At 37.0% G+C, this 72,089-nt stretch overlaps 1 protein-coding gene across 1 annotated transcript; it reads left to right on the top strand.

Moving 5' to 3' along the window:
- Nucleotides 1-24,475: 24,475 nt before the first annotated feature.
- Nucleotides 24,476-57,635, top strand: XRCC2 (X-ray repair cross complementing 2). The gene is made up of 3 exons (XM_069084312.1): nucleotides 24,476-24,657; nucleotides 47,599-47,680; nucleotides 56,612-57,635. Exons 1-3 carry the CDS (start codon nucleotides 24,619-24,621, stop codon nucleotides 57,334-57,336), a joined length of 846 nt encoding a protein of 281 aa, XP_068940413.1. The 5' UTR covers nucleotides 24,476-24,618; the 3' UTR covers nucleotides 57,337-57,635.
- The last annotated feature ends 14,454 nt before the right edge of the window (nucleotides 57,636-72,089 follow it).

The following is a 72,089-nucleotide window of genomic DNA, read 5'->3' as shown; positions in this document are numbered from 1 at the left end:
ACATAACATCTTTATCAAATTTTTGTATGACAAATCTGGGAGGGATATCTAACTCACAAGATGACAGTTAAGATCCAAAAAGATATCAACAGTCTAGACAACGGGTTTAATAGAAAAATATGAAATTTAACAAAGATGTTATGTCCCCTTGATGGCTGCTTTCCAATTTATATTCTTAGGTTATGTCTCCTGAGAATGACCAGATTCAAGGTATTCTGTGGATACGCATTCCCCAAATTGTAGTTTATGAGCCCTCATCAATGTGTTTACCTTTAGTAGTCAGAAGGTTGACACAATTAATCCAAAGCAAAGGCATTTACATACACAAAGCATTCTCCCCATAAACCTAAAACACAAATGTAGAGTCAGTGGGAGCAGTGAACAACCACATAGAGTTTCTCAACCTAACAGTAGAGAGGTACATATGTAGGCCACACATATGGCCAAGGCAAGTCATACCACTGACATTTCAAGGGCCTTAGGCAGTTAGGTGACACAACGGGTATATCCCTTCTCTTGGAATCAGAAAGACCTAAATTCAAATTTGCCTCAGCTACTTACTAGCCATGAGACCCTGGACAAGTCACTTAAATTCTGTCTGCCTCAGTTTCCTCAAATATAAAATGAGTATAATAATAACACCTGCTAGGATTGTTGTAAGGGTCAAATGAGACAATATTTGTAAAGTACTTAGCACAATGCCTGATATGTAGTAAGCATTTAATAAATGCTTGTTTCCTTCCCCTTTCCTCCTTTCCCTTCCCATGGTAACTAACATTGCCCCTCCTGGGCAAAGCATTTCTGCTGGTTAAGTTGTTCCAATAAGTTCTCTGGACTTGCTCCTCTCCACAACTCAACTCACTTCTGCCTAGGTAAATCTGAGACTGGATTTGGGAATGGCTCTTTTGTATTTATTACTTCCGGATCATAGGCAAATGATTATCTATCCATGACACTATCTATTCTGCAGCTGGAATCTTTGAGGCTTTTCTTTGCTGAGCATAGTATCTCCTACTGTGCAAGCTGAGTCACTAAAAGATGTCAGTTGGGGAGGGAGGAAGAGAGAAAGGGGAAAATCCCCTTCTCTGTTACTGTATTCCAGAAAAGGTGCAAAGGCATCATAGATTTGGAGGTAGAAGGGAACTTAGAAACCTTCTAATCAGATCCCCTCATTTTACAGATCAGGAATTTGAGACTCAGAGAGGTGAATACCTTGCCATACAAGGTAGTCAACATAAGAAACAGGATTTAAACTCAGGTCTCTGTCCACAAGCCCAACACTATCAAATATATGAAAAATGATTCCCTTTTAAGAGGTGATTTCTACCTCCACAACTGGCTTTCTTTTTACGCTGACAGAGAAATTATCCTCTTAACTGACTGTAGGCCTGGCTAGCTTGCCTTTTTTCATACAGGCCCAACCTGTGTGGCTGATCTTCTTGGCCAATTACTTTTCCAAAGGCAATCCAGATTGCTTCCTTTCTCTTATTCAATTGTGAACCCGACCCATTATCCACATGCTTTGCTGATCCAAGGTATATCAACTAATAGACAAGCTCTACAGGTTACTCAACTCATTGACCATTCTAGTCTGAACCAGTGGTATCAAACTTAAATAGATCCTGAGGCCACTAAGTCATTGAGTATCTGCTGACTTAGAAAACCTTATCTATGTTCTATTGTATTTTTTATTTATTTTGTTAAATATTTCCAAATTACATTTTGATGTAGTTTGAGCTACTTCTGAGTGTTGCAGGCCACATGCAGCCCTTATATCTAACACCTCTGACACTTTTTTTCATTGGTTTTTCCTGCATCGATAGACAGGACAAATTCTTTTGATTAATCATGGATCTCATTTAAAAGTCTCCACAGTATTACAGGGCTTGAAGCAATCAGCCCAATAGACCTCCTCATCATTTACCATAGGGATTCTTATCCTTTGACAATCTAAGGAAGTCTATAGACCCCTTTCAGAAAATGTTTTTAAATGGATAAAATAAAATACATAGGATGATAAGAAGACCAATTTTAATGAAGTACAATTATTTAATTATTTTAAAAGTTCATAAACCTCAAGTTAAAAACCTCTAATCAAGGAGGGACCTCTCTTTGACTGGAACTCTATTGTTTGAGAATCTGCCAAGCTTATTACTTGCCTGATATTATCACAGGTTTTATATATATATATACACATATATACACATATACATACATAAATACATATGCATATCTGTATTATACACATATAAAACCTATATATGTAAATATACACTATATATGTATATTATAAAACCCTTATATATGTATATATAATTCCTAAATATATATATATAAAACCTGTATATATGTACTTTATATATTTTATCACTCTTATATCTTCCAAGGAGTTTTATATAATTTTCCTTTTCCCTCCAGGGCCTACATGATTGTTCTTCCTTGTCTATATAATTAGGGTTGCAGAGTATGTGCAGATTCCCTTTCTGCCTTTGACCATGTACATAACTCAGTGCTGTTGGAGCTTGGCACTTGGAGATGATGGGGTTCTTATTGGCCTTTGAGTAGAAAGAAATGATGGCTCAGGCTCACTTCCCTTATGGTTATGAATCATGTCAGAATTATATCAAGTTGCTTCTCATGAATGGTGATAGACGGACAGCTTTCTCTATGCCCTTCCTCCTTGCCTATTGCTGCCTGGCAGCCACAAGCACATGATAGCTAAAGCACATATCCTGTCGAGGTAAACTGAGGCTGGATTTGGGAATGGCTCTTTTGTGTTTATTCTTTCCTGATCTTAGGCAAATGATTATCTATCCACAAATGGACATGTCCAAGTTTGGAGGCAAACTGTGAGTTTGAGAGGTTCAGGTGTCCTGGGTCTTTTTGGTTAGAGCTGAATTGTGGTCCTGGGAGGACACCCTAGCAACTACTTCAGTGCTCTAGGAGAAGATGACCACCAACAAGAGAATTAGTCTAAATCTGGCCCACTTTACCAGATAATATGGACCAGGGTTTGTCTGGATAGTGCAGAGCTGAAGTGAAATGTAAGTTGTTTAATCAGGAATCCTATAAATTGCTTTATATTTTGATGAGGTTTAAGTATCGGCCTCTGGAGAGACTATAACAGAAGTCATAGTAACTTAATCCTGCTTTGTCATTCTGTCAAAGAATGCTTCTTGTCACATTTCTTTCATGTATAAGAAATAAATATCTATCCCATATCTGATTTACATTATACATTGAGTACTTTTCTACTTCCTCCTTTGGGGAGCCTCAAGATACCAGTCACAAAATAAATTTTAAATGTAAATAAATATATTTTATTTTTAATTAAATTAAATTTAAAAATAAATATAAAATAAAAAAATAAATAAATATAAATTAAAAAGTCTCTGGGGGAAGGGGCTTAATGAGACTGAACAAGAAAAATAGAAGTCTAGACCCCTTCTCATTATAATCTGGGTTCTCTCAGGACTGAATTCCACCCAGGCTGTGTAAATGGGTCCAGAGTAAAGGTTTCCACTAGTAAAGAAGGGAGTGGGTACAATGCCCTAGCCCCATGGGCTCAGTTGCACTTTCTCAGTATTAGACATACATCCCTTATTTCTCCAGCCCAGCTGCCCATAACTTCCTACTCAGTTCAGTTGAGTCACTCACCCTCCCCTGCCTAGCTCTAGATCTCCCAAGGCTCTCAAGCCTAGATCTATTCCAGTGCTAGCCTAGCTAAGCTTCAGGGATCTTTACCCATGCTCTGCTGGGCACACACCCCCTGCATGGTTGCCTCTACTGCTCCACTCTGACCCACATGGCCATTCCGCTTTCCTGCAAGACTTAGCTCCACTAAGCTAAACTCTACACCCTTTCCTCTTGTGTCCAGGTATGACATGGTCATGTCATGTGCCCGTGGCAGTACTATGGAACAGAATGCTCCTATCTGCTGTGCTCAGCTCCTGCTTCTCTTCTGGTCTTGTCTCTATTCTCCCATCTCCTACTTTTAATACTATTTCTATGCATACCCAGTTAATATTTTGCCTTTAAAAACAATGATATTAGGTAGGAATTTAAGCTTTATACAACCTCTTTCACACACTTGCCTTGCAAGCTTCACTAACATCACAGTTTTATAAACTAGAACCATAGAAACTTTGCACCTCCTTCCTTGGATTTACTGGACCTGTCTGATATGTGGGGCTGAACTTATCTTGTGGGAGACCAGGCCACCACAATACCACTTCCTGGTTGTCTCTACACCAAGCATTCGGTCCATAGCCATCAGTCTCATTTCCTTACTACTTGAACCTTGGACTCTATCCCTGGGTCTCCCAGCTCTGGTAAACTTTAATCTCATTAGCAACCTCAGCCCTCCCCTGCAGCTCTCTCATTAAAATGTAAGCTCTTTGAGGACAGGGACTTTTTTTGTTGTTATATATTACAATGCCACGCACATTAAGTGTTCAATAAAGGTTCTGTATTTCTGTCTGTCTATCTATCTATCTACCTACCTACCTATTTAGTTATCTCCCTATCTATCTATATGTATGAAAATCCTACAGCTCATTAGGAAAAAGAAACTAAAAAGTGGAAAAAGAAGGAAACCTAGATTCTCCTAATTTAGATTACTTCTTCCCAGTAATGTTATAAGAAGGACAATGACAACTTGCTCTCCACCATTTCCAACAAGGTGAGAAAACAGGGAACAATGGGCTTTAAATGTTGGGTAACAGATAGTAGAGGGAGGTAGAAATGGGCATTTAAGGATAACTATGTCCTATCACATATGGTCAGAGGCTCTGGGTTTCAGGAAGTCCTCTAAGGTACCAGCCAACTGTGAGCTGCCCAAGAAAAACATGGGCCGAAGTAGCTTAAACTTTCACTACCATGCCTTTCAGAAACCTTTTCATCCTGGCAGTTCACTCTAGTCCTGGAACATATACATTGAAAATATGTGCAGTGCAGATGCCCATCAGTTTGGGGAATGGCTGTTGCAGTATATGATTGTGATGGAAAACTACTGTGCTGGGAGAAATGGCAAAATGGATAGTTGTGGGAAATCTGGAAAGACATGAAATGATGCCAAGTGAAGTGAGCAGTACCAGAAGAACACTGTACACAATAATGGCATTACTGTAATGATAATCAGCTGTCAAAGACAACTGCTCTGATCAATACAGTAATCCATGACTATTCCAAATGCCTAATGATGAAAAAAAAGGTTGTTCATATTCAGAGATAGAACTGATAAACTGAGGGCAGGATGAAGACTATTTTTTTTTTCCACTTTCTTCACTTTTCTTACTTTTTTAAACTTTGTAACATGGTTAATATGGAAATATGCTTGCTATGTCTTCACATTTATAATGGCTATCATATTGCTCGCTTTCTCAATGGGTGAGGAAGGGGCTGGATGTTGGGAGAGAATTTGGAACTCAATATTTTTAAATGAAAGTTAAAAAATATAACAGAAAATGGTGATAGCCCCTGTGACCTCTCTGTCAGACTGGATGGATCCTCTCAGAACCTCTATGTAAGAAGGGCGGCCAGGTCAACTATTTTTTTATTTTCCTAAAAGTTGTACTTTTAGAGGTATTTACCTCTCTAGTATGATTTGAAATCTCCTTTATCTTCCATACAATACAGAGACATAACTTGATACCCACAGATTACCTATGATAATCACTTCTGGGGCAAACAGCATTAAGCAAGCCCTCCATTGGGGGAGGGTTACCATCTATGGGGAGATAATGCTACACTGTAGCAGCAAGCACCCCAAGCAACCTCAGGGTTTGCTGCCAACACAGGTTCTTGGATCTGCTTTGATAAAGGAAAGCAACTCAAAATGGGTTAACAAGCTTACTTTAATCAGTCAGACATATATCGTTTACCTTGTTCAGGGGAAAAAGGTCAGCACCCTCAACTTCAAAGTATACAGGCAGAATTATCAAGACAGAAACAGATCAAGTAGACAGCTTTCCAAACTGTCCAACCATTATATCCATACCAAATCAACATCTGGGCATTTAAAAGGGGTTAGATTCTCGGCGTCGGCCTAAGGGCTTCCCAGAATCCAGATCAAATCACAGAACACTTCTCAAAGTGAGAAGTGAGCCCCAAAACAAAGCTACACATCAGGGCTTATATAGCCTTCTCCTGGCTCAGACAATGTAACAACCTTATTGACTCACTGGCCAATCAAAAAGTATCTACTGAAAAACAAGCCTCCCACCCCAGGCTCCAGGTGCACTTTAGCCTAGGGGCAGGGAAGATCTTCAAATTTACATTCCCATTACATACACTGAAACCCAAGTTTGAGGTAGTAAAGTGATGGGAGTGGAGAACAGGGAAGGATGAAGGAGGAACTTACTCTAGCCCACTATCTGGGTTAGAGGTTCCCTAGCTACCTTTTATGTGTTGTTTTACCTCATGAAAATGAGGGCTCTTTGAGGGTTGAGACTGTCTTTCTTTCTGCTTGTATTCGCAGCACATATCATAGTGCCTGGCATATAGTAAACATTCAATAAATATTTGTTGACTTAACAGAACCAGGTAGGTAATAGTTTTTAATATCAGGAACAAAGAGGCTAATCTATAGTGAAAAAGTCAGGATTGGGTTAACCAAAACAGTTTGAAAAGAGCAGACTCTGGCCTTTTATAAGAAAGCATGGAATTTGCTTCTCCTACCTCATTTTCCTATTAAGGGTGGCTCAGACTTGTCTCTTTGCTTTCCAAATGCTAGCAGCTGGGTTAAGTTCAGTTGCAGACAGGTTAGATTAGTAAAAACCTGGCATATAAAATCACATTGACTTTGCCTTTCATTTCCTGGGTAGACTGGTTTTGTGAAGGTAGGGCTGACCTAATATATACATGGATTAGGTATTTACCTCTATAGTATGATTTGAAATCTCCTTTATCTTCCATACAATACAGAGACATAACTTGGTACCCACAGATTACCTATGATAATCACTTCTGGGGCAAACAGCATTAAGCAAGCCCTCAATTGGGGGACAGTTACCATCTATAGGGAGATAATGCTACACTAAAACTCTAGTTTGAGGTAGTAAAGTGATGGGAGTGGAGAATAGGGAAGGATGAAGGAGGAATTTACTATAGCCCGCCATCTGTCATCTTCCTAGATTAATGAATTATTCTTAGTAGCTAGATGCTAGGCTCTGTCGTTTCTTTGCTGCTGAAGAGCTTCAACTTCTGTCAATGCCATCTAAATTTGATACCCTGGGGCAAAGTCCTGGTTGATCCACCCTACTTATAGCCATATGTCTTTCCAAAAATGTCTTCCTCATTCAAATGCTACAACATAGTATAATAAACGAATTGTTGATGGAGCATCAAACTAGATCATTGTGCTGGCTCAGTCACTAACTGGTTCTGGACCCAGGACAAAATAAATAAAATTCACCAAATATATCTGTTAAGCTCCTGCCATCTTCTGGGACTGTCTTTTGTCTCTTTTTGTATCCCCAGCACATAGAAGGTGCCTAATAAATGTTTATTGATTAACTTATGTATGAGGGCCTATGCTAGGTGCTGGGGACACAAAGAAGACATGGAGTCTTTGTTCTCTGGCCTCTTACGATCAAATGGGGAGAGATGGTGCTGGAGGAAGATGTATGTTAAAAACCTAAAATACAAGGCAAAACGTGATCAGTACAAAGGAGAGTTTCAGAAAATATACACTATGAAGGACAAAAGAGAAGATACAATTTTTTTTTTTATGAAGAGCTCTATGATCTTTTTGGAGACACTCCAAAATGAATTAAACATTTAGGGAATATGTGTGTAATCCTTGCAAAGGGGGAATCTCCTACCAGTGCAGGATGACATCTTCTCTGCAACTTAGAGTAATAAAAGCATTGTTTAGAGCACCAAGACGCATAGTGGGTAAAAGTCGTATTGGATTTGAAGTCAGGAAGACCTGAGTTCACATCCTGCCTTAGACACTTCCTAGCAGGGTAACTATGAGCAAGTCACTTAACCTTTTTTAGCCTGTTTTCTCATCTACAAAATGGGGATAGTAATAGCACCTTGCCCCTGGAGTTGTTGTAAGGATCAAATGAGATAAGATATGTATAGCACTTTGCAAACCTTAAAAAAAAAATTATATAAACAAAGCTATTAGGGCGGCTAGGTGGCACAGTGAATAGAGCACCAGCCCTGCAGTCAGGAGAACCTGAGTTCAAATCCGGCCTCAGACACTTAACACAAAAACTAGCTGTGTGACCTTGGACGAGTCACTTAACCCCAATTGCCCTCCCCCCCTCAAAAATAAAGCTATTATCATAATAAGCAATGGCTGAATTTGAACTCTGGTCTTTTTGGATTTGTGGGTAGATCTTTATCCTCTATAATATGCTGCACTTTTCTATGCCAAAGAATTCACAAGTCTAAACCTTACCCTCATTTTTAATACACAAGCATACTTGAAATACAATGTAATAATTTTTCATATAGCAAGGAAAACTGTTTAATTAACAATGAATCTAGTAACTATAGTACTGTCCCCCTAGGTACAGTTTATATTTCTTAATTCTAATCCACAATGGCACTTCCTTTTCCAATTTCCAGTTGACATTCTTTTGATATATATTCTGGGCTGCTGTCTGAAAACAGTTTAGTGCTCTATGTAAGCAGAATATATTCCCAGATTTCCTATGCTAATCAATTATTTATTCCTTACAAATGTTAAGATCAAAAAGAAAAAAAAAGACATATTTCTTTTTGACAGGTGGTCTGAGGAGACTAGCAGAAACAAAAAAAACCATTTAATGTCTAGATTAAATAAAATGGGTAAATTTGGGCTTCCCATTTCAGTTTTATTTCATTTAAAGGAGGCAATGACTGCCTCTTTATCACCAGGGGTTGGAAATGAATTCATAACTTCGTTATTCTTTTTCATTCCTCCAGAAGTCAGTCATCAGGGCCTATTACCAGGCTTATTTTCATACTGGGTGCTTGTGTGGAAGGCAGAAAAGCAACAAATGAGTGGCAATGTATTCTGATACTCTGTGAAATGGGTCAGGAGGCAGTACAATGGAGTTTGAGCCCTAGACCAACCACTGGCTCTGGTACAAAGTTTCACATGAATCACTCTCCTCCCTAGCTTGAAGTTCCTCCATATATAGTCAAAAAGCCATGGTCTAAAATGAACCTTGAGAGGTCATAGAATTCACTCCTCAGCCTTTAGGCAAAATGTCACTAAAACATTAAGGAAACACAGGAGCATATCCTAAAGGGTATGTATGTGTGTGTGTGATCTTAACATTTATATGTATATATACATATATGCATGCATCTATACATATACACATGCCATTTATAAGTATATATGTATACACGTGTGCATATGTATTATACATATTATACACATACATTTTTATGTATGTATACACATATGCATGCATCTATAAATATACATATGTAATTTATAAGTATATACACATATGTGTGTTATACATAATATATACATATTATACACATACATTTATGTGTATATATACATATATTATGTAAAACATGTACAATTTTAAATAAGAAAAAAATACAGTCTTTACAGAGATATTTCTACCTTCATGCCTACCTCTGCCCTGATCTTCTATCAGCTAAAGAATAAGATTTATTGTGAAAGGTCATGGTTGGGAGCAAGGTTTCTGGGGCCAGGCTAAGGACTGTGGATAGCTGGGGAAATGATTCACTGCATAGCCTTCAGAACACTGATTCTAGTTTTTGAAATCATATCACAATATTGAGACCCAGATGGATTCTAAGATAAATAGTGTTTTGCTTTGTTTTAACCAATTTCTCTTTGGAGTCAATGGAGGAAATTGGATGGGATTGTAGTAGGGAGCGGGGAGGCATCTAAATTGAAGTCTGAATCTATAAATTTAACTGGATGAGTTACAAAGCTGCTATGGGTCTTCATGTAGAAGGAGAAGGAAAGTGGAGGGAGTCCAGGAAGGTAAGGGGAAAAGTGTTAATGAAAGGCATGTCAAAGAATAATGAAAGTGAAAACTTTTTTTCCATTCTAACTTGTCCCTGGATATTTTAGCTGAGCAGAACTCTGAAAAGATGGGAAGGCATTTTCTTATAGTTATGGAGTCACTGGGAAGAAATCCACCAAGAGTCCATTTGAAAACTATGGGAATACATTTCCTGAACTAGATGAGTAGTTGTATCTCAAAATCAACACACTATTTCAAACTTCTGTGCATTCACATATGTAATTTGTGGCCCAACACCCCAAGTTCAGGTCTTATAGGGACTTATGAGAACAAACTGGAGGGACCTCAAAAATCATGCTCTTTGGATTGCTTTGCCCCCACTCATGTTTCCCTGAACATCTTCAAATAAAGTTCATGTCTGTGTGTCTACAGATGTGAATGTGCTCTCCTGAAAGAACTTAAGCTAACAATATGCATAGGCTACCTGACAGAAAGAATGATGGAAAGGGGTAGGGGGAAAGGATTCTCAGAAGCCTATAACAATCAAGATATTCTATCTTCTTCTGGTAAGTCCTACTTTGAATTTCCAGAGGCACCCAGTCTTTCCATGTTACCCTAAGAACCTCTCCAGACATTCTCCAGAAAGGAAATGAACTTGAGGTTACTAGAGAGATAATCATCATCTTTTCACTGAACCTGCAGGATCTGAGTCTAAGGTTTGATCTTCAAATTCTGTGCAAATCTAGCTCCTCCTCCAGTTACAGGGCCACATGCATATCTTGACTTTTTACTCCTACAGAAGTTCAAGAATTAAATTCCCAGTTGATCATGCAGTTGCTCAATACGCATTTGCCATCTTGTGGGCCAAAGGTTTTTCTGCTATGTCCATATGACTGCCATCTCTGAGCTGAAGGAGAGAAGGACAGTGAGTAGAGCTATTTGAAAGAGCTTTCTTCAACCCTACTACCCCAGGGATGCTCCCATATCTCTGGTCTCTGTTCAGTTCTCTGTAACTCCTCTCCTGGGGCCCTGACAGATCTACCTGTCCTGTTTTATAAGTGTTATGATGGAGGCAATTACTCCATGAGGATGTTAATAGTCCCTTGGAGGAACAGAGTTCTTCCCACTAACCAAAATCCCAAACAATTGTCTCATCCCTTTAAAGTCACCAAGTTGAGAAGATTCTCTTGATCAACTCTACACACAAAAGCCAGTGCCCAAACCTGGCATGTACTCTCTTCACAGAATCTTTGCCTTCCTTCCAAGTGTTATGCTCAAGGCTCAAAGCTTAATTTAGGTGCCACCTTCTCTGGAAAGCCTGTACACCCCTTCCCCAGTTTCAGAGCTCTCGTCCTTCTCCATTTTACCTGTACCATACATATTCATGTATACATTGTATCTCCCTTATTACTGATTCCTCCTATCTTACTCTTGGGCTCTAATTTTTCCTGGAAATGTATGTAAATAATAAAGTTACAGTCTTCAATTTGTATTAAAAAAAAAAACCCACTACTTGTGTCCCCAAGTCCTTCAGTTCCCTGCTCAGGACTTCAAAATCATTTTGATTTTGATTGACACATTTGATATATTATATTTTTTTGGTCAAATTATTTGTTCTTACATTAATTAGCAGAACTTAGGTTGGTGGATTTGAAACCTCTTGGCTTGATGTCACATTGCAGATATGGTGCTCTAATAAGACGATCTCCTTTCTTATTAGTCATGTCAAGTTCATCTTCCCACCTTAGTACCTTTCAACGTGAAGTCTTGAATATGACTAGGAGTCTAAGATGAGATTTATTCTACTCACCCTACTGAGCAAAACCAGGAGCTGTGGGTGAAAGTTGCAAAGAGATAAATCTAAGGCAAATCTAAGAAAGACAGAAGAAAAAAGTTACTAACAATTTAGATAGGGAAAGGAACTGTGATTTCATCAGACATAGGAAACTCCCAGGTAAGAAACTCCCTCTACCAAAGCTGGTCAGCACCTTATTTCCAACAAGGAATGTCTTAGAGGGATGCCTAGAGCACTGAGAGGTTAAGTGCCTTTTCTAGAGTCACATGGACAGTATACCTCTGAAAGAAGACTTGAACCTGGCCAAGTCTTTCTGACTTCAAAGTCAGTTCTCCATCCACCCTGCCATGAATAACAATTTAGAACAACCCCAAGATTGAATAGTCTGCTTTTAGAAATAGTAGATTCCCTGCCACCACCACTGGACATCTTTAAAGCAAACTCTACATGACTATTTGTTGGGTATGTTCATGAGGGCATTCTTATTTAAGTATGGATTGAACTAGTTGTGATGTGAAGTCCCTTTGAACTTTGAAATCCTGAGATTCTTCCTCCTGGGGTCAATGACAACCAGCAAAAGGGTTCCTTGAATGTGCTAACAGCTGCAGAGTTCTTATTCTGTGGGGCTTGATAATCTATTCCTTCTATAGAAGGGCAATATTTAATCTTTAGAATAGTTCTACAGCATGATATTCTTGGAGTCAAGAGGATTTGTATTCAAATTCTGACTCAGTCTCTTCTATGGTGAGATCTTGGGCAAAAAACAATCTCTCTGAGCCTCTATTTGTTCATTGTAAAAGGAAGTTACTAATAGCACCTATTTCAGAGGGTTGTTGTAAGAAATAAATGATATAATATGTATATGTATATATGTACATATATGCAAAGTATTTTGTAAACCTTAAAACCTTATTTAAATGTCTGTTATTATTATTATTATTATATAGTTCTTGTAGTAGCAAGCTTCTTACAGAATCACTGAAAGAGAACCTAGAGATCACCTAGTTTAAATCTGTCATTTTACAGATGAGGAAACTGAGGCCTAAAAAGGTGAAGTGACTTACACAAGATAATCAACACAGGTAGTAAGAAGCTAAACTAGGAGAAGTTCACAATTGGAAAAAAATTGCAGAAATATTTCTAATAAAGGTCTAAAATTCAAGATATATTTGTGTGTATAGAATTGATACAAATACATTAAAACAAGTCACTCTTCAAAAGACAAGCAAACAAAGGAGATTGAAGAGGCAATTTTCAAAAGAAGAAACATAACCTATCAACAACCATTTGAAAGAATGTTTCAAATCACTAGTAACAAAAGAAATGCAAATTAAAACTACTCAAGTTTCATCTCCCACCCAACAGATTGGCAAAAATAAAAATAATAAATGCTGGAAGGGCTGTGGAAATGCAGGCATTGTTGGTCAAGCTGTGAAGTGCTCCAATGGTTTTGGAAAGTAATTTGGAATTATAGTAGAAAAGTCATCAAACTGCACATACTATTAGACTCAGTGATACCTTTACTGGGCATATATATACTTAGGAGGTAAAAAACAGAGGGTAAAATCTCACATATGAAAAATATACATAGATATATTTATACCAGCAGTTTTTTTGTGAGCAAAGAACTGAGATCCATGTGGGTACCCATCAACTAGAGAATATCTGAACAAATCATGGTATAAGAATATAATGAAATATTATTACGCCATAGAGCAGTGGATAGAACACTGGGCCCGGAGTCAGGAAAACATGAGTTGAAATCCAACCAGTGTCTCTTACTAGCTGTGTGATCCTGGGGAAGTCACACAACCTCTATCTGCCTCAATTTCCTCATATGTAAAATGGAGATCATAATAGCACCTACCTTCCAGGGTTGTTGTTGTAAAGACCAAATGAAATAATAACTGTAAAGTGCCTAGCAACGCCTGCTACAAAGTAGATTCTTAATAAATGTCTGCTATGTTCCCCTTCATGAGGATTGACAAATATGAGGGCAATGGGGGACTTACCAATAAGAGCCCAATTTGGGGAACATTCACAGAAGGTTATGTCTGAGTCCTCACTGGTTAGGCCTTACTTATATGGAAAAATCAGAGAAATTTAGGAAGACTTGATTGAACTGATGCAGAGAAAAATAAAAACTGTAAGAACCATCAAAAAATTACTATGACAATTGAAGAAAATCAATAACAAAAGATATCAGAACCTTGATCAAGGCAATGACTAATCTTGACCTCAGAAAACTGATGGTGAAGCATATCTCCATCTGTTTAACAGGGAGGCGTGGACTATACCTACATAACTGGACATTCATCATCAGATGTGTGGCTTCACTTAATCATGCTTTTTTTTTTTTTGTAATTGGAGATGGGGAGGAGAAATCACTGTAAAGTGAAGTTTCTTCCCAGCTTCCCAATCATCTCTCTCAAGATCAGAATTGGAGGGTAGAATTTTTTTCCTCAGCTACAGAAGACATTGAATCTTCTGGAAAGGGAAGAATGTTGATTACCAGATTTGATTATGAACTTTATCAAACAGGCTTTTCCCAAGACTCTTTAGTGCAAAGCAGTGGGGAATTCAAGATGGAAAATATCACCAAAGAGCTATCTGGGTTTTAGGACTATTTTGTTCTTATTTTTCAGGCATTTCTGACTCTCCATGTCTATGAACCCATTTGGGGTTTTCTTGGCAAAGATACTGAGCTAGATGGGTCAGTGGCTAGAAAATTGTGCTTGGAATCAGGAAGACTCATCTTCCTGAGTTCAAATCTGGTCTCAGACATTTACTAATTGTATGACTGTGGGCAAGTTACTTTGGCCTCAGTTTCCTCACCTGTAAAATGAGCTGGAGAAGGAAATAGCAAACTATTCCAGTATCTTTGCCAAGAAAACCCCAGAATAGGGTCTCAAAGAGTGGGACATAACTGAAATAATCACCTTAGATCACCCATATGATGATGACAAGAGGCCCAATTGATCAATCTCATAGGACTTTAAATAAGCATGGAAAAGTCTTTTGAAATGTAGCAATAATTGGGGAAGCCAGGTAGCACAGTGAGTAAGAGCACCAGCCCCAGAGTTGGGATGACCTGGGATCCAATCCGGTCTCAGATACTTAGCACCCACCCAGAAACACCTGGCCGTGTAACCTTGAGCAAGTTACTTAACCCAATTGCTTAAAAAAAAATGTAGCAATAATTGCAGAAAATTTGCCATGCCTCAGGGCTCATCTATAAATTAAATTACTAAACTAAAATAAAATAAATAAGTTAAATGAATAATTCAAATAAACAAATTGAATAAAGAATTGAAGTATAAAAATAGAACTGCATTTATATAAGAGTTGGTGCAAGTGTGATACTTTATCCCACCCCTGAGGAACAAAGGTAAGATCAAGTGGTTACAGAGAAAGGATGTTCATTGGCCCTACAGGCATCTTGGAGCAGAAAATTCAAACAGAGAGATCCCCTAAGAACACAAGCTCTTTCCCCAACTTTCCCCCCAGTGCCTGTCGGCCCACATATATATATAATCTTGTTTCGTTATCCAAACATTTCTAGTAAACTGAATTTTCCCTCAACCATAAAGAGGTCAGGGATTAGCTAGAGATAAATATAAATTTAAATTAAAGCAGAGAGCTAAAATTCTGCTGGAATTTTCCTAACTGGGGGCTCAAAGTGATTGTGACTAAACTCATAACTTTTCATCTAAAATAAACCCCCCTAAAGCTGAAAAAGAGAGAATCATGTAAACCTTAGAAGCCATTGTACTGCATACTTCCTCTGGATCTTGCCTCATTTTAAAATAATGTGTTACATGAGAAAGAAAACAGTTCAGTAAAATATTTGTTTTTTAAAATAAACAAACAAATCCAAAGTCAAGAATAAGATCCAAACCCTCTGATTCCAAATCCAGGATTTTTGAGATTGCTACCTTGATTGCTTTTCTCCTTCTTCTGCATTACATTCCTCTGCTTGACAAACTATTGACATTGGTTTTGATTTTTTCTTTGGAATCTTTTTCTTTCTTGCCTTCTTTAAAATATGATGAAAATAGAACTATTTGTACTGTGTTTATTTTAAAAAGATTGACTTTTAAAACAAAATCAAGCAGAATGCATTAAACAAGAATTCTTTCTATTTGTTTTTGTTTGTTTGTTTTTGCTTTTTGGAGGGCAACTGGGGTTAAGAGACTTGCCCAAGGTCACACAGCTAGTTTTTGTGTTAAGTGTCTGAGGTCGAATTTGAACTCAGGTCCTCAGATTTGAACTCCAAAAAGTGAAAAAAAAAATCTCTGTCAGAAAATTCAACTCCCAGGCTCACTCTACAGGCCTCAGGCCAGACTCAACAAAGATTAGTTTCTACAAGGGCGAGAGAAGGTAGGGAAACTAAGCAAGTCAGCTGCCTGAGTATTGGGAATCTTTTTCTTTTCCTCCTGAATTGGCCACCCTTGCTACTAGTCTCTCATTTCCTGTAAATTTCCTGGCTGCTAACACCTTATTGACCATTTGAACAAATGACTTTCACTGCTCCTTTACCTCCTTTATACAGGTGTTTCCCATTGAGGCCCTGCTTGAACTTTGGACCTTTATCACATCCCTGGTAGCTGAGTTCTCCTGATTTTCCTAATTCCCTGGCTCCTGTTTCCCCGCTGCTGCCTGAATTCCTGACTTTCATTCTGGCTTTTTGCCTTCTATCTTTGGCCTGCTGTTGCCCATTACCTGGTGTGACAGATCTAGGTGCTAGCCTCCACTAGGTTTCCAAGGAGAAACTGAAGGTGTTGATTGCTCTGTGCTTCCATTTAAAGGTTGAGGTCAAGCAGAGAATTGGTAAAAAAAAAAAAAAAAACAACTCTCCCGGTCTTTGAGGAAGTAGAGAATACTTTCTATGGATATTTCTGAATTACAGAATTCCTTTTTCTCACCTGAGATCTTCTTGACTATGAAGGATTTTGCATAAGACTTGCCTTGCTTGGCAAACCTCTCCTAATATTCCAGTGGTTCCTAGTTTTAGACATCCTCTGTGGAAATTTTTAAAGTCTTAGAACTAGACTTAAGACTAGAAGGGACGAGGCTATCTGGCCCAAATTCATGTTATAAATGAGAAAACTGAGGCTGGAGAAGGTAATAAACTGTCCAAAGTCCCACAGCAGCATGTAAAGAACTGGGCTTGGAACCCAGGTCCTCTAATTCAAATCCATTACTTTCCACCACTCCATGCTGCCTCTTAGTTATTTGTTGCATCTGTGAATAGAAAACTCTGAGTAAATGGCAACCATTTAATAAACATAATGATTCCATTATAATTTCAAATGAATATCTTCAAGATGGAGTACTTCATAAGAAAAATGTTATTTCAATAAAGGAATATTAGTGCTTAATTGATTTTTTTAAAAAGATTTTGTTGAGGCAGCTAGATGGCACAGTGAATAGAGCACTGGCCCTGGAGTCAGGAGGACTTGAGTTCAAATCTGGCCTCAGACACTTAACACAAAACTAGCTGTGTGACCTTGGGCAAGTCACTTAATTCCAATTGCCCTACGTTCTTATCTCCAAAAAGCAAAAAAAAAAAAAAAAGATTTTGTTATGTGTTTTCTTTTCTCTTCATAAAGATGATAACATATTTATCCATTAATATCATCAGTACATAAGAAACATGTTTTTGGTTATAGGTCAGTATTCAAATGCGATTGTAAAAATAGGAGGAAAAAAAAAGGATGGACAAAATTGGAAGTCCCATATTGCAGAAACATATTGAAGACTCTTTATCAAAGGAGAAAAAATAGGGTTTAATAAGAAATATTTCTGAGACATTAAGAAATGGAAGCTATAAAGGGGAAACCTTGATAGATGACCCCCCCCCAAAAGGCAAGTTACAATTATTCATTCACAATTTCTATTTCCCTCCTTCCTAGCTATCTGACCCTGAGCAAGATGCTTCTGTTTGACTCACTTTCCTCATCTGTAACTTGAGGATAATAGCATCTTCCTCTCAGAGTTGTCATAAGGGTCAAAAGAGATACTAATTGTAAAACACTTAGACCAGTTCCTAGGACATAGTAACTAGTACTAGCTATTATTAATATTAGTGTCATATTTTTATTGGAAATAGCACTTCTGTTGCACAAGTTTTAGGCTTTCAAACTCCACATTGTCATCATGGGAATGCTTACTTTGGCACTTTAACAACCCAAAATAGAAGATTTAAATTCAAAGCAATTCTGTCTCAGAGTCTTTCAACCACACATAATTTATGGCACTAAAACCTACAACAATGGTTTCCACCTTTTTCAAGTAGGGGGATTCCTTTTATAAAGTCAAAATATTTTGAATATCCTCATATAGTAGTAGCTGTACAATTAGTATCTATAGATTGAGAAAATTTTAATGATAAAATGACTGTTGTGCATATGAACTAGAGGAACCCCTACAGTAACTCTTACACCCTCTTGGGATCCAGAATCACTTACCCAAAGGGTTCAGAAATTTCGCCAGAAATGTTATTCTTATCTTAACTTTTTGGCTAGAGCATGGCTTATATGCAGAGGAGTAAAGTGAGATAAGGCAAATATGTATGAGGGAGCTGTAGAAGACTATTCAAGCTAACAAGTTTGGATTTTAGTTGGTAGATAATAGGGAGTCACATTAAAGAATTTGTTTAAATTAAATTGGTTTGTTTATTTACTTTTAGTTTACAAAATTTGGTTCCACAGTCCCTTGAGTTTCAAATTTTCTTCCCCTCCCTCTCTTCCCCTGTCCCATCATGGCAACATGCACTCAAACATAGAATCTACAAATATCTCCACATTAATCATTAGTCAGGTTGTAAAGAAGGATTATAACTGATGGAATGATCGGGGGAAAAAGGAAACAAAACAAGAAAAAGAAACACAGCAAGTAGTTTGTTTAAATCTGCATTCAGACTCTGCATCTCTTTCTCTGGATGTGGATATCTCTTTCAATCATACATTAAAGAATTTTTAAAACGTGGAATGATATGACAAGATCTGGGTATATGCAAGAAGAAAAGGGCTGCCTGGTTCATAGTGAGTTGCTGGTCACAGAAGATCTTTCAGCTAGGACTAATGATCACTTGTGAGAGATGTAGAGAAGATTTATTCATGCTTTAGGTAGGGCTTGGACTAAATTACCTTTAAGGACCCTCCTAGCTCTAGGATTTTATGAGATTCTCTACAAATGAATATATATATATATATATATATTATATATATAAATATATATATATTATATATATAAAAATATATATATCATGAATATGTGTATTTTTTTCTCAAAAACAAAAGTGGCATATATATTTCTCAAAAAACAGTGACATTACTTTACAGCCACATATTTCATAATAAACGTTTAGACTGGTTATAGCCAAGTGCTAAAATACAGTCTCAACAATGAGTATAGGTAGAAACAGGACTTCCTCAGGGCTCCCGCTTCCACCTCCTCCAATTCATGTAAAAGGTGACTCTGAACAAACTTTGGAACTACAGAACCCACAAAATGACACAGAGAAGCTAACCTCCTGCTGAGGACAGCCTAGCAGGCCAGCAGGAAGCAGCTAGCACAGCACTATGGGAGCTGAGCCCAGCCCTGCATAAGCCAGAGGTTTTAGCCTCAGGGAGGCCGCAACCAGCCACCTGCTAGAGTGACTTCGGATCATCAGCAGTTGTGGCAATTTTCAGAATTATCAACCCATAGATGCTAAGGACAAAGTGAGAGATCAGAGCAGTGTTGACTTTGTGAACCAGGAGTTCAGGAGCATGGTCAGGCCTTTACCCCCTGGAGGGAGAAGCATCTGAGGCACGGTATCAGAGCCCGGATTCCATCCCAAGTCATCCCAACTCTGGGGCCCATGCCCCCTCACTGCACCACCTGGCCGCCCCTAAGCAATTGGGGTTAAGTAATTTGCTCAAGGTTACATGGCCAGGTGTTTCTGGGTGGGTGCTAAGTGTCTGAGCCTGCATTCAATCCCAGGTCATCCCGACTCTGGGGCTGGTGCTCTTACTCGCTGTGCCACTTGGCTGCCCGACTTTCAAGTATTCTTGATGAAAAAACCAGAGTTGAATAGAAAATTTGACATTCAGATACAAGAAGCAAGAGAAGCATGAGAAGGTAAACAGGGAAAAGAAATCAAAGGGAACTTATCAAAGTTGAACTACTTACATTCCTACATGGAAAAACAATAATTGTAACTTATGAAACATACATATATATGTCTATATAGTAGGGTATATGGGCATATGAATACATATATGAGTATGTTTATATATGTGTACAGGTATACAGAGGGTATAGGACCAGTTGAATACGAAGGGATGATACTTAAAAGGTGATATTAAGAGGTGAGAGAGGAATATAATGAGAGGAGATGGGAAGAGATAGAATGGGGTAAATTATTTCATACAGGAGAGGCAAGGGAAAACTGTTACAATGGAGGGGAAGAATAGGAAGGCAAAAGGGAAAGAGTCAAACTTACTCTCAATGAATTTGGCTTAAGGAAGGAATGACATACACACTAAATAGGGTATCTCACCCTACAGGAGAGTAGGGGGGAAGGGGATGAGAGGGGGGATGATGGAAGGGAGGGCAGCTGGGGGGGGGGAGGAAAGTTGGAAGCACCCACTTTTGAAAAGGGACAGGATCAAAGTAGAGAATAGAACAAGTGGGGGGTAGGACGGGGTGGAGGGAAATATAATCAGTCTTTCACCATATATCCATTATGGAAATGTTTTGCATAGCTACACATGTACACCCTATATTGAATTGCTTATATTCCCAATAAGGGTGGGTAACAAGGAAAGAAGGGAAAGAATCTGGAATTCAAAGGTTTAAAATCAAATGTTTAAAAAATATATCATTATTATTTTACATGTAACTGGGAAATAAGATATACAGGCACTAGGGCAAAGAGATCCACCATACCCTACTGGAAAGTCAGAGAGAGGATGGGAGAAGATATGGGAGAGAACAGATTGGGGGAGGGGATATTTAGTGGGATTGATGTTTTGGGGTGGTGAGTAGGAGAAAAATGAGGAGAAAATTTGTAACTAAAAATCTTGTGGAAATAAATGATGTAAACAAAAAAAAAACTACAAAAAAAAAAAAAAACGAGTATAGGGCCTGCCCTTATATTTACTAATAGTATGTCATCATCACAATTCTATGAATGTTGGGAATAATTTGGTTTCATCCTGCAAGTAGATATTATTATTACTATGCCTTTCATTCAAGGATGAACATTCATTGAAGTTCAGAGGTTTTATTATTTACTTTATTAACAATCAAGTAAAAAGAAGTACAAAGTGACTGACAAAAGTATTTCAGGAATGGGGATTCTAGCTCCCTGAGAAGACTGCCAAGTGCTAAAAAATATGACCTGTCCAAGAAAGATACCCAGGATAAACATATGCATGTTGTCTCCTCCACTAGAGTGTGAGTTCCTTGAAAAGAAGATTTTGTCTTTTACCTGTCTCTGTATCACCAATGTATATAGCAGAGTGCCTGGCACATAGTAAGGGCTATAAATGTTTTTTGGATAACTGACAGGTTTGCCAACATGCAGGCAGTCATTTGCCCTCCAACGGGGTAGTGCTTATGCTATGTTTTGGTCTCTTTCCCCACGCGATAATCTGTGACAATGGGCTTTTATTACCCTATCCTTCCTTCTCCCTTTTGATGTCTAATGCATGTACATTAACAAAGTGAGTATTTAAGGTTCTTTTCTGTTCAGTGGAAGTATTTGAGGAGTGAGGGATTAATGAGATGTGATATATAGAGAGGAAACTGAAATGAGGAATGATTACTTCATTCCAAAGCACAAAATTGGATTTAAACCAGAAGCAAAAAGAGAACAAGCCATAGGTTATATCACGATAAAATTTTTTAGAAGAGTAGACTTTTTAAATTTGTGGGTTCAGAAAGACAAAACCTCAAGAGTTGGGATCTCAGATGGCATCAAATCTAAGCTGTACCTAAACAAGAACTTGTTCTAAAATATACACAGGAAATGCTTATCCAAACAGAATTGTTCTTACACCAATCAATCAACCAAAAAACATAAACACCTATTAGGTGTCTGGTGTAATGCTAGGAACTGGGGACACTGGGGAAGGCCCTGAGGAGCTTACTCTCTACTAAGATTCTCAAATAAGTTGATACAGAAAGTATATTTAAAATTCAAGATAATGGGAAGGAAACTTACAACTGGGGGAATGTTTTAAATATCTTTGGGTAACAGTTCAAAATGGATTGGAGAAGGAAAAGACTGGATGCTGAGAGAACATGTAGGTGTCTAGTGCAAAAGTCCAAATGAGAGATAATGAAAGTGAAGTAGGGAAATGGTTTTGTGAATGGAGAGAAGTGAAAAGATATTGTAGACTTGTAAACAAGACTTGGCATAGGAAGGATATGGAAGGTTGATGAAAAAGGGAAAAACCAAGGATGATTCCAAGGTTGCAAATCTGGGTGACCAAAAAGACAGCAGTGCCCTCAACAAAAGTGGGAATGAAAGGGTATAGGCAGTTTACAAGAAAGACTTGAATGAAATGATGAAGAGCAAAATGAGAACCAAGAGAACATTGTATACAGTAACAACAATAACAAGTTTGAGGAACTAAGTCATTTTGACTATTATAAATACCCAAAATTAACTACAAAGAACCTATGAAGGAAGATGCTATCGGTATCCAGAGAAAAAACTGATAAATAGAAGTATGTATAGTATGGTTTTCCAACACATACACAAATATACACATATTTATGTCTAATGGTTGCCATCTCTGAGGAGGGAAGGAAAAGGAGGTGAAAAAAATAAAGTTTTATAACTTTATTATATATTTAAAAGGAAAAGAAAGTTGTACACAACAGATTTGCAGTTTCATGAGCAATCCTCTTTTTTTCTATTCTATTTTGTTATGGAAATGCTTGCTTTTTTTCCCTTAAGTTCAGAATATTTAAAAAAAAATTTAAAGAAAAAAAGAAGCAATTCCTTCAATTTTCTATTTGTAGACCTAGCTTTTTGCACAGAGGAAAAGCTCAATAAATACTTTTTCATTCATTCAAAAAAAATGGTGATGTTTGGAAAGCAAATAAGTGTAGCAAGTAATATGAGTTATGTCTTTGGGATATGATAGAGATGTCCATCAGATAATACATATACTGAACTGGAGTTCAGGAGAGGTTACTATAGGGCTAAAGATATTTAAACTTGGGAGTCATCATCAGAGATGATAATTGGACCAATAAGAGCTGGTGAAATTACTAGTTATGTTTACTTGTATAAGGAAAGCAAAGCATCAGAGACAGAGCAATGGAGGTGGTTGAAATGTGTTATAGGTCACTGTAGCAGCAAGCACCCCAGGGTGGCTGCCAACACAGGTTCTTAGATCTGCTTTGTTAAAGGAATGCAACTCAAAATGGGTTAACAAGCTTACTTTAATCAGTCAAACATATATCATTTACCTAGTTCAGGGGAAAAAGGTCAGCACCCCGAACTTCAGAGTATACAGACAGAATTATTAAGACAGAGAAACAGATCAAGCAGACAGTTTTCCAAACTGTCCAACCATTACATCCATACCAAATCAACATCTGGGTTTTTCAAAGCCAGGGGGCTCAATGGCTTCCCAGAGTCTCATCTAATCAAATCACAGAACACTTCTCAAAGTGAGCCCCCAAACAAAGCCTCAAATCAGTGTTTCTATAGCCTTCTCCTGGCTCAGAGAATGTAACATCCTTCTGGACCCACTGGCCAATCAAAAAGTATCTACTGAAAAACAAGCCTCCCACCCCAGGCTCCAGGTGCACTTTAGCCAAGGGGCAGGGAAGATCTTTAAATTTGTATTTCCATTACAGTCACTTAGTGGGTCACAAAGGAAACTAGAAAAAAATTGGTGCAACAGGTAGGTAAAAGCCAAGAGACTTTAGTGTCTTAAGAGAAAAGGGGAGGTCTTCAGTCAAAAGCAAGTGAAAAGCCCTTCAGGAACTGAACAAAGGATAGGACATATGTATCACACATGGTAGATCCTTAATAAATATTTATCGAAGACAAATTGCACTAGATGACTGGGGGAAAGGGAAATGGAAAAAGTATCAAACTTGAAATTCTCTCCGTCAGATTAGGCACAAATGTTTGCAGATAAGTCTAAAAAGCCCATTCTGCCAAGCAACTAGTTCTCTATTAATCAAACACCTGCACTTTTTTTTTCTCTAGAAACTCCAATGTTCTATGTCACTCTGGAAGCTTAAAGTATGAGGTATAAACTTAAGGTATATTTATTTGTATTTTTATCTGGGTGTGTGATTTCATCGGTGTAGGGACACCTTGTGAAGGAAACTTTCTTTATCAATATATAACATTTATAATATATAATCTTACTTTTTAAAAAGTAACCATAAAATATGCATATACAATTGCATACTTATTTAGAATGGAGGAAAAAAGACCTACTTATTTATGGAGTGTATGTTAAATGGTAAACATTCCATAAAGTTCTTCGTCTTATTCAATAAATATTAGCTGATCTTGAAGACGAAAAAAAGAAACAGTATCACCGCCTGTTTCAGTTGATTTCCCCAGGAGACCCAACTACAGTTGCTGCAGGAGAGTAGAGTCCAGATGTCAGACTGGGGGGGAGGAGGGGCCAGGAGGCAGCGAGGCCAGCACTGGGGCGGAGAGGAGGCCCAGGCTCTGAAAATACGCGTGCGCAGAACCCCTCCTCCCTTTGGCACGGTTCAGTGCAGTGCGCATGCTCGCTGGAGGGGTGCTGTGCTTCCCAGGGCTCACTAGCCCGGGAATCATTAAGTGGCACGGAAGTAGGGAAAGTTGATTCTGGGGTCTCTAGAGCCGCTGGGGCGATGAGCGGTGACTTCCGGAGGGCGGAGTCTGGGACGGAGGTGAGCCCCGGAGTGTTTTTATTAAGGGTGGTGAAAGAAGGTTAAAATCCGGGGTGGCACGCGGTTCTCCTGGAGCCTCTCCAGCCAGGGTCGCCTCGGTCACTTCCCAGACGCGAGGCACGTCGGGAGGACCTGCGAGGGGCGGACGTGGAGGTTGTAGCCCCTCCCAGGGGAGCTTCCGAGTGGGAGGGGGCTGCTGCTCCCTCTTTCCCTCCGCCCATTTTCCTCCCTCCTTACCCGCCCCCCGCCAGCACCACCCCTCCCCTCGCTCTGACCCCGCCCACTCTTCCCCTCCCTTTTTGTCTCCTCCCCTTTCTTTTCCGTCCTCCTCCCCCATATTCCCTCCCTTTCTTCCGTACTCTCCTTATCCCCTCCCCCTCTTCTTCCTGCTCCTTCTGCTCTTCCTCCTAGTCCTCTTCTTCCTCTATCTCTCCTCTCTCCCCTCTCCTTTCCCTTTCTTTCCTCTTTCATCCCCGCTGAGACACACCACCTCCTGCCTCAGTCTAAGCTGAGTAGAGGGGGAGCCACCTCCCCTCCAGAAGCTCCTAGTGCCACCTCTTGCCACCACTGAGGTTTGCTCCCTAGGGCACCCTGGATGCAAGTAGATGGAAATGGAGAATGAGCGTTGGGAGGCCTGGGTATAGAGGGCGAGCAAACTTTATTATTAATGCATTCCACAAACGTCCAGTGTAGGAGAGCACTGTGCCAGATGCTGTGGGGAAATAGAAAGATGAATAATCCAGTTCCCAAACATTTCATAGGCTCCTAGATTGAGAGCTGGAAGGAATAGAATGCTATGGAACCCAACCCCCTCACTGCGCACAGGAAGAAATTTAGTCTAAGAGACTTGGCCAGCCCCACATAAGTATCCGGACGGGTTTTGAACACAGCTCTGCTTGAGTCCTAGTCTGTCATCCTATCCACAAGTATCCAATACTCATTTATTAAGTACCTTCATGCCACTGGTTAGGTGCTGGGACTACAAATTTAAAAGAAGATAATATCACTGTCCCTAGGGAGCTTACAGTCTAGTAGCTGAGTAGTTAGGCTAACACATAAATAATTAGAATGCGAGTTATGTGAAAAGAGCATAGGACAGGTTTTGAAAAAAGTGAAATGCAAAGGAAAGATTGCTTAGAATTAGAGTGATCCAGAAAAGTTTTATGGAAAAAAAGACTGCAGCTCCTCGTCTTATACTGGAAGGGGAGGATTTTGATTGGAAGAGATGGAGGGGGAATAAGACGAAGCCCCAGCCCTCAAAGAGTTTGCAGTCAAACATTTACTATTAACCCCTTTCTGATGCCACAAATCAAATTGACACCTCAACTCCTTTCCCTCAACCCTTACTTTCTATCATTTATTGAAAGGTGTGAAGCAGGGGGGAAAGCATGCATAACTCTGAGGTTTTAAACTTCAGAGGATTAAGTTTAAATAAAAATTCATTAAGTACAAAGGAAACCGGAAGAAGGAGGTGGATGGAAGGCATTAGTAGCTTCCTTGTTGCCTCTAGAATAAAATCCAGATTTTCATCTTAGTGTTTTAAAAAGACTTCATAATCTATCTTCCATCAGCATTTCCAGTTGTGTTTCATTTTATTTTCAATACTTTGTCTATTCTAGTCAAATAGGCTTGCCAAGTCTTCTCTCTACATGATGTTTCATCCTGCCTTTGTGCCTTTGCATAAGTCATTGCCTGGCTCTGGAATGAATTCCCTTCTTTCTTCCCAGTAATAGGATTCCTAGCTTCCTTAAAAATAGAACTGAAGTACTATTTGAGGCTTTTCCTGATCTTTTCAGCAATTAGCACTCTCCCTCTGGGAATTTACTTTATATGACTTTTATATTTGCTTTTTTTTTTTTGTACCTGTTGTGTCTTGTGTCCACTTCTCCCTCCAACGCCTTGAGCATGAGAGCTATTTAGTTTTTTTCTTTATATTCCAAGCACATAGCACAATATTTTGCACAAAATAGGCATTTCATAAGATGTTTGTTGAATTGAATTTATGAAGGGGGTGGCAATTGAACTAGACCCTGGAAAGGAGAGTGGTATGGAGGCCAGAGGTCCAAGCTGGGGTGAGAGAATGGTATTTTAGGTAGTGAGAATAGAGCAAGCATATACAAAAGCTGAAATGCAAGGTTTATAGAGAGAATGGACACTAGACCATGAACCATCAAGCTCAAATAGTTGGAGATAAGATTTGAAAAATAGGGCTCAGACTTTCAAGTAGCCTTGAATGGTGATCTAAGTAGTGTGTTAGTGGAGAGATTTTATTTAGTGGAGACACTTGAAGGAATTTAGAGGTTATTTGATAGGTAGTAAGGAGCCATTGAAGGTGTTTGAGCAGATGAGTGATATGATCAGCATCCTGTGAATTGGTGAAATTTCACCTTATCTTAGCAAGTCTCAGGCTCTCTACTTCTATGCCTGGAGATGACTGCACTGCATGGACCCTTTGTACTTCACCTATCTTTGTACTTCACTCTAGCTTGTCTCTACAGAGAATTACATTAGAATATAATCTTATTGAGACTGCTTTGTTTGTTACTATATCCCTGTCTAGCCCTTAACACAGTGCCTAGCACATAGTGAACACAATATAAATGGTAGTTATTATCGTTGTAAAGGTGAAGTGGGAAAAGCTTCTTAAAGAAGGTAGAACTTCAGCTGAGATTTGAGGGAAGCCAAGAAAACTAGGAGGTGAAAATGCACAGAAAGTGTTCCAGACATGGGGCACAGCCAGTGGAAATGCCCAGAGACAGGAAATGGAATATCTTTGAGGAATAGCAAGGATGCCAAGCAACATGAGTCAATCGACAGTCATTTATTGAGAGCTTACTATTTGTCAGGTAGTGTTTTTAGCACTGGGGATTTAAAGAAAGGCAAAAATACATTGCTTACCCTAATAAAGCTTACATTCTAAGGGTGGGGGGAACGGGGATGGTTACATTCAAGTAATTGTGTATATACAATAAAACAAAGAAAATTTCTGAGAGTACCTCTTGCACAGTTTAAAATTTGAGCCCAGTCTTGAAGGAGACCAGGGAAATCAGGATGTAGAGGTCATTCCAGACATGGAAAAGCCAGTGTAGTGTGTCTTGTTTGAGGAATAGCAGGGAGGCCAGTGTCACTGGATTGTGTGGTAGATGGCAGCAGATGATGAAGGGTTTTCAAAGTCAGAGGCAGTAGTGAGTCACTGGTGTTTATTGAATAAGGGGATGATGTGGTCGTACTTGCACTTTCAGAAGATCACTTTGATAGTGAATAAAGAGTATACTAGAAGAGTGAAAGACTTGAGTCAGGGAGCAATTAGAAGTCCAGGTGTGAGGTAAGGACGGCCTGGCCAGGGTGGTGGCAATGACAGAAGAGAGAAGAAGGTATATATAAACAACGTGAAGGTAGAATCAACAGGCCTTGGCCAAAGAGTGAATATGGGGGATGAGGGAGAGTGAGGGACTAGATTGCCAGCCTGGGTGACTGGAAAGGGTTCGGGTGCACCAGGCATAGTAGGGAAAGTAGGAAGAAGAAGGGACATATGTCTCCCTCATATACACAGACACTGCAGTGACTCTTTATTACCTCCAGGATCAAATATAACCTGGGTTCCTTCCTACCTTTCCAGTCTTTTTGAACCTTCTTCCTCTCCATATACTCTTAAATCCAGTGACTGGCCTCCTTGCACTATACACTCATCTCTCGTATCTGCCTGTTTTCAGTGGCTCTTCTCCATGCCTGGCTTGCCTTTCTCTCCTCATCTCCACCTATTGGTTTCCCTGGCTTCCTTCGAGACTGGCTAAAATCTCCCTTTCTGTAAGAAGTCTTTCCCAGTCCCCCTTAATGCTAGCAGCTTCTCTGCCATTTATACCCTCAGTTGCCTAGGATACTGAACTATTAAGTGAATCGCCCAGGGTCATGAGGCCAGTACTAAATTTCTGGTACATTTTGGACTAAATTGGAATTTTGTGGGTTGGCCTAGGAAAGAACCATTCAATGTAACATTTTCAAGGAGAAAATGCATGAGGAGCTCCAACAACTCACTTGCAAACACACTTTGGGAACAGAGCCCTTTTGTGAGTTAAGCACAGCTGTACTTAATTAAAGATTGAGTTAGAGCTTGGCAAAAGTGCAACTAAGACACCTTTTCCTCACCATTTGCCCCTCATGAAATTGGGCTAATTGAGTTGGTTTTAAATTTATCCTAATTTCACCTTATGTCCTTATAACTACATTTTCTTTTGTTCCATCACTCTCCTCAAAGCAACTGCTCTTAGTTTACCTAAGTTTTATCTTATTCTTTTCTCCTTTGCCCTTTCTTTGCCCCTCACAAATTTTACTGATAACACCTTAAAGCCATATTCTTTGTCTTGTCCCATCTGTGTTTCTCCATTTCCTTAAATCTTTCTCTATCCTTAGCTATCTTCTTTCACATCTCAAGGATAAAGTGACTCTTCTGGTCAAAATCCTCCTTTTGATACTGCTGGTCCCTTAAACTATTGTCCCATCTTTTCCCTTTCACAGCCACATTTCTAGAAGATGTAATCTATATTAATTGTTTCTGCTTTCTCTTTACCCAATCCTTAATCCTCATCATATCTGATTTCCCAGCCAGCCATTCTTTTAAATGACCTCCAAATTGCCAAAGTCAGTAGGTTTTTCTCACTCATCTATCTTGACCTTTCTGCAGTGTTTGAAACTAACAACCCCTTCTTGATACCATCTTCTCCAGTGGCACTGTTGGCACTGTTTTGTACTGGTTCTCTTCAGGTAGCCCCTTTGTAAACTCATTTGATATTTTCTTTTCCTAGCCCCCCTGATGGTGGGCAGCCTCAGGCTTATCTTCAGTCTTCTTTTTATATTCTTTCCCTGGGCAATTTTGTTTGCTACTATCTAATTATTACCTCTAAGCAGATAAACTAGTTCTACTCATTATTTTTCTCCTGAACCTAACTCATATAGTTCAATTTGCTAGATGTTTCCACCAGGATGCCCTAACAGCACCTTAAATTCAACACATCTGAAACCTGCATCTGTCCTTCTTCCCAATTTTCTTATTTCTATTGATGGCACCATAATTCCCCTAATCATCCAGGTTTAAAACCTTCTCTTTCCCCCAATCTCTAATTAGTTGTCAAATCCTGTCAGTTATTTTCTGAAATATTTCTCATGTTTCCCCCTTACTTTTCATTCCCACTTCCACCACCCTAATTTAAGCCATCATCACCTCTCATATGGACTATTAGAATAGCTTCCTGATCGATCTTTTGCCTCTAGTCTACTTCATCCTTCATAGATGTGCCAAAATAATTTAAAGCACAGGTCTGATTGTGTTACTCCCCATTGCCTATAAGATAAAATACAAATTCCTTATCTTGACATTTACAGCCAGCTCTCTATACTATAGCTCCAGCTTGCTTTTCCACCCTTATTTCATAATAGTCTCCTGTGTACATTTGATAGTTTGTTCAGTCAGACTGGACAGTTAGTCATTCCCTGATCTCCTCTTGCCACTTTCTGCCTCTGTGTATTTATACAACCTGTCTTTTAAGCCTGAATAGACTTCTTTTATAACTCTGCTTGTTAAAAATCATCTTCCTCCAAGTGCAAGCTCAGATCTTGCCTTTTTTGATGCCCCAACTAGTAAATGTTCACTTTTCCTACAATTTCATGCCTTTGACATATATTCTAACATAGTTATTTCACTCAATTATTAAGCATTTATTAAGTGCTTACTATATGCCAAGCCTAAATATATAGCATAAATGCTATAGATACTAAGAAGAAAAGAAAACTGACTATGCCCTAGCTTACATTTCTGTTAATGTACAAGTGTTTTCCTTTACTAATTTTAAGCTCTTTGAGGGCAGGGCCTTTGCTGTTTTTAATTTCCATAACCATACTCCATATCATAGTATTTAGCACAGACTAAATATTAACAGATGCTGAATTAAATATGCCAAATATTTAGACTTGGGCAAAAAAAAGAAAAAGAAAATAATTTGCATGTACTAAAGAGCATGAGCATAAAATTTGGTGAAAAGTTGGGTTTCTTTGTCTCCTTAAATTAGCTCATTAAATTATTACTATTAAACTTCATTCAGTTTATTTTGAGAAATCCTACTTGGAGATTTGTATAGAAGGATATCAGAAATCAATAAAGGATTCCATCACTGAAACATGTTTCCTTTAAAATTTTATTCCTTGGAATTCCAACCTCCTTAGATACTATTTAAAGTCTGAAATAGACTTCCTCCATATCTTCTTATTGAAATCATCTTCTTCCAAGTTCATGCTCAGGTGTTGCCTTCTCTGATGTCCTCATGCCTCTCTAACTTTACAGAAGTGTTTTATAGGCTTTTTAAATTTAATGAGCTTTTAAGATGAACAAATTTCCATTTAAAATAACATCTTAGTTATTTTTAATTCTCCTCTTATCAGTCTGAGTGATAGAGACTAGGAAATAAAATATATATTACTTGCTTTAAGCCCTATCAGGAAGTAGTAAGTAATATCTTTAATAGTGATAACAGCACACCGGCATCTGTTACCTAGATCTGTAAGGAACCTTAGAGGTCATTTAGACCATTGGTGTTCAAAATGTAAGCTGTGACCTGACCCCAGGGTTTGTGGGTAGGAAGATGAGTTGGATCCTACCTTCCCCACAATAGTCAGTCCATAGGGCTTGTCTCCAATAAAATCATGCCTTCTACCTTATGAATTAAGAATAGACCCTTTAGGGGAGTTAGAGCCTAACTTCAGTCTGACCGCAAAGTTTACATTGGGAAAATTCCTGCCTATTCCCCAGCCTAAACATACCCATCTCTGTTCCTGTGCACCCCAGATGGCTAAACCAGATTACTTTGGGGGGTTGACTCTACATTCAGAGATAGACATTGGTGAATTGCAGCCTAGTTTACCACGGTCTATACCTTTAGTGTCCTCTTCAGTTCTTCATTTTCTCTCAATCCATACATCCAGCCAGTTGCCAAATCTTGTCATTTCTCCTTTCACATTTCTCATTCCTCTCCTCTGCTCACACAAACACCACTCTGGTTCAGACCCTCCTTACCACTTACCTGGAATATTGCAATAGTTTCCTCCTAATTGGTCTTCCTGATTTTAATCCATTTTTCATTTTGTTGTCAATGTGATTTTCCTAGTGTTATGTCACTCCCCTACTCAATAAATTCCAGTGGCTCCCTATTGACTTTAAGAATTAATTGTATTTCATCTGTATCTCATCTTTTAAAAATTTATATTTTGGGGTAAGTTTTATGATGTACTCAATATAGTACATGTATATAATTTATAAATAAGTAAATAACTACTTATTGGGAAGGTGTGCTCAAAATTTTTTTGTTGTTGCTTTTTTTGGAGAGGGGAAGGTAGGGCAATTGTAGTTAAATGACTTGCCCAACGTCACATGGCTAGTTTTGTGTTAAGCGTATGAGGTCGAATTTGAACTCAGGTCCTCCTGACGCCAGGGCCAGTGCCACCTAGCTGCCCCACTCAAAATTTTTTTACCACTAGAGATAAGTGTCTTGAGGCTAGATTTGAATTAATGTCATCTTGCCTTCAGGCTGAGCATTCTATCCACTGAATCACCTAGCTCCCTTCTCTTGAAATAAGTATTTTTCAAAAAAATTAGTAAATATTTAGAATAGTATATTTTACATATATGAAAATTTGTGGTTTTAAAATTTATCTTCTGAAAATGTCAACATGTATTAAATTCAAAATAAAATATAATGTGGAAAAATTGTTGGTATATACCTGTTGAAGTATACAAATTAATCGCACAAAATACAATAATTCCATTTATTACTACACAATTAACCCTATCACTTTTTACATTAAAAAAAAACTTTTAATATTCAATATGGCCTCTTTATGGCATTTTTTTTGCACAATTTGGCATTGAGTTCACAAGATTTTGATAGTTTTATTCTTTATTATGGAAACTACATGATACACTAGATATTACATTGGCAAACATTTTTCCAAATCTGGCCTTGATTATAACCCATAGCTTTTCTATGGGATTTAAATCAAATGAGTTCCCAGACTACGAAAGCATGCTTATCTTCATCTCATTGATAAATTCTTCTTTCATGTGGCACAGTACAAGGCTGTTAGACTGATCTTCATTTGAGAATTGTTCTGGAACAATTCTGCTTCTTATGTTTGTCAGAGTTCATCATTTCCTCAATGGGGAGTAGATCTCAAGCCCAATTACATGTAAAAAATATTAAAAATATTTTATGGGTGGATGTTTTATAGTTTTAAAAAGATACTCAGACTTTACAGACTCACCTGGACCTCTTGTGATACTAATTTTAATATAATCTTGAATGAAACAGTTTCATTAATAAAAATTACCTTTTTCCAATCTTCAGGATTTCTATCTTTGTATTATCTTGTCTGTGACCGACATGTTTTCTTCATAGCAATGATCAGCAGTTGTTGGGTTTTTTCCTTTACTGATCTTCTCACTGTTCTTCCAACTTTAAGAAACCTTTACCACATTGTGGAGATTGTTGTTCAGTTATTCAGTCATGCATGTCTGACTTTTTGTGACCCCATGTACCATAATGCACCAGTTCCTTCTATACTCAGCTATCTCTGGAAGTTTGTCCAAGTTCATGTTCATTGTTTCCATGAAATTATATATTCATCTCATCCTCCACCATCTCTTTTTCTTTTTGCCTTTAGTCTTTCCCAGCATCAGGATCTTTCCAATGAGTCCAGTTGTCTTGTGTAGTCAAAGTATTTAAGCTTCAATAGTTGATCTTCCAGTGAATAGCTTGAATTAATTTAAGTATTGACTGATTTGCTCTCCTTACTAGCCAAGGGACTTTTAAAAGTCTTCTCCAGCAAGACAATTCAAAAGCATCAGAAAACTGCATGTTCATATCCTTTTACTTAACAGTTGGGGAATGACTCATATTTTTATCAGGTTGACAAAGTTCTCTATATATTTGAAATATGAGACCTTCATCCAAGAAACTGTTATCCCCCCACCCCAGTTTTTTGCTTTCCTTTTAATTTTTCTACATTTGTTTATTTTTACATAACCTTTTTAATTAATGTAATCAAAATTATCCATTTTACATCTCACAATACTCTCTCCTGTTTATTCACAAATTCTTCTATCCATAAGTTTGATAGGTATTTGTTTCATGTTCTTTTAATTTACTTATGATATTTTCCTTTCTATCTAGGTCATGTATCTATTTTGACCTTATCTTGGTAAATGGTGTAAAATATTGATTTATATCCAATTTCTCCTGCATTGCTTTTCAATTTTCCCAATAATTTTTTACCAGATAGTTCATATTCTAAAAGCTTAAATCTTTACATTTGTCAGACTCAAGTTTACTATAGTAATTTACAACTGTATATTATATGTCTACTCTGTTCCACTGATCCACTTATTCCTTAGGCAGTACTAGATAGGTGCCTTTGTTTCAGAGAGAAGTTTGGTCTGGTAACTGGTTGTAGCAGCAAGCACCCCAAGCATCCCCAGGGTTTGCTGCCAACCCAGGTTCCTGGATCTGCCTTGACAAAGGAAAGCAACTCAAAATGGGTTTAACAAGCTTACTTTAATTAGTCAAACATATATCATTTACCTAGTTCAGGGGAAAGAGGTTAGCACCCTGAACTTCAGAATATACCGACAGAATTATCAAGACAGAAACAGATCAAGTAGACAGATTTCCAAACTGCCCAACCATTACATCCATATTCAATCAACATCTGCGTTTCAACATCTGGGTTTTTCAAAGCTGGCGGGGGGCCCCCCCCCCTGGACAACAGCTTCCCAGAATCCATATCAAATCACAGAACACTTCTCAAAGTGAGCCCCCAAAACAAAGCTACACATCAGGGCTTATATAGCCTTCTCCTGGCTCAGAGAATGTAACAACCTTTTGGACCCCACTGGTCAATCAAAAAGTATCTACTGAAAAACAAGCCTCCCATCCCAGGCTCCAGATGCACTTTAGCCTAGGGGCAGGGAAGATCTTTAAAATTTACATTCCCAATACACTGGTTAAAAGAGGCTTATAGTTTTTCAGAGGCAATGTAGTGCCCTTCTCCTGTTTAATTCTGAATCCAATTCACTTCTCATTTACAGTCTCTAAGACACAAACACACACACGATGGATAAGTTACAATTAGATTGTCCATCTAATTATATGTAATAATCTATATATAGGAATACATATAGGAGTGCCAGAAAGTAATTGGTTTTTCTAGTGTGTCCAAACTGAAATCTCTCTTTAACTTGGATTCTGTGCTGGTTCTCTTCAATGAAAGTGGTGAAGATCTTTGGCACAACAATGGGCAATTCGTAAATGCTTAATGTAATCAAATAATTATCTTTTTTTTTTTTTAAAGAAAAATATTGACTTTATTACTAGGGTTAAGTTGACCATACACAGGCTTTTACTTTAGGCAATCTAGCAGAAAAGCAAAAAGTTAAGATTAGTAAATCAATGATGCACTCTTGTTATTAGATCAAATAATTGTTTAAGTTTACTTTTGTTTCATTTAGCATGAATAAAAATAAAATGTTATATGTATATATATATATATATACCATCTTTTTTGCTCTTCTTCATATACTTGATTGAGACTCAAAAAACCTGTTACTGCACAGTTTTATTGTTAAAATGCCAGTGCGATATTCACAGCTCCCACAGTAGCTATGAATATGCTGGTGTAGTTGTGAATCACAAAATGTAACAGGCTCTCCACATGGAGGACAGAACCAAACCATTTATTCAAATACCAGAAAGCCAAATCCCCAAACCAGAAAGCCAGATTCATCATAGTAACCACAAAGTTGGTACACGTAACCAATGCAGCAAACACCAACATTCCCAAGCTTTCCCAAACCTTCCTTCTGTTAGGCCTCAAAACAAAACAGGCTCCCTTAAGCAAGAATTCTCCTCTCTCACTCATGCTAGCTGCTTAGCCTCCTCAGTCTTGTTCCCAGCAGTTCTGGTTCTCTTTTGAGCGCCTTCTTTCTCCCCCCCTCCCGTTTCCCTCTTTTACCAAATTTTCCCCCCCCCCCCCCCCCCATGTGATTACATTTGGCCTATTAAGAACAAGGGAGGTCTTCCAATCCCCTTAGGCCTATTAAGTGGCAGGGAAGATCTTCAAATCCCCATCATCATTACAATTGTTTTTGGTGTTACAGTTCTAGAAACAATTTTAGAATTGAGTTTAAGAAATTACCTAGGTCCAACTTCTTTTACAAATGACAAAACTAAAACCCAGAAAGAATATGACTGTCCCAAAGTCACATAGCTGGTTATGGACCAAAGTCTAGAAACCAGAATCTACATCTCATTTTTTTAAGTGCTCTCATATCTTTTATAGTTAGCAATAAAACTTACCAATACATTATGGGAGTAATGTACCTTGGTTTTTTAATATATTCCTTGTATAAGCCTGAAGGGGGAAGAGTTGGAAAAAACTAATGAGTATAGTTTTTATTTTTAATTGTCAGCTCAGATGTTTAAAATCCTATAAATACATTCAGAAAGTTAATGAAGTCTGAGTATTAAAGTTCACTGTTGATAATTACTTCTTCTTTTACTACCTAGGAACTAGCCTTATGGAAAGCTTCCTATAATACATTACAGAAATCTTTTCTCCCTCTAGTGCAAATAACTAACTGTATACAAAATGTTTAACAACTTTCTATTTGGGTTTTTTCTATGGATCCATTTTACTAGAATGGTTGATCTTTTTATAAAGAATTTTCTAGGGTGGCTAGGTGATGCAGTAAACAGAGCACTGGCCCCAGAGTCAGGAGGACTTGAGTTCTAATCAGACCTCAGACAATTAACACTTACTAGTCCTGTGACCTTGGGCAAGTTGCTTAACCCCAATTGCCCTCCAAAAAGAAAAAAAAATTTCTAGATTTGAGAAAGGGGTGGGCATTTTTGGATTTTTGGTGGCATCATTGAGAATTTCTATTAGAAATTTTTTCTACCTACAGTTATCTTTCAGTTTTTTTAACTGTGTAATGGGAATGCAAATTTGGAAGATCTTCCCTGCCCCTAGGCTAAAGTGCACCTGAAGCCTGGGGTGGGAGGCTTGTTTTTCAGTAGATACTTTTTGATTGGCCAGTGGGTCCAAAAGGTTGTTACATTCTCTGAGCCAGGAGAAGGCTATATAAGCCCTGATGTGTAGCTTTGTTTTGGGGGCTCACTTTGAGAAGTGTTCTGTGATTTGATCTGGATTCTGGGAAGCCGTTGTCCAGGGCCCCCCCGGCTTTGAAAAACCCAGATGTGGAAACCCAGATGTTGCCTGGGTATGGATGTAATGGCTGGACAGTTTGGAAATCTGTCTACTTGATCTGTTTCTGTCTTGATAATTCTGCCTGTATACTTTGAAGTTCGGGGTGCTGACCTTTTCCCCTGAACAAGGTAAACGATATATGTCTGACTGATTAAAGTAAGCTTGTTAACCCATTTTGAGTTGCTTTCCTTTAACAAAGCAGATCCAAGAACCTGTGGTAGCAGCAAACCCTGAGGACGTGCTTGGGGTGCTTGCCGCTACAAACTGATAAATAGGTTACTTTTATAGTATTTTATTTATATATATTTATTTATTTAATATTATTTTATTTGTATATGCATACTTTTAAATAGGTTATCTTTTTTTCTTTTTCTATTGTATATTATAAACATTTTAAAATGTTGTTAAATGTTCCATGAGCTGTCCTCAGAGTATATACATAGAAACAATGCAATTTAACAGTATAGTCAAAGATTGAGTTTTCCATGTTATTTAGACAAAAGCTGTTTTGAACAGATGGTCATAGTTCAGTACCCTGAAGGCTAATATTCTTTTAAATCAGCAAAGGAAACTTAATTCCATATGTATAGGTCATGCCTTGAAAGGTAAGGGAGTATTATTAGAACAGCCAAAAGTTATACTGGTTCAGCTCTTATTAGCCATTGCTTCAACTCTCCCTTTTTATTTACTGCTGCTCCATTTAGCCTTCCCCATATTACAAGGCTCAGAGAACTTGATGATCTGCCTGTAATAAATATTTCCCCCAGCTATGATCTTTTTCCTCTTAGTCCATTTGCCAAATATCTTTAGTTATCCCATTCACAACATCAAAGTACCTAGATCTTACCCTATAAATGAAATGTTTACTTTTCTAATTCTACCAGTTACCTACTTTTTTCTGTTTTCCCTTCTGCCTTCTCTTAAATAATTCCAAAAATTCAATTCTTTCATGAGACCAATTTCCCTTTGACGATGTCCATACATTTAACTCCTACAACTTTATTCTTCAGTTTTAAACCAAACCTTTTTGTTAATTGGTTCAGATTTTAACTTTATATATTTGCTCATTGTTTTAAGCATTATTTTTTGTTCTTGAGCAACAATATGTTACAGTGGCTCTTGTGCATGGCCAGAATTTGAATCTTCCTTCAGACACTTTTTAACTGGGTGAACCTAAGCAAGTCCTTAAATCTCTCTGAACGTCAGTTTTCTTTTGTAAAATTATTTTTAGGTCTTTCACAGTTGATCATCATTATGACATTACTATTACTGTGTACAGTGAACCTTAGTTTTCTTATGTATAAAGTGGAAGTCAGCACAGGATTATTATAAGAATTAAATGAGATAACTGTATATAAAGTACTTTGCAAATTTTAATGCATTGTGTGAGCTGTGATTATTACAGTTCTTCTCATTCTCATCTCTTTCAATAGAGTTCAGTTAGAATAGATCCTGGAACAAGTTAGTTATCCAATGATTTTAAACACATTTTTATTGATACTGCTTTTAACTTTTTTATCATCTAGTTCCCATTTCTCAACCCTTCTCCCAGAAAATTATTCCTCATAAAAAGAATAAAAAAGAGAAAATTAATTCAGTAAAACTAACCAACACATCAAAAAAGTCTTGATATTTATTAACATTGTTTCATACCTATAATTTTCCCTCCTCTGAAAAGAAGAGATTGTTGCCTTCTCATATTTCTTCTCTAAATCCAGCCAAGCTTGTCTACTATAATTTTTTAATTAGCACAAATCTATTTTCTTTTCCTCCTAACTGTAAAAAGCAAGGAAAACCCTTGTAAATGCATATGCTTGATCAAGCAAAACCAGTTGCCACATTTGTTTTGTCCAGAAAATGTCTCACTCTGCTCCAAATCTATTGTTGCTCTCAGTCAGGATGTGGGTTGCTTTTTTTTTTTATCATGACTCCTTTGGGGATGATCATTGCATTGATTAGAGCACTTAAGTCTTTAAAAATTATTTGTCTTTAGGAAGGAAGGAAATGAGCATTTATTGAGCACCTACTATGTGCTCAGCTAATGCTAAGCACCTTAAAAATGTTATCTGATTTGATCCTTACAACAACCCTGGAAAGTAGGGTGTTGTTATCCTGATTTTATAGTTGAGGACACTGAGGCAGACACAGATTAAGTAAGTGATTTCCCTTGGGTCTCCTAGTTAGTACATGTTTGAGGCAAAATTTGATCTCAGGTCTTTTTAACTCCAGGCCCTGTGCTCTGAAAGGCACCAGCTGCCTCTTTACAGTGTGTTTTTATTGTATAAGTTGTTCCATTTCTTCTCACTTCATTCTTTATCAGTTCACACAGGTTGTCAGAGGTTTCTCTGAAACTGTCATCTTCATCATTCCTTATAGCACATAGTATTCCATTACATTCCTGTACTGTGATTTGTTCAGACATTCCCCATTTGTTTTAGTTTTGAGTTCTTTACCACCATGAAAAGAGCCGCTATAAATATTTTTGTACATATGGGTCTTTTTGTTCTTTCTTTGATCTCTTCAGGGTACAGACTTATTATTGGTATTGGTAGATCAAAGGGTATGCAAAGTCAAGTGACTTTTTAGGCATAATTCTAAACTTAGCCACATTAAGTTTTGATTGTTCTTTCATTTTACATCCTTGTGATAGTTGTGTGTTGTTTTTCTAGTTCTCTTCTACTTTGTATCAGTTCATATGTTTTCTCATGCTTCTCTGTATTTTTTTCTTATAGTGCAGTAATATCCCAATACTTTTATGTACCAAAATTTGTGTAGTCATTTCCCAATTTGTTTCTAATACTTTGCTAATCAAAATGTGCTATTTTGGGAGTATTTTCTCTTTGTCATAATGTCGTTGGGACATATGTCTAGCAGTGGAATCTATATCAAAGGGTATGAATGTTTTATTCACATTCTTTTCATAATTCCAAATTGATTTCTAGAACGATTGCACTAGTTCACAGCTCCATTCACAGTGCATTAGTTTGCCCATCTTTCAAAAAAATCTCTCCAATATCAACTCTGGCCCTATTTGCCATTTTTCTGGGTATAAGGTAAAAATTCAAGATTGTTTTAATTTGCATGTCTCTTATTAGTATTTGACATCAGGCCTTTTAATTTCAAAGTATTATAACCTTTTCTCAGTTCTAATCTTCCTTGACCTTCTGTGGCATTTGACACCATTGACAATACTCCCATGCCTTCTTTTGGTTTTTGTGATATTGCTTGCTCATAGTTTTCTTTCTTTAGTGCTCCTTATTCTCTTTTAATAGTTCATTGTCCTCTTCTCACCCCCAATGTGGGTATCCCTAGAGGATCTGTTATAGACCCTCCTCTCTCTATAATCTCTTTCTTGGTGACTTCCCCTGGGTTTGATGTGTGCCCCTATGCAAATTAATCACAAATCTGTATAACCAGCCCTGAGCTCCAGTCCTACATCTCTGTTTGCCTGCTGGACATTTCTACCAAGATGTCCTGCTGAGACTCAAACTTAGCATTTCCAAAATTGGATTCATCTTCTCCTCCTGCCCCTATCACTCTTCCTCTCTTCCCAAAATCCCTGTTATCCTTAGTTCATTGTAGATTGAAACTTTGAAGCCGACTTTAACTCTTTCCTTTCCTAAAAATCCTACAAACTAGCGATTATGTCTTCACACTTTCTCTCATATCCCATCCTCTTTCTCCTTTCATACTGCCTAGTTCAGGCCCCTCTCACTTCTTCTCTTTCCAGTCCATCTTTCTCACTGCTGCCAAAATTATCTTCCTGAGGCATAAGTCTGATCATGTCAGCCTTTTACCCAAAAACCTATGACTCTCTGTTGAGTCTAATATTAACCCCTCCCCCCTTTCCTGGCATTTATGCCCTGATATAATTTGGCTCTGACCTACTTTTCAAGCTTTATTTCATATTATTTCCCTTGATGTATAAAAGTTTCCTGAAAATCAATATGCTGTCTCCAGATTTCATGCATTTGTACCAAACTGTCCCACATACCTGGAACACATTCAGTTTTGTGCCTTTAAGAATCTGTCTCTTCCTTAAAGACTCACCCCAGATGCTGTTCTCCTTGACCTTTCCCCATCTTCTCCCTGCTTAAAAAAAAGCATTCTTCTCCATATGAATTTTCCTAGAGCTCTTTGGCTGGATCTTTCCCTTTGCTCTCATGACATCCTATCTGATATACTTCTCTATGGCTTATACCTCTTAGGACAATATAAACTTCATGAGGGGAGCCATGTAATTTTTTTTATCATTGTTTCCCTCATGACCAGGTATGTTATCACAGTGCCATAGTAGAAAATTCCTAGTTTGGGAGCTCATTTCATCAAAACAGATCACAAATTGAAAGTGTCTGTAACTCTAAGGAGTTTCTTGAGGCACATTACAATTAAATGACTTGCCTAGGGGTCACATACCTAGTGACTGAAGTGTAGTTTGAACCCAAAGCTTTCTGACTCCAACCCCAGCTATCACATATGTTTTACTGCTTCTGTAGAAACCTCCCACAGAGTGTATCCCCCTATTTCTGTTCCTATTTGGCCTCCATACTGTCAATGTTCTCTTCCCTAGTCCAGTCCATCCTCCATGTAACTGTGATTTTCCTGAGGTATAGGTACAACCACATCTGACCTCCCAACTAAATAAACTCTAGTGGTTCTCTATTCCCTCAATAAAATATAATTTCTTTTTGACATTCTGTGCTCTTCAAAGTCTGGCGCCTTCTTACCTTTCCAGCTTAATAAGTAATTATATATTACTAGTAATAGATATTATTTTGTTTTACACACTCTACCATCCAGACATAATAACATAACTACTGTTCCTCACATACAGAGCTCCATCCCCCATGCCTATAATGCACTGTTTCCTTACTTCTGCCTCTAGGAATCCTTGGATTCCTTCAAGACTTGGCTTAAGCATTACCTTCTCCAGGAAACTTTCATCACATCTCTCCTTGCTCAACTTCTGATTCCTCAGACTTTTCCACTTCCAGTCTTGCCACCTTTTTGCTTTAGAGATGTCTATATCTCTGTGGCTTTTTTCCTCCTTCTGTTGGTGATTTCTTTCCTAGGAACTCTATTTGAGAAAGTACCAAAGTCAACCACAGCTCACATTTCTTATTGTTCTGTTCTTGATTTTCTGTACTTTTCCACCTTCTTCCACATGAGGATTTCTCCCTTTTCTTCTCCTCTCCCTTCTTTCTCTTCCCCTTTCCACATTCCCCCCCCCACTCCATTTTTCATCTTTCTTGTGTGTATTGTCTCCTCCCATTAGAATGTGAACTTTTTGAGGGTAAAGACTGTCTTTTTGGTATTTTGTTTGTTTTCCCAGAATTTAACATAGTTCCTGGCAAATAGAACTTAATAAATGCTTCTTGACTGACTTTCCTAATCTACTTTGTACCCTCACCCCAAGCTGCTAATGTTTCTCCTCCCCAAGCTGCCTTGAATTCCGTGTGTATGTGTGTGTGTATGTATATACTTATATACACCTGGTGTCATCCTTGTTAGAATGTAAGATCCTTGAGGGCAAGAAATGTCTAATTTTTGTCTTTGTTCCCCCAACGCTTAGCACAATGACGTATAGTACTTGATTAATAAATCTTTGTTGACTGATTGATAATAATAATTAATATTCATAGAGGACTTTAAGGATTGCAGAGTAATTTTTATACATCATTTGAGTCCTAAAAATACCTGAGGAAGGTAATAATACAGGTGATATTATAGTAGACATTTCATGTTTGATAAATGAATCTCTTAAATTTATTTTTACCTCTGGTAGTGAAAATTGCCTACAGTAAAAGCTAAGTTCCTGTTAAGTGTTAAAAAAACTTTATTCCACTGTAATAAATTATTTACATTCACCAAACATTTATTTAGTGCCTGTTTTGTGCAAAAAATATTATCAGTGTTCAGTGCTGGGATTTAAAGAATTATTTTAGCCAGTCAGGTCTGAAAACAATAGATCCTTATATTGGGCCCAAAAGGCCAGTTCGTTTTGTTGGAGACACCCAAGGGTGCAAGAATCAGAGATAAAAAGAAGATACTAAGATAACAACAATCCTCTTACACTAGGGCTGCTCAGTGAGCCCCTCACATGACAGCCATGACTGACTCTGTATACTGTATATCTAACATTCAGTATTTATTGACCCCCTCACACTGGGATTGGGACTAACAGTTCCAAAGTTGGACTAGGGAGGTCCAACAGAAGGGGATACAACTGTGGATATTGCAGAGGAACTTTGAGCATGATGGTCTAAAGGCCAGAGCAGAAAAAAGCAGTCAGCAGTGGTCTAAGATGTAGGTTCCCAAAGTAGATGATACTGCCCCCTGGGGAGTGAAGGAATTATCCTGGGGGTGTTAGTAACGTTGGGTACAACTGGGGGTGTTGAATAAAAGTAAGGGGGCTGTGGAAGAAGAGAAGAAAATTTTGAAAAACTAATCATACATGTTTCATCTGTCATGTAACAAAGTTAAAATTGTAGTGACTAAATTATTTTCCAAATAAACACACAAAATGCAAGTTATAACCAATCAGTGATCAAGTCAGCTGACAGATCTTAACAAGCAAGTGTTGGCAGGTGAGTGTGCTATGCATTGTTGAGAAGTCTAGCATGCATTGGCAGGAATATGGGCGTGTAGTGACTTGTTTACAATACGTTACTATACAGTTACGTGACACAATATTGCATCACCAAAATTTCACTGCAGGAAAAAAACCCCATAAATTTACAACAAATTATTAAGTTTAAGATGCATCATTTAAAAAAAATTATATTTTTTGAAATGATACAAATTTCAAAAAATCCATTAAAGGGTTAAAGAAAGTAGATTTCCAGGGGGGATGCTGAGTTTTGTTTTTTCTTTTTTAAAAGGGGCAGTAGGCCAAATAAATTTAGGAACATCTGATCTAGGAGAAGATTCATGCTCCAGGGCACCTCTCTTACCTCAGCTGGGAGTAGTGGCAGCTCAATTATTTTGTAGGCAGAGGAAGTGTTATACTAAGGAGGCTCTGATTGGTTTCTCACTCCTGAAATCTCTGGCAGGGAGGCCCTAATCATCCAGGAAAGTATAAGTTTCTACCCTGAAATCTTCTAAGTTTCTAGATATGAGGATTCCAGATAAGGGGCAAGTCAGAAGGGAGGAGAGGGTACCAGGCAAGAGGAATGGGTATGGCTAGGGAATGGAAAGTCTAGGGAACAGAGGAAAAAAAATCAGGTTTTTCTAGACTACAGCACATTGTTAACACTTTGTTAAACTTTAGCTGAATTCAGAATTTTCCAAACTAATTTGGCCAGAGAATACTTCTAGACTTGAAACATACTGAGAGAACCTATGCACATTGATTAGGGAGTCCCTGGACAAGCAGATGGAATACTCCTTAGAAGGTTTGAAGCAAAACAAAGGAAGTTAAGCCTATTTTCACATAGGAAAACAAATTAATATAGCACTAGTCTGCTTGTACCTCAAGGGGAGGTGTAATGCTTTGGCAGCTTGAACTTGTAGGTCTTCAAATAGCTACTTGACTGTTCCCAAGCCAGGCCTACAGCATTTCTTGGTCTAAGAGAAGGTTTAAAGCTTTGTGATCCTCCCTTTCTTACAGCGTCTTAATCTGCTTCTGTTATCAGATCATCTAAGATGCCAACCCAGTCTATCCATCTATAAGATCCATTCCCCAAATTTTGGGGTCTTTGACTAGTGTACAACTGTTGTCTCACCAGAAATATTCTTTACAGTCTTAGTTTGTTGCCAAGATCATACTCAAGGACTGTCTAGTACGATAGAACCTTCAAGAACCTTGACCATATGATATTCAGGCACCTAAAATAATCTCCATGCCATGATGAGGCATTGTAGTAGGACCTTTTGGAGTTTGAACTTTGGTGTAAATAATTTTATTTTTTTTTAAAGCAATCGGGGGTAAGTAACTTGCTCAAGGTTACACGGCCAGTTATTTTTGGGTGTGGTGCTAAATATCAGAGCCCGGATTTGATCCCAGGTCATCCCGACTTTGGGGCCGGTGCTCTTACTCACCTGGCCACCCTGGTGTAAATAATTTTAAACAAATTAAGCATCTCTGTACACAAGGTACTGTCCTAGGTGCTGTGTATACAAAGACAAAATGAACAATGTTCTTCACTCTCAAGGAACTTCTATTCTAAAGACCCTCTAATGTCTGTCTTTAATGACCATAAAATCACTCACAGCATTGCTGTAATGAAAGCACTTTATTTGAGAATACACAAAATTGTTTATAACATGACCTTTTATTATAATCATTTTTTTTCCATTTATGTTTTCTGACTCTTATATAGACCCTGATGTTATCAGCATCAGTTAGAAGAGATCTTCCCCACAAAGGAGTTGCCCTTTACTCTGTAGCAGCCCATATAGCAGTACCACATTGGCCACCCACTCTTGCAAAAGCCCAAGTTTCCTGTCACCCTTTCTTGTCACAGTAGAAGGGAGATTCCTATCAGTGTTCCCTTGTCTGAAATTTCAGAAAACCCTCTGGCAGTTATGTCCCACCCTCCTTTTATATTATCATACATAAAACACAGCATGTTTTTTTTGCATTAGATTCCTTGTTACCATAGTTGGAAATTGGAAGTGGAGGATGTAATTATGGGGAAAAAGTAAGTATAACATAATGCCACCTATTTTGAATGTTTAATGAATGTGTTATTTACTTTATCAGAAATATCTGTAGTACTCTTTTCTTCACCAAATTGTCATATTTCTGAGTTGTTAATATTCTGGGCTATAGAAAATTCCTTCAATTTACACAATTTTTAGAAATGATTGGTAAATATACACCACTGTTTCTTATGAAATTAGCCCTAAAAAATAACTCTCTCCTATACAAATCACACTTGAGTCCTTCTTTAGCAATTCATCACTACCCCTGAGGGACAGGTTTTTTTGTACACTTGTGTAACCATAAATACATATACATGTGAATATACTCATTCATTTTTTTTTTTTTGCTTTTTGGAGGGCAATTGGGGTTAAGTGACTTTCCCAAGTCACACAGCTAGTAAGTGCATCAAGTGTCTGAGGCTGAATTTGAACTCAGTTCCTCTTGACTAGGGCCGGTGTTCTATTCACTGCACCACCTAGCCGCCCCTGAATATACTCATTTTGTGATTATAAGATAAGAAGACTGATTTCAAAGTAGCTACCCTAGTAGGCTATACTATAATGTTACTATCAATGTATTTGACCAGAAATGTTTTTTGGACCTCTTCTCTGAATTTCCTTCTGAACCTTTTGGTATATTATTTTGAACATGATTCGCTGCGGCAGATCTTCATTTTTTTTTAGGGTAAATCTGATTTTGGAACTAGCCAGATTACTTTATTGGAGACAGGTCTGATGAGTAAGATTGGTATTTAAGCTGGCTAATAGCTTCTTTGGTTAAAATGAGATGTGATCAGAGTTGTAACTATTATAACATATAGGGCAGCTTTGTCCTGATGTGTCACATTTAGAGGGCACTGACAGTTTTTGCAGTTATTTAGCAGGCTAGAAATGGTGTGTTTACTATTTAGCAAGATTAGTTAAGATAGGGAGTATCAGGTGAATTCTCCCACTGTGTCATAGCTTTCCTCTCTTCCCCAACACAGCAACCTCAAACTGCCGTCTTAGGGTCACTTTGTCTTACCCCTTCCCCAGCAAGATACTATTTTTCTTCCCCTAAAGAGAACAGGGTTTGTTTTTGTTGTTTTTTGCCACTTATCTTGGGCACATAAATCCCTAGTTATTGCACTACATGTGATCATACAGTAATGATGAGACTTGTTTTCTTGTTTGGCTCAGAGGATAATTTAAAAGAGGCTTCCAGAAATGTTTTGAATAGTAGAAGAATTATTGTAATAAGTATATAACCTCTCAAGCTAAGTACTTTGAAGTGCCAGTAATCATTTAGGTTAATAAATACTGTTGTGAATTTTAGTCTCCTTTAATATGCTGTATATGTATACACTCACCTGTGGAGTATTGAGTAACCTAATTTTCTTAAATGTTTCATCTGTCTGTGATTTCCCTAGTATGTCCTTACTCCCATTAATGCACATTGCAACCCCTATAGTAGACTTGACTGTCCTTCTCCCCAGAAAAAAATTCACCTTGTGCCCAATCTTCTGGATAGGAAGTCTCCTAAAACTTGGCCAGGCTAGTCTTCAAAAAGGAGATAGAGAGCCCATCACCAGACTAGAAGCTTTTCAGCTTAGTGTAGACCTTGAAGTTGTTACCTCTGTTCCATGTTGAGACCTTATAATAAAACTTTATTGGAGGTGTAAAATGTTTCAAACCTTTAAATATGCATCTGGTTCATAACTAAACTAATGATTAGATTCTTGTTGATTATCTGAAATGAAGAAAGTTCATCATAATTGTTTTTTGCCATACTGGTGGTCAATTCTTGCTGTTAATATTTTGGCATGACAAAGCCTCCTAAATTATCTAATTTTACCTTTTTTTATACTTTTATTATCTGTAGCATTTTATCCCAGTCCAAAGTATGAAAAAGAGATTACTAGCAGGTATTCTTACACTCATAATTGTAGTTGTTTAATGGTCATTATTTATAACTAATGATATTTTTTTCTCTCTTTGTTTGTTTTAAAGCTTCTTGCTCGACTTGAAGGTAGAAGTTCCCTGAAAGATATAGAACCTTTTTTGTTTGCTGATGAAGGCTCTCCCATCCATGGTAAAAAGTAATAATTTTTAAATGGGGGGGAGGGTGGATATCTTTGAAAATGTATCCTTTACGTTATTTTTGCCCTCTACAGATTTTAAAGCACATAAATATCTAGCAGGTAGCAGGCTAGAAGATAAAAATGACAGACTAAGATAATAATAGACCAAATTCTTCATTATAACAATGCTTAGCTCAGTCTAGAACTTAAGACAATATATCAGATATAGTATGTATACATTTAATTAATATTTGTTGCCTGACTTTTTGTTATTGCATGGCAGTAAATGTTCCATTATTTGTGGGTAAAGAATGTGAATTTTGTTGTTGTTTTTTTATGGGGCATACTTTTCATTTAAAAAGTAGTAGTCTGATAAATTGCTACATTGACATTTAGTATCCTTTATCACCACACCTTCCCCAAACCAGAGTTTCCTTTGGAATGGGGGTGGCGTGTATCAGTACCTCATCATTTGTAAGTGAACTGTGGTCTTACTGAGGAAATACTACCAATTACTATTTCCTATGTCAGGGAAAGTTTGCAAATAATACCTTTGCATAGGTTGCGTATCTGTATTAGTTTTAAAGACTTATGTGTTCTCAGAATTGAAGAGAGAAATCAAGCTGGGTGAATGGATAGGATAAAAAACATACAGTAACACTTTAGGTATCTAGGGATCATTTATTTGGGAGATTCCTATAATTTGAAGGAAAGCCAAGATCTAGATTGCCTTCCTCCAACCTCTCTTCCTGACTTCCTTCATAAAAACCCAATTCAAATACTGTCTCTTTCATGAAACTGGTTATACCCGCTGATGTTATATATTATATAGCACTGTGCTTACGTTTTACTTACATACCATTTTGTATTGTAGTTTTCTGTATATCATGTTTTTAACTGTGATGCCACAAAGACCATGGACCAAAGACAATACACTTACCTCAGAGGAAAGCTAATAGAAACTTCCACTTGAGGCTTATTTTCTTGTTTCATAGATTGACTTAGCCAAAGAATTCATCACCAAGTGGCTAGTTTTTTGGTGGTGAGTTCATACTTAGTAATGCTGGTTTTTTGGAAGAAAAGCAAAACTGTTGCTGGGGACCATAGTCAACATCTTTCCTGCATTGTAGAATCAAGCAGAGCTGGCACCTCACTGGCATAACCCTTAAAAATACAGGGCCATTTCTCTGACAATTAACTTGTTCTTGTTTTAGATATAATTCTAACAGACTTGGCAATTTGACTTTCCAGTTGACAATAGATGAAAATAATTGAAATGTAATAGGAGCAGATATGAATAGCCAGCTTCTTCCTTGTGAGGGAGGATACTAAAAGAAAATAACAAAAATAGAAACAAGCCCCAAAAGTACAGCATCATTTTACATATTTACTTATATAATTTGCCAAAATAACCAGCTTTTGGTCAGTGACTGAAGTTTGCAAGGAGATGTGAACAGAAGGTTGCTTTGTAATGTGTCATATAGTAAAATTGATTATCAGTCCCATATTTTTCACAATGGGACATCTTTCACTTGTCCAACAATATTTGAAGACAGGACTGGTTACTTCTGTTAGAAGAGTACCAGTTTCACGTACAATTCCTGCTTCTTTTGTACTGTAGTATGTTGTGTTTAGCAGGAGAATAATTTTGCTTAAAAGGCCTTTCCTGCCCTGTATCTTTTATTAAATGAAGGATATTTGGTCAAAGGTAACTCAGCTTATTTGTTGGAAACAATGAAAAGATTCAGTATATAAATATGATTCTGTGTTTTTAAAATGTGATTTCTTTGAACTACTAAAAATAATAAATTTCTTGAAGTTCCCCATTTGAAGTGACATATGTGTTTTATGTGTGTATGAGCATATGAAGGGATTTTTTTATGTAAATATAAGAAATGTGGTTTTAGTTTTTTAGTTAAGGGCAGATATTTTCTAATAATACTTCTCATATGGAAATGTTTAACTTATTCTGGATTATTATTCTATATGTTTTGTTCTGTATATCAAATATTTTTTCTTTTTAATTTTCTTGAAATTCTTACAGAAAATATTTTGCTTTGATGTATTACTATTAAAAGGATTACGGTTTTGCTAATTATTTCTTTTATCTATTCCTGTATTATTAAAATTGAACTGAAAAAATTATATTAAAAAATTAAAACTAAACAGCAAAAATCAGTTATTTTAATTCCATCGTGATGTTAAATTTCATTTGCACACTAGATTTGGCTTTTTTATATAAATATTACCCTGATGAATATGGTTTTTATTGATTTCATTGGTGTGATTGTCCCTCATCCATACATTCTGCAATTCCTTATTCTTGTCTGTCCAAAGACTTCCATAGAACATACAGTGTGCTAGATACCTTCCTCTGCCTCTTTTCGTATGTGAAAAATACCATTGTAGCAATCAGGTTGTTCATCTTTTGCATCCTTTTCTCCCTCCATGACCAGATCATCTCCTTTTGTGGTGATATATGCCCTTGAATATAATTTATTCTGTTTTTAGTGAAATTGGAAATACAAGTCTAAGTTGACGCTGACAGATTATAAGATATTAAAATTGCTACATTTTATCCAGTTTTTTGATAGAAACCACTTTCCTTCATCCTGTATGTAGCATACTCATTACCACTTTAGTGCTTATGTTCTTGTGATCCCACCTACCCAGAATGCTTTCCTCTAACCACTCACTCTGTCCAAATTCTGCTAGTCTTTCAATGTCCAACTACCCTCCATGATTTGCTTCCAATTTACCTCCAGTTCTTTTGATAATATTCATCTTCATGCATTCCATGTTTTAGGCAAATTCCCTGAATTCAGCATGCCATAGCTTATCTTTGTGTATTCACATAGACCATCAGTCCTGCCTAAAATGTACACCCTCCTCGTTTTTTGCCTTTCATAATTCTTACCTTCTTTCAAGACACAGCTAAAGTTCTTTCTCTGTGAAACCATCCCTGATCCACCTCCCTGCAAAAAGTGGAGGGAATCCCTCATTTTTATTTTTGTGTTCTTAGGACCTTATATTTTGATATTTGATTACATTCAGTTAAGCAATTTATTGAAAATTGTTGTATTCTTATTTATACTTCTGATTATTTTATGTTCTTCAGTATTGTCTCCTCAACTAGATTATAAAGTGCTTCAAGTAATAAACCAGATCATACCTTTATGTGACTTCCATAGAGCCTAACCTTAATTGTATATGAATACTAGGCAAATGTTTGTTTAATTAATGGAAAAGGGACACTATAGTTGCAAATAGAAACAAACTGAGAAGTATCATGTTGAAGATAATATTTAGCAGTTTTGAAAATATAGATTAAAAAAAGGATATGTTGACACTCCTCGATTTTTAAAACATCCAGTTAATGCATGGCTTGTATATGTGAATGGCCTAGTGAAGATGGTTTTTCCCATGAGTCCTAAATACTGAAAAGAACTAGTACCCTAAACCATAGAGTTTTACTGGGGAGGAGGTAAGTAACATATTCTCTGTGCCTTCCTACTATGGAACGAGAAAGCAGTATGATATATAAGAAAGAACATTAAACTTGGAATCAGGAAAAATCTAGTTTTGACTCCTGGCTTAGACACTTACTAGCTGTGTCTGATAATGGGCAAAGATTCAAAGAGCCACTTACTTATTGAAGGGGGAAGAGAAAAACTCCCACTACTACCTTGTTTAGGCACAGTGGTCACTCTTAGCAAACATGTTGCAGTCTGGACTGCCTCAGACTCGCAGATCACATCATCATCTGATTCCAGGCTTAGCTATTTAAAGACCTTCAGGAGTTTGGCCAGTTTTCATCATTGCTTCAATTCCATGGAAAAAGATGTTCACATTTCTGGGAAAAGACAGCTGGATGTTAGCACCTTTTAAAACATTAACTCCTTATTATCTGTGATTATATCAAGTGAGGGAAGGTGCTAAAATGATTTAGTCTAAGACCAACTATCCTTCTACATAGAAAAGCATGGGAAGACTTGGTCTATATGAACTTAATCAAAGTGAAGTGAGCAGAACTGAGAAAACAATATGCATAGTGATGACAGCAACATAAAAAGAACAGCAACAATTGAAACCAAACACTGAATTTTTTTGAGATAACAAATATATGGAAACAAAGTAGATGCATATTGATTGTGGAATGGTTAAACAAATTATGGTATATAAGTTTGATGGAATATTACTGTGCTGTAAGAAATGACAAATATGATGAATACAGAGAGGCATAAAAAACTTATAGGAACTAATACAGAATGAAGTAAGCCTAGCCCAGAAAACAACATACAGAATGTCTACAACAATTTAAATGCAAAGAACAGTAACTACAAATTAGTTGACAATTAATGTTGCAGAATTACAAAGAACTACCATTGCCCCAAATAAGATGTGAAAATTCCTCCCCCAACTCCTTTGCGGAGGTGAAAGGTGCATGGATATGGAACATTGCCTGTATTTTCAGACTTTTTAAATGTATTAATGAATTATGAAGAAATAGGAAAATTAAAAAGTTTTAAACCAAGCTTAAACCATCTTTAGATGAAACAGACATCTATAAACTGAAGCTAAAAAAGTAAATCTCAAATACAATTTTTCTTTAAAAAAATATTCTTTGTTATATGAAATGACTGTCTGGAAAGGGGGCAGGGAAGTACTACTAGGAGAGATTAAAGCAATGTAAAACAAAAGATATCAATAAAAGTTGATTTTTTTAGAAACTATCAAATTTTAATGATCAAATTTTTCCCCAAAGAAAAAATATAAGGTGCCTCCCTTCTTTATAGAAATAGGCTCTGGGGCGGCTAGGTGGTGCAGTGAGTAAAGTGCCGGCCTCTGAGTCAGGAAGACCCAAGTTCGTTTCCAGCCTCAGACACTTAATACACACACACACACACACACACACACACACACACACACACACACACACAAACTAGCTGTGTAACCTTGGGCAAGTTACTTGACCCCAATTGCCCTCCAAAAGGCAAAAAAAAAAAAATAGAAACAGGCTCTGATTGTGGAATGTTGTAGTTACAGTTAGACTTTTTCAGTATGTTGGTTAGTTTTGCTAAACTGTTCTCTTTGTTATTGTTCTTTGGGAGGAAGAGAGGAGTTTGAAAATAGATCTAATATAAAAACAAGTTACCCATAAACTTTTTTAAGCAATTGGGGTTAAGTAATGTGCTCAAGGTTACACGGCCAGGTGTTTCTGGGTGGGTGCTAAGTTTCTGAACCCAAATTCAATCCCAGGTCATCCCGACTCTGGGGACGGTGCTCTTACTCACTGTGCTACCTGACCGCCCCCCATAAACATTTTTTAAAAGGAAAAGTATACTTTGAAATTAATGTTTTAAATGTCATGAAATGTTTGACATGTAAGGCAGATGATTGTGTAATTACATATTCTTATTGGCTTCCACTATAATGTTAGTGATTAATAATAAATATGATAAAGATATAATATTAAATTTCATATATTTATATACTTAAAACACTTGAGAATTCTAAAAAATATAATTACAAGTATGTATTTATAATCGATAAATGTTTGCATAATTGGGAACAATATTTGATGCAATCTCATCTTATAAGATTCTTCACAGCAATTTTCATACTTAAATTTACTTAGATAAGCCTCTATTTGGAAGGGGATTCTTTTAGTTCACATTTTCTACGCACATATTTTTGAGTTGTTTCTAAATTAGCTCTTTGTCAATCATTCTTCTTATAATCTATGTAAATTTTTGTGGAAAAAAAAACCAGTGCATCAGGATCTTGTGAAGTAAACCCTACATGGAAATAGCTGTTTTCATATTTGCATTTCTTCTGTATTTGAGATTTACTTTTCAGACTCAGTTTATGGATGTTTGTTTCATCTTAAGAGTCTTGGTTTTTTAAAGCTTTTAAACTGTTTCATTTTCTTATTTCTTCATACTTCCCATACACTCCCATACATCCCATACTTCCCAATTTTTGAAAATAGGAGCTGGTACAGTATATATGAGTTTAAAAAAACAAAATCGAGAATTAAGAATATAAATGAATATGTATTATTTTATACATACTATTTAGATAAGTACTTGATTTTTTATGTACAGTATTGGATTTTAGACCAATAAGAAAACAAATTTTAATTCTTGTTTAATTTTAACTAATCCCCAGTTGTTGTCTACCTCATCTTAATATCCATAGTATATGAGAAGCTTGTAGACATCAGAGTGGATAGGTTTGCCCTGGGTGCTCATTCCCCATTACAACTTTTTTTTTTCTGCAGGACCCTTTGGATTTCATGAAACCCCATGATTCTATAGTGCCTAGCTCAAGAAACAGCTTCTAATTATTGATGTTAAAAAATTCAGGTTTACACTGTTTACCTCAATTATGTTTGTATAATTGAAAAAAAAAGAGGGAGACTTGTTTTAGGTGAGGATGAAAATATCATCAACATGTTACTTGCTTTATTACTCTAAAATTCTTATGTTTTTTGTGAGTAAACTATACTCTTAACTGTTTGGTCAAAAGAAGTTTCTTGATAAAAACAATGCAGAGATTGTGTAGACTTGTAGTTTATCAGTGATTCAGGTAAATTCCAACTACGTGAGCAAAATCCCTGCCTTCTTTTGTTGTAACCATTGTTTCCGCAGTGCATCAGTGGGTCTAAGTTGCACTGAAATACTATGAAGTTGTGCTTTATGTGAAGTGTCATAGGTCTGCAACATATGAGACAGTTTCTGATTGGGAAGATATTACTATGTAAGTAATTTGGCTTTTTTTTTTTTAGGATAATCAGCATAGGAAAAATGTGGGAGTTTGATAAATAACTTGTATAAGATGATTCTTTATGTCTATGATTACCGGAGCATCTAGGTGGCATGGTAACTAGAGCTCCAGGCCGGGAGCCAGGAGGACCTGAGTTCAAATACAGCCTAAGACACTTGACACTTACTAGCTCTGTGATCCTTCGCAAGTCACTTAACCCCATTTGCCTCACCAAAAAAAAAGAAAAAGAAAAAAATGCTTGTTCTCTTCCCTCCACATGGGGTATTAGATAACCATGTTTAGCAGTAAATAGACAATTCAAATGAATAAAAATTGTAAAAAAAACAACAAAAAAAAACCTTGTGTAGTTTTAATATTAATTTACATTTCACATGAAATTCTTTACAGAAATTCTTTAGCATCTTCAGGGCATAGTAAAACAGCATTAGAAACCATATAGTCAGCTCCATCATTTTGCCATGAGAAACCAATGCTCAGGCTTTGTTGACTTTGACAAGGTCACATGGTAGTGATACAGCCAAGACTAGAATGCAGGTCTTCTGTATTCTATTTTGTATTTTTAAAGTAATCGGGGTTAAGTAACTTGCTCAAGGTTACACAGCCAGTTATTTCTGGGTGTGGTGTTAAGTATCTGAGCCTGGATTTGATCCCCAGGTCATCCCGACACTGGAGCCGGTGCTCTTACTCGCTGAGCCACCTGGCCGCCCCTTCTGTATTCTTTTAATCCAGTGCTTTTTCCACCTTGTTAGGTTGAAGGCTATCTTAGTAGAGAAGCTACATATGTTAAAGTTGTCATCATTATATTTTATATTCAAATTATTTTTTACAAGATGTAACTCTCCTCCCCCTTCCTAGAAGTTAATTAAGTAGTAGAACATAAGCCCCTACAAGGAAGGGGCTATTTTTATTTGTCTTTGTATTTTTTTTACTGTTTAACAGTACTTGGAACAGTCTTAAGTGCTTAATAAAGGTTTGTTGAATGAACTGTATAATTGTTAGCTTTTAGGGGAATTAGAAAGGAGGCTTAGGGTTCCTTTCAGGATGTGTTTATTCTATTGTGTATTAAAAGGTCTGCATTTGGTTTTGTAAAAAAGCAAAGTATTTACTAGGAAGTTATCAGAATGGTAACTAAATTGAAATGCTGTCAACTCTGAATTTTTTATGCTCGCAGAATGGAATAGAGAATATAAATATCCAAAACAGTAACAGTCCCCCCAGATGTGTATTTATCATATTGATTCTGAAAGTTTATATTTATATGACGGTGTCATATATCCCAGGAATTCATTATATGATGCCTGCCTGAGTACGTACTGCAGTTTTTCAGTCTGGCTTGTCCAAGACCTGAGAACTCTCCGCAGTTGCCATTGTAGCAAGAGAGCAGTGAGGAGGACAACAACACAGAAGCCAGAGACACTACATATGAATTAAGCACTTTTATTTCAACTGAAAGAAATGAAGGAGGGGGTAACTTCAGTAGATGCGTATTTTAAACATTACAATTTTGTAGTTATTTTTTGTGTAACCCTATATACTTGTTCCTTTCAAATCTTACTGATCTACGGCCTATATTTGGATCATTTTGGTACTACTGCAAATAAAATAATTTGTTAAAACATAAAGCAAGAAGAACTGACAAGCCATCCAGTTTTCCCATATGGATTTCTCAGTACAAACCATTCTGGACTAGATAGTTGCTTTCACCTCTCAAACTGGGGAAAGTATTAATTTAACTTAAACTCATGCCTTTCAAAGAGGGCTCACCTTTGAAAGGACTCCAGGAGGCCCAGGAAGAAAGAGCAAAATTAAGAATCAACACAAAGACTTTAAATAAGTTGAGAGGTGTTTTCAATGAAGAATTTTAAAATAGAATTGGCCAAGAATAAACTGAAATACTTTAATCTGCTTGAGGCTAATTAATAGCTGACTTTATCTCATGAGGTAAAATGTATTTAGTTATTTTGTTCCTTTTTTAATACTTGCTGATAAATTTCACTTGTAATTTTAACAAAATATGGGTTTTTTTACATAGTCTAAAAAGCCTTCATCTTAAAAAAAGTGGCGAAAAAGATACATTAACTGTTGTTTGAATTTTATCATCAACTGCAGCTCTGACTACTGTATTCCAATTAGCATTCCTTCATTTTTTACAGGTGACATACTAGAATTCCATGGTCCAGAAGGAACAGGAAAAACAGAAATGCTCTATCACCTGACTGCAAGATGCATCCTTCCAAAATCAGAAGGTGGATTAGAAGTCGAAGTCTTATTTATTGACACAGACTACCATTTTGATATGCTTCGGCTAGTTACAATTCTTGAACGTAGACTGTCACAAAGCACAGAAGACATAATAAAACATTGTCTTGGAAGATTTTTTCTTGTGAATTGCAACAGCAGTAATCAGTTACTTATCACCCTTTACTCACTGGAAACTATGTTTTGTAGCCACCCATCCCTCTGCCTTTTCATTTTAGATAGTTTATCAGCCTTCTATTGGATAGACCGGAGCAATGGAGGAGAAAGCCTTAACTTACAAGAGGTTACTCTGAAGAAATGCTCTAAATTCATGGAGAAGCTTGTAAAAGAGTATCACTTGGTTCTCTTTGCAACAACACAAACTATAATGCAAAAAAGTTCAAATTCAACAGAAAGATCATCTTCCTTAAAACTTTCTTGTGAAGAAGTAGATATAGACTATAGACCCTATCTTTGTAAGTCATGGCAACAAATGGTAAACCATAGAATATTTTTTTCCAAACATGATAATTCTGAAAGTAGCAACCAGATGTTTTCAATAGTGTCATGTCATCTAAAAAGCAACAATATAATAAAGCGTTTATTTAGTATTAGAGAAAATGGGGTTCATTTTTGCTAATCTGTATCAGAAATAGCCTACATGCACATGGTGTCTCCAGAGTATCTGAAAATGTCTTCTTGATGATAATGCTTTGATGATATATCAGCATTTCTAGATTTTAAAGACTGAAAAGGTTAACATATCAATATTTCTACATAAATTACAGTGTTTCTTAAATAAGAATAATTTCAGGTGGAAAGAAATACTTTTTCTGTTCTTAGGTCGTCATGGGCTAAATAATATCAGTGCTTTGATTTTGATTAAAACCTATGCAAAAGATAAGTGTATTTCAGTTTAAATAAAAGGGGGTTTTATAATTTTGTGTCATATCTTTGGATGCTTAATTGAGTAATCATAATCTTAAATTCAGTTGTAATCCTGATTTACTATATCCTTTTAAAAAAGTGTAAATATATAAAACATTGAAATGGAATCATTTGTATATGTATACATTTAAGTAGCATTGTTATATAAAGGATGAAAATAATCACCTACCTACTTGCTTTGGATTAGAATACCATACAGATAAAAGAGTGCTTAACATACCATACAGGTAGAGAATAGATCTAGGCCTTTTTAAGTACATCTAATAATAACAATAGTTTTAAAAGGTACAACATGTGATACTTACTTTTGTAATAATACAGTTATTACCACTGTCCACAGGTTAACAATAACTACAACTATAGGCCAAATTCTAAAATAGCATATACTACTGGACTGGTCTTTTGTACAAGCTATAGACTAATCAGACTAACCTGAGCTTTGGTGCTCTTTTAGGGTAACTGAACTGCCTGTTATGATTTGTTTGTGGTCAGAAGCAAGGAGGGAAGGAATTGTGATTTGGAACAGACTTGGACCATCCCTTAGCAAAAGATCAGACCTAGGGGCTTTGTTTTACCTTTAACTTTTGTATTCTTATAATTTTGGCTTTGAACATGACATAGGATTTTCCATTTCTGCCCATTAGAATAAAAAGGATTGTGTAGATAGATAAAGCAATTTTATTAAACAGTTACTATGCATCAGGCACAGTGCCACAAATTCATGGCTTATTCTTCAGGAATTAGTGATAAATAAAATAAACTTTTCTAGTAACGTAAAAATTATTAGTTGTATAGCTGCTAATATCAATACACTTACCAATAACTTGAAGTCATAATAAATATTTGTTATGTGACTTGTTTAGGAAATGAGATAGAACTGTTTCATCAAAAGTTTTCTGTAACTGAAAATTGTACTGATGGAGGCTAAGGGTTAATATGCAAGACAGAGTGGACAAGAACCAACTCAGGTTCTGGAAAACAGAGTTTGATTTGAATAGCTTAAGGAAAGCCATGAGAGCTGTCCATTCCCTCCCTAACTAACTTTTGTATAGTAGGTAATTCAGCTACATTGTGAGGATTAATGCTTGTTTATCTTAATTCTGTCAGATGTTTAAACAGCATTTAATTCTTGTTGTAAAAAATCATTCCCAATTATTTAGAAAGAAGGCACTCTACCATACTTTTTGTGAGAGAAATAATGGCTTTGATGCCAGTCCAAACATGGATTAAAGCAGAGAATGATCACTAAAATATATGTCCCTTAGGAATGAGGCAAAAAAAAGTTATAATGTTATGAAAGAGGTTACAGCCATATGCTCATTTTTTTTCCTCACAGTGAGCAAGTTAGACATAGAATAGGGATAATTCACTATCAGGAAAATAATTAGCATAATCATATCAAAAAACCACATTCTTGTATCCATATTTACAGGAAAAAGCCCTTAATAAAATATAGCACTCGTGTATTAACCCTAAAAAGTGTTGACCTGAAAGGCTACTTCTTTAGTATGATCAAAGGCATATATCTAAAAGCAAGAGCCATTATCTACAGAAATGGAATATGAGAATCTTGAAATGAGCACAAGGGTAAAGTAAGATGGTTTCTTTTTTTTCTCTTTAATACATTTATTATTTTCTAACATTCTTTTCTTTTTATATTTTGAGTTCCAAATTCTCTCCCTCTTTCTCACACTTCCCTCACCTACTGAGAAGGCAAGCAAATGATATCAATTATACATGTGAAATCATGCAAATATATTTCCATAATATTAGCCATACCACAAAAAAAGTGAGAAAATTGTGCTTCAGTTTGCACTCAGAGTTCATCAGTTTTCTCTCTGAAGGTGAGTCCTTTGAAATTTGCTCAGAGTAGCAAAGTCTTTCACCATTGATGATCACTACAACATTGCTGTTATTGTGCACAGTGATCTCCTACCACTGTTGCAGCCACCTCCAAGGGCCACTGCTGCTGGTGCCCATCCTGGTGTCACAGACATCTCTCGATCAACTTAGTCATCTTAGGCTGGAGAAATATCTCCCTCTAGTCTCTTGTTGGCTCTGCTGCTCCAAAGTTTTATTTGAGGAATTATTTTAAAATTGTTTGAAGGGAATTGTGGGGAGAGTTCAGCTGGGTTGCTTCCTGTACTCTACCCACAAGGTTATTTATTGATACAGTTGTTGAATATATAAAGAAATGAAAGGTATTAAACATTGACCAAAAAAAAAAATCCCTGTTAACAGACAATATTATGGTTTTCTTAGAAAACTCCAGAGCATCAGCAAAGAAACTGAGACAAAAGCTTCACAAAAGTTAACAGGTTATAAAATCACAAAAATTAACATTATTTCTGTATAGCACTAATGAAACCCTCCAGAAGGAGATAGGCCAAAATATCTGCAAAATGCATGAGTTAACCTAATAGTGCACATTGAAGACACGAATACAATTACAAAATTCTTTATGTGAATAAATGAAGACAAATAATTAGGGGAAGGTTCTTTGTTCATGGTTAGGCATTCCAGTGACTACTACCTAAATTAATTTACAAATTTTGTGCTAGCCAACCAAATTGTTTTTAAAAATCCATTTATAAGATTAAAAATGTTAAAATCACTAGAGTTAATGAAACAGGAGAAATGAAGCATGTATACCATTACCAAATCTCAAATTTTTTAAACCAACAATTATTCAAACTATAAAGTATGAGTTAAAAAATAGAGTAAGTCAGTAGCAAAGCCACTCAAACGAAGCATTTTGGTATTCAGTAAACGTAAGACCATAAACAAACTAGAGAATAACTGTCCAACAAAAACCGATGGGGACACTGGAAAGCAATTTGAAGAAATTAAGTTAGACCAGCATCTTGCACCATATAACACAATATACACCAAATGTACACAAGGTCTAAAATTTTTAAGAAAAAAAGTCAAAGGATTTGAAGGAGGTTGGAAGGTGATTATTTTCACAGCTATAATTAAGGGGAAAATTCATAACCAGTTGAATGATAGAAATCACAAAAAGCAAAATAGATTATTTTGATTATATAAAATTTAAAAGCTTTTGCAGGGGTATCTAGGTGGCACAGTGAATAGAACACAGACCCTGGAGTCAGGAGGACCTGAGTTCAAATCTAGCCTCAGACATTTAACACTACCCGTGTGACCTTGGGCAAGTCACTTAACCCCAATTGCCCTGCCTTCCCCCCTCCAAAAAGCGAGAAAAAAAAACTTTTGCAGAAATAAAATGTAGAGAGGCTAGGAAGAGGAATGATCAAGGAGAGAAAAAAAAACTTTTAATATCCCTGATAAAAGTCTACTATTGAAGAGATAAAGGAATTGACTCCTATATTAGACTAAGAGCCATCCCCCAGTTGATAAGTGTAAAGGATGGAGAGAATTTTCAAAATAAGAATTATCAAACTATCAAAAGGCACTTGAAAGATTGCTCCAAATCACTGATAATAAGAGAAATGCTAACTAATACAGCTTAGGTTTTGCTTTATACTTCTCCAATGCAAAGATAATAAACTGAGAGGTTAAGTAACTTGACCAGGGTGACATAACCACTATGAGTCAAAATCAGGTGCTTCCAACCTCAAGTCCAGCTCTCTGCACTTTTCCAGTTACTTTTTTTTTTTTTTTTTTTGCTTTTTGGAGGGCAATTGGGGTTAAGTAACTTGCCCAAGGTTACATGGCTAGTTTGTGTGTCTGTGTGTGGGTGTTAAGTGTCTGAGGCTGGAATCAAACTCGGGCCTCCCAACTCCGGGCCGGCACTTTTACTCACTGCACCACCTAGCTGCCCCTGGTTACTTTCAATGTTAAGGCTAAACAGCTTTTGCTATACAAAGAATCCTGTTATCTAGAAAATATAACAGAAACCAGAATCAATCTACAGTCTTTTAAGTTCTTCTTACTACATGTGATACATTGTGCTAAACACTGGAGATACAAAGAAAAAGGGAAAAAAATACACCCACCCTTAAGAAGCTTACATTTTAATGGGAGAGATAACATATACATATTAAGTATACATACAAGATATAGAGAAGATGGGAGTAATTTTAGAAGGAATGACACTGGTAAGTGGGGAACCTGTAAAAAAACCTCTTCTTAGAAAATTAGTTTTGAAGGTATGTCAGGAAGATCCACCCGATAGACCTCTTCTCATTGAAAGAACTCAAAAACAGGGTGGGCAGAGGAAGGCAGTGCTTCCCCTCAAGGAAGCAGGTGTAGTGTTCCCTAGTAACACCCAAACAGATACAGAATCAGGAGTGAGGTTATACAGTTCTGTCCTTCCTGTTAGAGTTAGGGTTAGTTCAGATTCCTCAAATTGCCCACTTTATTTCTCTGCATTCCCTCTTTATGCAGATTACATAGGCATGGTAGCCAGGCTACTTGTGACCAAGGCATGACCCACTGGGGTCCAAGCTGTTTGTCACGCCCCCACCTTTCTATTTCCCCCTGGCTCCAGGATGGCCATATTTGAGTTCCAAATTCTCTCCCTCCCTCTTATACTTCCCTTATCTACTGAGAAGGCAAGCAAATGATATCAATTATACATGTGAAATCATGCATATATATTTCCATAGTATTAACTATATCACAAAAATGTGAGAAAATTGTGCTTCAATTTGCACTCAGAGTTCATCAATTTTCTCTCTGAAAGTGAGTCCTTTGGAATCGTCGTGGATCATTGTATTGCTCAGAGTAGCAAAGTCTTTCACCATGGATGATCATTGCAACATTGCTGTTACTATGCACAGTAACCTCCTGCCACTGTTGCACTGTTGCTCACTTTATTTCCCTACATTCCTTCTTTATGCAGGTTATGTAGGTGTGGTAGTGAGGATACTTATGACCAGGGGGTCTTATTTGTAAAAGAAGCGAACTTCCCCACAGCCATTATCTCCCAATAACTTTTGTGGGAGCAAAACAAGATACTATACTATCCCCTTTTACAAAGGAAATTCTAGAAGTTGGAGGTGAAGAGGAAGAACATTCCCAGTATAGGGACCATCCGTGAGTGCAAAGGCACAGAGATGGGAGGGAGATTGTTATTCGTCATATAGGCCAGTATGATGAAAGAGAGAGAGAGTTCACGTCTGGCTTCAGGCATTAAATGGCTCCCTGTGAGGGAGTCACTTAACCTCTGTCTGCTTCAGTTTATTCATCTACAAAATGGAAATAATAATAGTACTTTTCACAGGGATGTTGTGAGAATAAAATGAGATTTGTAAAGTACTTTGCAAACCATATATATGTATGTATACATATATACAGATATGGGTATATCCATACACTCTTGTGCATATATATATACAAGTGTGTATACAGGTGTGAATGCATACATATATGTATATAAAATCCATTCCTGGTCCTTGTACACACATACCTTATCCTCTAAGATCCATCCTTATTAATTTTGGAAAGACTCAGCCTAGTTGGGTGCTAGTTAATGAAACTTTTAGAAACAGCAATTCTTAGAGAGCATCAGGGAAGCAAGTAGTAGCCACTAAATTGCAATCAGAAATCCTTGAAGAAGAGGAAATATTTATTCAAGGAAGGATTATTATCCACATGGCCTAATAGAATGGGTGAGGGTAGCTCGAAGTAAAACCTGGGTTCTAGTCCCAGTTCTATCTCACCTGTAAAACAGGAAAATATTTGCTCTGCCTCACAGGATTTTTAAACATAAAATGAGCTTAGGAACTTATATATCAGTATTTATATGTATCAGTCCCTATTCATTAGAATGAATTTGGGTTTTATTGTAAATATGGTAAAACTGCATTCAAATTATGCACTTGTAATTTAGAAAAGGTCTAGCTAAACTTACCTTTGTTTATGAAAGGCTTTCTTCATTATACACACTAATAGGTATAAAGAGAGAATACTTAAATTATTAGAGCTAATAGCCTGCCTTTGGGGTCAATTTAAAGATAATTGATATGGTAATTACATAGCACCGAATTTTAAAATTGAGAGATTTTAAAGTCTAGTTCCAACCACTCTCAAAAAGGAAATTTCCTTTAAGGCATACTCAGTAGTGTGTGTCCTGCAGGACTAGGTCCTGGGCCCTCCTCTTTTTTCCTGTCCTCTTTATCCCACTAAATGCTTTGCTTGGTTTAGACTACTCCAATGTCATGCTGGGGGCAGGGGGGGGGGGAGAGAAAGGGGGGGGAAATGCTCATCACCAGAAATCTCATCATCATGGAGATGACTTTAGCTTTGGTACTCATTACCTCCTCATTAACACAGTCCCTCTTTATCTCTTTCTCCCTTCTGATTGGAGGGCAGGAGGGCAGAGCAAAAACTCTTCCCAACCCCTCCCTTTGTATAGATGATTAAGAAGTTCCAGCCAGCTTTTCATTTCCTACCAGCTGCTTTGCTTGGTTTCAGTTCCACAAATAGCCAGTATCTTCTGCTTGTCCTTGAGTGCAGGGACTATCTTTCTTTTTCTCCAATACTTAGCACAGTGCACTTAGGTGCTTTAATAAATGTTTATTGACTGTTAACTAATTTGGTGATCTTATCAGCTCCTAGGAATTCAGTTATTTCTGTGCTGATGATTCTCAGATGTATTCATCCAGTTCTAACCTCTCTGCTCATTTCCAGAATTGTGTCTCCAACTGCCTATTAGACATCTTAAAATAAATGTCCAGTAGACTTTTTAAATATGGGGCAGCTAAGTGGTGCAGTGGATAGAGTGCCGGGCCTGGCATCAGGAAAACTCACTCCTGAGTTTAAATTTGGCCTCAGACACATAGAAGCTGTGGGATGCTGGGCAAGTCACTTAACTCGTTTGTCTTCATTTCCTCATGTGTAGAAGGAGCTGGAGAAGGAAATGGCAAACTACCCCATTATCTTTGCCAAGAAAGAGGTCATGAAGACTCAGCTGTGACTGGACAACAATAGTTGTCATAAACACAACATACAGGAAACTGAACTCCTCATCTTTTCCCCCAACCCTTCCCTCTCTCTAATTTCCTTGTTGCTGTAGAGGGTACCACTATCTTCTCGGTCACTGAGGCTCACAACCTAATGTCACCCCCAATTCCTCTCTCATCCCTCATATCCAGTCCGCTGCCAAGACTTGTCAAATTTACCTGTACGACAGCTCTCACATATTACCCTCTTGTCCTATACTGACACCAGTCCTGCTGTGGACCCTCATCACCACATACCTGAACTTTTGCAGTAACCTGCTTATTGGTCTCTCTGCCACAAGTCTCTCCCCACTGCAGTCTATTCTCAGCTGTCAAAATGATCTTTCTAATGTACAGGTCTGAAAACATCAACCCTTATTCAATAAATTCCAGTGGCTCCCTATCATCTTGAGGATCAAATATAAAATCTTTCGTTTGGCATTTAAAGCCCTTCATAATCTGCCCCCTCCTTCACAGCTTTCTTACACCTATTTCCCCCCACATACTCTATGAACCAGTGACACCGCCCCCTTTGCTGTTTTTTGAACAAGACATTCCATTTCTGTTCATTGCTCATTTGTGACAGTTCACCATGCCAGAAATGCTCTCCATCTTCATCTCCATCTCCTGTTTTCCCTGGCTTCTTTCAAGTCCCAGCTAAAATCCTACGTTCTACAAGACTTTACCAGTCTTTTTTATTCCTAGTGACTTCCTTGTTGATTATTCTCATTTCATCCTCTATGTATAAAGCTTGTTTCTACATATTTGTTTGCATGTTGTCTCCCACCCGCTTTCCCCCCACCCTTTAGACTGTTCATTGCTCAAGGTCTGGGACTGTTTTGCCTTCCTTTGTATCCCCAGCACATAGGACAGTAATTAGCACGTAGTAGGCACTTAATCAATATCTATGCTTGAAAGTCATGGATCAGGCTTTTAATGACTTCCATTAAGGGTGAACCATTTCTTCTAGAGGCAGCCCTTTCATTTTTACATACCTCTAACTTTGTGGGGAGGTGTGTTTTTAAGCTAGACTTGTGGTTTTTATCAGTGTCAGCAACTTCAAGTAAGAACTTCCTCTGTTAAAACTTATTGGCACCTATTCTGCAGCTTCAAATCATGTAGATGGCCAATGGCAGATGTGGAACATGGAGTCAGGAAGACCTGAGTTCCATTCTTCCCTCAGATGCTTACTAGCTGTGTGACCTTGGAAAAATCACTTAACCCCTCTGTACCTCAGTTTCCTTTCTAGGGTTTTTGTGAAGATCAAGTAAGATGATAATTGCAAAGTTCTCAGCATGGTGCTTGGCCCATAGCAAACACATAAATATTATTATTGTCTAAGATTATATAGGTAATATCAGAAATACAACTGAACTCAGGTCCTCTAACTCCAAATTCAGTGTTTTTTCCATTATACCATATTTAATTTATATTTTTAGTTTTTGATTGAACTTTAGAGCCCAAACTCCTCATTCTACAAATGAGAAATCTGAAGCCCAGAAAGGTAAAGTGATTAGTCCAAAGTCACATGGCTAATAAATGGCAGAAACAGAATGGTCAGACAGACCAATACTCTTGCCACATATCATCTTACTTCAGAGACAGATCTCCATTAAAAGCTTTGTTTTTCCCTGAGAATGAAAAGAATTGCCTTGAACTCCAGCCTTTACCAAACCATTAAAAGATAATTTTCATTTACAATCAGATTTGCCTAATGAAAAAGAAATAGAATTCCCAAAAGGAATTTTTTTTAAACTGCAGTTACATTACTGATTTGCTCTTTTGAAATGAAGAGCTTTTTCATTTCTGTATTACATTTTTTTTTTTGCATCAGTTCAAGGTTATGTTACTGGTTTATTTGTACCAGCTGCTTCATATGCACTGGAATTTGGTATATTGCTGTAATTCCTTGGCTGTTTTTAATTTCCATTGGATTGTTTGTAACCTTGATTTGAAATATTAGATTCAAAAGCATCTTTCAAAAAAAAACAACAACAGGATATTCTGGTATTTGTTTGCTTTTAAATTTTTCTTTGGAAAAAATCTGCCCTATGAACTAAAGTAACATTTATATAGGGAGCATTTATTTCAAGTAAACCAGTTCAGTTCTACTGAATATTGAATAAAATGAATTAACAAAATGGGATTATAATTCATATATTATATTTAATATGTAATGTATTATTACATATACTATATAATATATAATACATTATTACATATAATATATATAATATGTAATAGGGTGGGAATAAACTAATTAGATGGTTTAAAGGGTATCTTTTAGGGGTGGCTAGGTGGTACAGTGAATAGAGCACTAGCCCTGGAGTCAGCAGTATGTGAGTTCAAATAAGGCTTCAGACACTTAACACACACACACAAAAAAAAACCTAGCCATGTGACCTTGGACTTAACCCCAAGTGCCTTACCTCCCCCCCTCAAAAAAAAAAGTATCTTTTGACTAAACCAGCAAAAGTGTTTACTCAGATCAAGAGTAGCAAGAGCTAGTTGGTGCATATTTTGGGGATACTTGAAGATTAGCATTTTAGATCATTGCCAAGTTTGCCAGGATACTATCCTAAGTTAAGAAAGCCTCTAGAATCTTTAGACCCATATTTTAATCAGTAATTAGGAAAGGATTTTAAATGAACTCCAGATCCCATCCATAGTGGTATGGGAGCGTTTGGGTCAGTGTTGTAGTGTTGTGGTGTCTCTGGGACTACTTATGAATAATTTCCCCTTCCTCCCATTTCCTCTTCCTGTAATCCTAAGCTTCATTTCTTCTTCCTCTGATTCTGTCCTTCCTTCCTCCCATACTCCACCTCATGCCTGAGTAGTTTTCTATTAAGTATGTCATAAGCTTACTTGCCTGAGCATTGGGGGCTGACTAGGAAGAAGTGGGCAGTGTGGAGAAATCAGAGAATGTAGAAGTCAGAGTTTTAGTTTTCAAATCAAACTCTTTTTTAAACCTTTGTATTCACATCTAAGTGAATCTTAGGCTAAGAATTCATAAAAAACCTAATGACTACATAACATCAGAACTGAATATAAGGCTGAGTTTTCTGTTTATAGAAATTAGAAATCCATGTTCACTAGTAGTATAATCTGGTATTATTTTGTTTTTTTAATTTTTATTGAAAAAATTACCTCAGGAACTATAGTAAACTTTTATATTGAGAATCTGCTTTTTATAACATAGGACCATGGGATTTTTCATTGGAAGGGAACTTAAGAGATAACCTAGCTCTTCTCCTTCGTTCTACAAATGAAGAAACTGAGATCCAAAGAAATTAATCCACTCATCCAAGCACAAACTGGTAGCCAGTGGCCATATTGTTAAAGTAGATCTAAAATTCTAAAATGTGATACTACAAACAGTACTCTAGCTCCTCCTTCAAAATTCACTTCAATTCAAATTCAAATTCAAATTAAATTAAAAGCACTGGTGGTACAAAGACAAAAATGAAAATCCTTCCCTTGAGGGAGTTTATATTCTACTGAGGGATACAACATGTATACCAAGAAACTAAAACAAAATCCATATAAAGGTATAAAAAGTAATTTCCAGAGAAAGAAAGCAATGATAACTGGAGGGATCAAGAAGGGCCTCTTCAAGGAAATGGTATCTGAGCTTTTGCTTTATTGTCATTATTAATGATAATCATAGTTAACATATATTGCTTTAAGGTTTACAAAGTACTTTACAGACATCTCGTTTTATCCTCACAACAATCTCATTATTATCATCTGAATTTCAGTTATGAATAAATGTAGGCACAGACTGATTAAGTGACTTGTCCAAGGTCATACTACTAGTAAGCAATGGAAGCTAAATTTAACTCAGAACTTCCTGATGCCAAGTCTCACTCTCTTTTCACTGTACCCTCTAGCTGCCTCAGTATCATCTTGGAATATTGTCCATGCCACCTAAACAGCACACTAATTATGACTTAAGAGTGATATGGAAATAGACGTCAAGGTATACAGCATGTCCAAAAGGAATGTGACATAAAACTCCATATGAAACTGAAGTACTAAGCTTTAATTAAAAAAAATGAAGTTGATTGCCAAAAAAAACTTATAATATTGGGCTTCCTGAGCCATTTCATCAGACTCTCTCATTAGCCATACTTAACACTCAGAATTTTCCCTGGCGGTCCTCCATGCCTAGAGCTCTCTCCTGAGCTCAGTCTCTTGGCTTCCCTGGCTTCCTTTAAGACTCAGCTAGTCACACCTTCTTGCAAGAAGGCTTTCCCAGTCCTCCTTAATCTTAGTTTCTTACTTCTAATTTATCTTGCATAAATTGTCATATATATATCTGCATATAATATCCTGTATATAGCTTGTTCAAACATAGTTCTTTGTAAGTTATCTCCCCCATTACACTGTGAGCTCTGTGGGAGCAGGGACTGTTTCTGCTCTTTGTTTGCAACCCCAATGTTCAGCACAGTACCTGGCACATAGTAGGTACTTAGTAAATCTTAATTGGTTAGTTAATTGCTATGAAGTCTTGTTAACACAACCAGTTTGGCATCACTTTTTTTTTAAGGAAACAATCCTTTTTTTGGTCCAACTAATACCAAGTTGCATGTGCCAAAAGAATGTCTTACAGTGAAATGCCCAGACAGCTGCTATATCATTTTAAAGTCATTTCCTGTCAGCAGCATTCAGATGCGCTTTGGATAAATGAATGAGTGAGACATATAGTACAGAAAGAATGCTGGTCATGTATTGACCTTTCCAGCTATAGCTTTACATGGGTAATAGTCACACTTGCTTTTGTCTGTCTTTAAAGATGAAAGATGTTATAGCCCACCTAAGCAATGTAATCCTTTGTAGCCTTGCTGGGGTGTCAATATACTCTGAAAGATGGAGTGTGTTACAAATGTGAGGTTACTCCCTGGCTTAGATTAATAAGCAAGCTAAGCAAAACAGTGAACACATTAGAAGGTAGCTACAGTTTGAAATTTTTCTTTTAATATGTTTAGACAGATCCATTTCCCACTTTAGTAAGTTTTGTGTATTCTGTTGAGTTTAACAAGGGTAAAATGGTTTTGAATTGTCCTAAATGATTCCTTCAGTTTTATTCTGTATTATTGGTAAATGAATGGGTTTCTGAATAAGTCATTAAGATTTAACATTTCCCAGTCTCGTGCTATAAACAAATCATAGATAATACTTTACTGGTTCCATATCAATACTGATGGGGGGAATATCTCAAATATAATTTCTACGCATTTCTCACATTTTAGCCATACTCTCTACTAAGAAAAAAAGACTTTTACTAATTCTTTGCATTTTAAAAATAAAGGTGTGGAACCTTTTTCCTTCTTAGACCTAAGTGAACCTCAGCCTTCTCCTCTAAACTGCTAGGTCCCGAAGAGCACATTTTAGTACATTATCTTCCTCAAACATTTAATAATAGGGATCTGAGTATGCAATAAACATTCAATTGAACTTAAGAGATTCCCAGTTCAGATCAGAAGGACCAGCACATCCATCTCTCTCTTTCTCCTCTCTCTCTCTTTCTTCATTCTAAATTAGCTTGACTATAATAAGATTAACGGTGAGGGTTTTATATTACAGCAAAGGTACCACTTCCATTTGATTTCCTTTCTCTACAAGCCTAAAAGGTTAAAGATTATTTATTTTATTGTAAATTAAATTTATAAGATTCTCTAAGTCTCCAGAAAACCAAGCTAGGAAGGAGGTTCCCAACTCCACTTGAATTTAGTGTAATCCATTATCCATAGGTTCTCCTGCCATATTTTTAGTCTCCCTTCCCAAATAATCAGCTCAAACTCAGAATGCAATTAAAATTATATATAAATATATAATATATAGTTATAAATAACAAATATAAACATAAGTAATATAAATAACAAATATAAGTAATAAATATAAATAATAATATATAATAAGCCATTGGTTAGAATATAAATACTAGAAAATAAAGCTTAAAATAACAAACACAGTATTGAGTTATGCTGTCCATTGCATGTGGCAATAAAACAGAAGAGAGATAGAGTTGAGTGTATTTACCATTGACTCGAATGAAATGATATCTGTAAAAGTACTTAGCACAGTGCCTGGCACACAGTAGGTGCTTAACAAATGCTTGTTCCCTTTTCCTCATTGTTACAGCAGTTCTTCAGAGTGGTCATAATTCAGACCTTGCTGATGAAAACTCTATAAGCTGAGCTGTGAAGGAGAGAAGGGAAAAGAACAAACCACTTCTAGCTTTAGAATCAGTCTTCTAGAAAGCTTACTTTATCTCTTGCTGATGCTGTGGCTATAGCTCTTCTCTGTCCCCTGGAAAACTCCACCCTCCAGTTCTGAACCTGAAATACCTTCTTTTTAGGGAAGAAATTCTGTTCTCAGATTATTTAACAATGTAGGTCCCATTGCAAGGCAGTCAGTCCAAGCCTTGTCTCAAGTACTATTTCACAGGGTTCAGGCTTTGAATTTTCAGGGATTCTTAAAAGAATAAAATTATTCTAGATCCTTAACATCACAAAGCCTGACTGATATCTCTTCATGACATTGTGATAACCCTGGGTTCTGAAATAACTCAGAGGAGTAAAATGTCTGGTATATTCTATCCCACTGGAAAGGCTTTGAGTATGAAACTTTGAGAGACTCTGTCTGCTTTCTAGTGACTAGCCTAGCTAAGTACAGAGAGACGCATTACCAAAGACTATGAATTCTTTGGTTATGGCACCCATGAAACAATTAGGTGATACAGTGGATAAAGTGCTGAGCCTGGAGTCGGGAAGACCTGAATGAAAATTCAGCCTCAGACTCTTACTAGCTGTGTGACCCTAGGCAAGTCACTTAATCCCTAACTCACTTAACCCTGTTTCCCTTAGTTCCTCATCTATAAAATGACTTAGAGAAGGAAATGGCAAACCATTCTAGTATCTTTGCCAAGAAAACCTCAAATAGGGTCATGAAGAGTGGACATAACAGAAACTACTGAACGACAATGACAATTAGGAAGTTTCCCCTTACATCAAGCCTAAATCTGTTTCTTTGCAACTTTCATCCACTGCTGGTAGAATTACTATCTGGTACCAGGCAGAGTGAGTCTTAACACTATCCTACATTCCAACCCAGTACTGAACTTGAGTTGACCAAGCAGAGTAAGATGGTAATAATAGTGCCTTCCTCATTCTGAATGCTGTGCAGGTCCATTTACTCCAAATACAGTGCTTTTCCCACTATAACATATTGTTTGTAAACAGTTGAAAAATCTATTCACTTCTCATCCTCTATCCCCTTTGCTGACATGTTGGCCATCACTACTGCAGAGATCTAAAGGGTTTGTGCAGGACTGAGGACAGTTATATAACAGCTAACATTTATATGACATTTACTGTGTACCAGTGTAATGGGAATGTAAATTTTAAAGATCTTCCCTGACCCTAGGCTAAAGTGCACCAGAAGCCTGTGGTGGGAGGCTTGTTTTTCCAGTAGATACTTCTTGATTGGCCAGTGAGTCAATAAGGTTGTTACATTC

This window comes from Petaurus breviceps, unplaced genomic scaffold, assembly GCF_028583685.1.
Source record: "Petaurus breviceps papuanus isolate PSGF00001 unplaced genomic scaffold, PetGlider_PUasm1.0 115, whole genome shotgun sequence".
NCBI lineage: Eukaryota > Metazoa > Chordata > Mammalia > Diprotodontia > Petauridae > Petaurus > Petaurus breviceps.
Note: the sequence above shows the minus strand (reverse complement) of the source record. Positions and strands in the feature narration are given on the sequence as shown.

What these genes read in the sequence shown, in the direction of transcription:
- XRCC2 (XM_069084312.1), top strand. Translation starts at nt 24,619, where the DNA reads ATGAGCGGTGACTTCCGGAGGGCGGAGTCTGGGACGGAG. An exon ending in GGGCGGAGTCTGGGACGGAG is followed by an intron (nt 24,658 to 47,598) that starts GTGAGCCCCGGA and finishes TTTGTTTTAAAG; the next exon opens with CTTCTTGCTCGACTTGAAGG. An exon ending in TGAAGGCTCTCCCATCCATG is followed by an intron (nt 47,681 to 56,611) that starts GTAAAAAGTAAT and finishes CATTTTTTACAG; the next exon opens with GTGACATACTAGAATTCCAT.